General features: G+C 46.2%; 2 protein-coding genes across 5 annotated transcripts; one reads left to right on the top strand and one right to left on the bottom strand.

Moving 5' to 3' along the window:
• Positions 1-14,841: 14,841 nt before the first annotated feature.
• C11H6orf89 (chromosome 11 C6orf89 homolog) lies at positions 14,842-46,720 on the bottom strand. 2 transcript variants are annotated; one of them, XM_045193317.2, is made up of 9 exons: positions 46,558-46,687; positions 39,796-39,901; positions 35,702-35,909; positions 35,044-35,257; positions 22,327-22,493; positions 21,823-21,962; positions 20,568-20,697; positions 17,626-17,749; positions 14,842-15,014 (listed from the first exon to the last, which is right to left on the bottom strand). In XM_045193317.2, the coding sequence occupies exons 3-9, from the start codon at positions 35,888-35,890 to the stop codon at positions 14,920-14,922; spliced, it is 1,059 nt and encodes a 352-aa protein (XP_045049252.1). In that variant the 5' UTR covers positions 35,891-35,909; positions 39,796-39,901; positions 46,558-46,687; the 3' UTR covers positions 14,842-14,919. The 2 variants fall into 2 exon arrangements, with proteins under 2 accessions (XP_045049252.1, XP_024413441.1); XM_024557673.4 differs by lacking the exon at positions 39,796-39,901 and having other exon boundaries at positions 46,558-46,720.
• A 6,780-nt stretch (positions 46,721-53,500) lies between these two features.
• Positions 53,501-69,494, top strand: PPIL1 (peptidylprolyl isomerase like 1). Of its 3 annotated transcripts, XM_045193314.3 has the most exons (5): positions 53,501-53,738; positions 55,020-55,050; positions 56,961-57,115; positions 67,420-67,488; positions 68,293-69,494. In XM_045193314.3, the coding sequence occupies exons 3-5, from the start codon at positions 56,962-56,964 to the stop codon at positions 68,511-68,513; spliced, it is 444 nt and encodes a 147-aa protein (XP_045049249.1). In that variant the 5' UTR covers positions 53,501-53,738; positions 55,020-55,050; position 56,961; the 3' UTR covers positions 68,514-69,494. The 3 variants fall into 3 exon arrangements, with proteins under 3 accessions (XP_045049249.1, XP_024413720.1, XP_045049250.1); XM_024557952.4 differs by lacking the exon at positions 55,020-55,050 and having other exon boundaries at positions 53,504-53,738; XM_045193315.3 differs by lacking the exons at positions 53,501-53,738; positions 55,020-55,050 and adding an exon at positions 55,065-55,966.
• The last annotated feature ends 995 nt before the right edge of the window (positions 69,495-70,489 follow it).

The following is a 70,489-nucleotide window of genomic DNA, read 5'->3' as shown; positions in this document are numbered from 1 at the left end:
TTCTTCAGGTGACTTTGCATATCTGTTCCACTTCGTTTTGTACTGATATGGGTCATTTCTCAATGTTTGGTTCTTAAAATGCACCTTACACTTGCTCTCCGTGTCTCCTCAACAAGATTATCAAACCTCAGAGGGCTGGGACCACATTCCTTCCTATAACCGTGAGGGACTGAAGCTGGACATCTGGACAGAAGGCTAACATAGCCCTTGGTGCTCTTCCCAGCTCTGGACCTGAGAAGCCTGGAGATGGGGAGGGGGCAGAGCTGCTGGGCACTGGGGATTGGGCAGGGGTGAGAGTACCCGGGACCAAGACAGTTAGTTCTCCCTGAGGCCTCCTGAGTGTGCTGTGTAGTTTTGTCCTGAGCCAGGAAGGGATCTGTATGGGTGGAAGGAGAATGCACCCCCCTCCATCCCTGTGAGCTGCCTGAGGGAACCAGAGAGCAGGAGAGAAGCAGAGGGCCTCCGACGGAGTATGGAAGGGCCCAGTCTCCAGAATGAGCTGGGGATGGGTTCAGCTGAAAAGAGTGAGCTTTGTCTTTGCCCCTTAAACCCAGGCCAGTCACAATGAAGGACAGCATTGAACGTCATCAAACAGAATGAAGGTTGAGCCTGGTGCAGGGTTGTGAGATGATATCCTTTAGGTGAGCTTCACAGGGTTCCGGATGGAGCTGGGCCGAGGGGAGCCAAGAGGAGATAGAACTTCCCTACACTTAGGAGGACTGGTGGTCAAGAGCACAGGGTGGGCTCTTCCACTCCCGAGTTAGCCACCCACTACAGGCCTCAGCGTCCTCACCTATTTGTAAAAAAGGAGGAAGTGGCCAGAGAACCTTTTAGGTCTGACCTTGGTGATTTCGATGGCTCTCGAGGCTGGAGGAGGCCTGAGCAGTGAGAGGCAGAAGTTAACCATGGCTCAGTTGGCTGGAGCCTTGTTCCATACGCCAAAAGGTTGTGGGTTCGATCCCTGGTTGGGGTGCGTATGGGAGGGAACTAATCGATGTTTCTCTCTCACGTCAATGATTCTCTCTTTCTAAAAATCAATAAACTTATCGTCGGGTGAGTATTAAAAATAAAAGACGTTAACCATGAGAGAGGAAAGAGCAGGCTGAGGATAAGGGGAGAACACGTGTTGAGGGTCCACTCTGTGCAGGGACAGAGTGGTCTCAGGTATTGTAATCTAACCTCTGAAGGCGGGTTTGGTGTGTCGATTTAGGGATGACAAAGCCAAAACCAGAGCAGTCACAGGACTCCGCAAAGTCACTCTCTTAGCAAGCCAGAACTGGGATTCCTCGGAGCGCCCAGCCCTCCCACATCGGGGAAGGTGCCTGAGCAGCAGGGAGGCTGTGGGTGTGGCCATCTCCCAGTGATTAGAAAGGATGGGCTCACTGAGTTGGTTTTAGATTAAGACTGCATTTTCTTATATGTAATAAGTTTTCATTAACTTAGTTTTCAATACTTTCTCTAGGCGAGGGTAGAAAATAAGGATTTTTTTTTTTAAACATGGGAAGTTGGAATATGGTAGGCAGTTAAGAAAACATGGGTTTCTGATTAGGGTAGAGCAAAGTAGGAGAAAGTCAGCTCAAAGTCGGGAAGGGCAGGAGGGAAGGACTCAGCTGTCTACCTGGTGCGGAGAAGCCTCAGGTGTGAAAGAGCAAAGATGCGGCTTTGGCGGCAAGTCCAGGCAGGCCGTGTCTCACTGTGCTGAGCTTTAGTGCACCTGACAGGTGTTGTGGGGCTTTTCTTCGTTTGTATTTTTTTACAGATGGATGGCAAGACCCTCCACCAGCAAAAAGATTATGACTCACTTCATTGCAGTGGGCTGCAAGGGCCTGCAGTATCCCCGAGGTATGCCTGTACTAAATGAGTTTCCTAAATCAATACTTCGTTAATACGGTGAAATGTTAACATCTGTTAAATCTTAGTGGTGGGTATACTGTTAGAGTCAAGGATATACCCTGATTATACAGAAGCAAACAAAAGTTCTGCCTGGAGCAGCCTCATTAAGCCCAATGTGCTGGGGAGAAGCGATGTGATAGCTACACAAACATGTGAGAAAAAAATAAAAGGAAGGGCACGCACGTGACTGGTGAAAACCAAGTCTAGAGGAAAACCTAATCCGAGAAACGGAAAACTTCCCTGTAGGGTTTTGGGATGCAAAAAAATTTAACAACCACAAGTGTTCGAAAAAAGTAAGCAAAGATGCAACGACAGAATGAACCAAAAGGGCAACAAGCTGAGCGATCTTTATAAAACTAATACCTCAGAAATAACAGGAAACTGAGTAAATGTGGCGGAAACACAAGAGAGAGGGGAGCTTGGAAATAATCCTAGCAGATGAAAAAAGACAAGTATTAAAAAGAGAAGACAAGAGTCATAAAAGATAAAGACAGAGAAACAAAGAAATAAATGTAGAATCTGCAACAGGGGACTCGACAAACGGAGAAAAAAGCGAGTATCCATAGAGAAATACAGGACATCTGTGTGACAATGAAGGACAGAAAGGCTGGGAAAGAACAAGAATTCCTCAGGCGCGTAGATTTCTTTTTAAAAGGAGAAAGGAAAGGAAAAGGAGAGGATCACCTTCATGTTGAAGGGGAGCGTCAGGCTGGCCTCTCTTGTCCCTACCAACGGTGTACCCTGCCAAGTAACGCGGAGAAATGTCTCCAGAGTGCTGAGCAAAAGAAAGGGCGATGCAAGGATATTCTGTTCAGCCAGGTTGCGTTCAAGTGTAAAGACCACAGAAACATTCGAGAGCACAGAAAATGCAGCATTGGTGAACCATCCTTTAAAAACTTAATGATGAAATTCAGCCAACCAAGAGTTTAAAAACAACTCCGGAATGAGGAAGTGATGGCAGTCGTGCCGCTGGTGAGTCAACGGTCAGTTTAAATGCAACATGAAGGCCGAATAACCAGCAGAATTACGGTTTAGGAGAAGAAAATGCGTAGGTGGTGCCAATGGCCATATAGGTATAATTAATATACAAACTGGGAGGTACAGGAAGAGATAAGGCAGGAAAAAGCAATTTCCTTATCCTCAGAGGCTTAGCCTTTCATCTAAAAAGTAAACCTTATTAAGAACAATTCTAGTTTCTTAATGGTTCTCACAATCTTTTTTAAAAACATATTTTATTGATTATGCTATTACAGTTGTCCCATTTCCCCCCTTCACTCCACTCCAAGAATGGAGTGGACACCCCACCTCCCACATTCCTCCCCTATAGTTCATGTCCATGGGTCATACATATAAATTCTTTGGCTTCTACATTTCCTATACTATTCTTACCCTCCCCCTGTCTATTTTCTACCTACCATTTATGCTTCTTATTCCCTGTACCTTTTCCCCCTCTCTCTCCCCCTCCCACTCCCCTGTTGATAACCCTCCATGTGATCTCCATTTCTGTGGTTCTGTTCCTGTTCTAGTTGTTGGCTTAGTTTGCTTTTGTGTTTGTTTTAGGTGTGGTTGTTAATAACTGTGAGTTTGCTGTCATTTTTACTGTTCATATTTTTTATCCTTTTTTTTCTTAGATAAATCCCTTTAACATTTCATATACTAAGGGCTTGGTGATGATGAACTCCTTTAACTTGACCTCATCTGGGAAGCACTTTATCTGCCCTTCCATTCTAATGAAAGCTTTGCTGGATAGAGCAATCTTGGATGTAGGTCCTTTCCTTTCATGACTTCAGATACTTCTTTCTAGCCCCTTCTTGCCTGTAAGGTCTCTTTGGAGAAATCAGCTGACAGTCTTAGGGAACTCCTTTGTAGGTAACTGTCTCCTTTTCTCTTGCTGCTTCTAAGATTCTTTCCTTATCTTTAATATTGGGTAATGTAATTATGATGTGCCTTGGTGTGTGCTTCCTTGGGTCCAGCTTCTTTGGGACTCTCTGAGCTCCCTGGACTTCCCGGAAGTCTATTTCCTTTGCCAGATTAGGGAAGTTCTCCTTCATTATTTGTTCAAATAAGTTTTTAATTTCGTGCTCTTCCTCTTCTCCTTCTGGTACCCCTATAATTCAGATGTTGGAACGTTTCAAGATGTCCTGAAGGTTCCTAAGCCTCTCCTCATTTTTCTGAATTCTTGTTTCTTCATTCTTTTCTGGTTGGATGTTTCTTTCTTCCTTCTGGTCCACACTGTTGATCTGAGTTCCAGTTTCCTTCCCATCACTATTGGGTCCCTGTACATTTGCCTTTGTTTCTCTTAGCATAGCCTTCATTTTTTCATCTAATTTGGGACCAAATTCAACCAATTCTGTGAGCATCCTGATTACCAGTGTTTTGAACTGTGCATCTGATAGGTTGGCTATCTCTTCGTCGCTTAGTTGTATTTTTTCTGGAGATTTGATCTGTTCTTTCATTTAGGCCTTTTTTTTTTTTTTTTTTTTGGTCTTGGTGCGCCTGTTATGTAAAGGGGCGGAGACTCAGGTGTTCACCAGGGTGGGGTAACACTCATGGCTGCGCTGTGACGTTGTACGTGGGGGAGGAGTCTGAGAGGGAGCAATGGTGCTTGCTCTGCTCTCTGTGGGATTTCAGTCACTTCCCCTGCTACCCAAAAGCAAAGTGGGCCCTTCTGGTGCTGCTTCCTGAGTGGGTGAGTTTGTGTACATTCTAGGACCCTGTGGGTCTCTCCAACGACCTCTCCTGTGAGGCTGGGAGTTTCTCCTGCTGCTGCCTTAACCCCCACAGATGTTTTCAATCAGAGGTTTGAGGCTTTATTTCCCCTTACTGGAGCCATGGGTTGCTTGGTCTGTGGCCGGGCCCAGCAGCTGCTGCCTCACTGCCAGCTGCAGCCTTGCCCGCCCCACTCCATAGTCCGCCACCTCGCTGGGTCCGCCAGCCGCCTTGCTGGGTCCGCCAGCCGCCTTGCTGTGTCCTCTCCACCCCGGCTGCCCATCTCCACCCCTCCTGCCGGTCTGGGTGAGTGTTTCTTCTTTATCTCCTTGGTTGTGGGACATCCATACAGTTTGATTTTCTGTCAGTTCTGGTTGTTTTTTGTTTTTAAATTGTTGTTGTCCTTCTTTTGGTTGTGTGAGGAGGTGCAGTGTGTCTACCTATGCCTCCATCTTGGCCGGAAGTCCGGTTCTCACAATCTTAACTTCAGAGAGATCTTTTAGGAACAAATATTTCTTTTTCCTTGTTAGATTCACATAAAATTGATTTAGTACTTTTGTTCTTTAAAATAGCATGACTGGGCCCATTTCAATAAAAGCATTTCTATCTAGCCTTCCAGCTAGAAATATCCTAGAGACAACTAGAATTCTATTCATCTAATGCTAGTAGTTATCTCTGAGTGGACGTTTTCATAAGATCAACCAAACTGTCTTCAATTCTTATAAAAAGAATTTATCATTTCACAAAAATAAGTCATTATTCTGAAGAAAATAAGATTAGTGAAATATCTATCTCCAACATGGTATCTAAGGGCTTGTCAGTGTGAGTTATTAAGAAAGAGTAAAGGACACGTCATGTTGGGGGAATGTGCGCTAATAAACTGAACCAGAAGGACACATTAAAGTCTGAAAGTATTATCGTGGGATAGGAATTATAACTTCTAATAAAAAACAACCTGGATGCGACTTGATCTGTAGATTCAACACAATGCCAGTCAAAAACTCCAGCAAGTTGTTTTGTAAATATCAATAAACTGATTGTAAAGTTGATGTGAAGAGGCAAAGGACCCAGAATAACCAGCACATTACTGGAGAAAAACGCTCCATTAAGGTCAGCTGGAGAACTGACACTACCCAACTTCAAGATCAATGGCACAGAATAGAGAGCCCAGAAGTAGACCCACATATATAGACCTTTGACAAAGAAGCAAAGACAATACGATGGAGTAAAGATAATTTTTTCAACAAACGGTGACGAAACCACTGGACATCCACATGCAAAAAAAAAAAATTAATCCAGACACACACCTGATATCCTTCATAAAAATTAACTCCACATGGGCCATAGACCTAAATGTAAAATGCACAACTATAAAACGCCTAGAAGATAACATAGGAGAAAACCTAGATGACCTTGGGTAAGGAGATGCCTTTTTGGATACGACACCAGAGGCACAATCCATGACAGAAACAATTGATAAGTTGGACTTTATTAAAATTTAAAACCTCTGTGTATATTGCAAAGACAAGTCACCAACTGGGAGAAAACATTTATAAAACGTACGTCTGACAAAGGACTGTTTTCCAAAATATACAAAGAAGTCTTAAAACTCAACAATGAGAAAACAAACAACCTCATTCATTACAAAATGGGCCAAAGGTCTGACCAGACACCTCATGAAGATGAAAGGGTGTCCAATATATGTCATAGGGAACTGCAAGTTAAAGCAATGATACACACCTACGAGAACGGCCAAAATCCGGAGAGCGCTGACACCTCCAAATGCCGGGGAGGGTGTGGAGCAACAGGAGCCCTCATTCGTTACTGGCAGGAGGGCGAAATGGTGCAGCCATTGGGAAGAGTTTGGTGATTTCTTTTAAAACTAGACATATTCTTGCCATATAACCCAGCAACCACACTTCTGGCTATTTAACTATTCAAAGGAGTTGAAAACCATATCCACACAAAAAAACTTCACACGGATGTTTACAGCTTTATTCGTAATTGCCAACACTTAGAAGCAACCAAAATGTCCCTTAGCAGAGGAATGGACAAATGGACTGTGATACATCCAACGGAGTATCATTCAGTGCTAAAAAGTGCGCTATCAAGCCATGGAAAGGCATGGAGGAACCCGAAATGCACATTACTGAGTGAAAGAAGCCGGCCTGGAGAGGCTACATGTTGCACGACTGCAACTCTGCATGCTAGAAAAGGCAAAACCTTGGAAACAGGAGAAAGATCAGTGGCTGCCAGGGTTAGCAGGGAGGGAGGGAGGGAGGGAGGGAGGGAGGAGGAGGTAGAGCCCAGGGATTTTTAGGGCAGGAAACTACCCTGTATGAAACTATAGTGGCGGGTACATGTCATTACACATTTGTCCACCAAGAGTGAACCCTAACGTAACTGTGGACTTTGAGAATGACGTGTCACTGTAGGTCCATCAGTCGTAGCAAACGTGTCACTCTGCTGCAGGACGTCAACCTGGCAGAGTTGTGTATATGGGCGTCAGTGGGAACTCTGTGCCTTCTGCTCAATTTTGCTGTGAACTTGGAGACTATTATGCTAAGTGAAGTAAGCCAGTCAGAGCAAAACAAGTACCGTATGATCTCACTTATATGTGGAATCTGATGAATAAAACAAACTGACAAAGCAGAAACAGGCATGGACACATGGAACGGACTGACAGCTGTCAGAGGGGAGAGGGTGGGGGAACTGGATGAAAGGCGAAGGGTCAGCCAAAGCGCACACATACCTAATGCATAGACACAGAGTGGTAACGGCCAGAGGGGAAGCAGGGTGGGGCTGGGCGGAGGTGGGCAAACGTGGGGAAAATGGGGACAGTCTTTGCTTGGAGCAACGAGTGCACAATGCAGTGTGCAGATGACACTTTATTGGGTTATATACTTGAAACCCGCATGGTTTTGTGAACCAGTGTCATCCCAATAAATTCAATAAAAAATTTTTCTAAAACAGAAAAACCAGCCTGGGTTTCCAGGAATCGCAGTGGTGGGGTGGGGGTGGAGGGTGGGGTGGGGTGGGTGCAGTACACGTGGAGAGGAAGCAAAGGCAGGGGGTGGAATGAGGCTGCAGGGCCTGGCCAGACTTATCCTGTGGGCAACGGAGCCGTGGAGGAGCGTTGAGCAGTAAGTAAGGTGACTTGTGCTTCAGAAGGACCACCGTGGCAGCTCTGTGGGTGGGGAACTGGGATGATGGGGCATGCATGAGAAACCAATTAGGCAGTTACTGGCAGTCTGCGAGTGAGACAGCAAGGTTCTAAACTGAGACGGCAGCAGTGGGACTGGATACGCAACGAGTTCTCCAGAGCTTGGTCCAGATCAGAAGTAGAGGCTGAGAGAAAAGACAGGGGCCCTGCGAGGCTGCCACAGCCATCCTGGGCACGGTGAATTAGAGGTGCGTTAGGACAGAACAGTGGACGTGAGCTCCCAACATTTGCATTTACAGGATTCGAGTTCAGGCAAGAAGTGGGGGCCAGGCCTGCAGGCGGGAGGTGAGTTGCCTGTGGGTGGGAGGCTACGCAGAGTTGAGATCTCCCAGAGAGAGAGAAGGGAGGGCCCAAGGGCAGACTAGCAGAGGAGACCAACGTTTGAGAGGCAGGCAGAAGGTTCTACAAAGGAGGCAGAAGTGGAAAAGGGAGGTTCAGGGAGCAGGGAGCCTCACAGAAGCCAAGGGAGGGAGATGTTTTCCCCAAGTCAGTGTCAAGTGCTACAGAGGGGCTGACAAAGACCAGGAGAAAGTAGGTGACTTTGTGAGGACAAGTATTTTTTAAATTAAGTCCAGACTTCTTGACTTATAATCCAAATAATCACGTAACAGCATGTGATTTATCAGTAAGAGGACAGTTGAATAAATAATGGCACATCCACACCAGGGAATATTGGCCATTAACATGAATGGATCAGACCCATGCCAGCTGATCTGAACTCTGTGAGGTACTGAGTAAGAAAAGCAAGAAACATTAAGTGCTTGTAATACGACCCCACTCTTAGTAAAGCAAAGACGAAAACCTTATGGTGTGTGATCATATGAGAGCATGGGAGAAACTGGGAAGATGCAGGCAGAGTACGGCTGTGTATACATTACGTTTACCTGACCGGGGAGGGGGAGCGGTACTGGGGGGAGAGGGAGGGGGTCCAGCAAGTGATGCAGGACAACACAACAGGGCACGAAGACATGGTTATATTCACGCATCTTTATTAAACGATGTAGAAAATTCAAAAAAAAAATGACACAGAGAGGACTTAAATCAAGTCTACATTGAGTGTTGGGAGTGGCCCTAGTCTGTGGTGAACCAGCAGGGACCTGGCTGTCCTCCTGTGAGAGACCAAGACATCCCTGGGTGAGGGGACACCGTGAGGGCATCCGGGCCACAGGCAGCCAGCAGGTGAGCAGGAAGAAGCCACCCAGGGTCTCACGTCAATCCTGGTATTAACAGGGGACTGAGATTTGGGAATGTGTGGGAACAGCAGATCAGCAGCCAGGGTGGGCAAAGGCCTGGAACAGCGATGAAAGAAGAAGAGACTGTGAATGCAGGTGAGTGCGAAGCTGGGTGAGAACGCTAGAGAGGCCCACGGGCGGATGGGACAGGTGGCCGGGAGGCCCACGGAGGAGCCCGAAGGCCTGCCTCCTGAGTAGGATGCAGCTAGAAACCCCCCGAGTTATGGGAAAAGAGAAAACTGGAAATTAAGGAATGAGAGCTCTAAGAAAGTTATCAACCAACATACACACTTTTAATTGCAAAAAGTAAAAACTCTGTTACATAAAACTTCAATATACATACATTCTTTACGTGGGGGAAGTCTTTACAAGTTCATGGTACATTAAGTTACGGTCAACATTCTGCACTGAACACACAACAGCTTAGACCAGTCACAGCATGTGACTGGGACAGGTGTCCGTCCCAGTGCTCAGTGGGACCACTCAGGCTGCCACGCGGTCAGCTGTCCGGTTCCAGTCTGTGATGACAGCAGGGAAGAGGCTGAGTGGAGTGTCCGCCTCACTTCTGCCTCTGCAGTCCCCACCCGCCCCACCCCGAGCCCTGCACCACCCCTGGCCCGTTACTGACCTTCCCACGGGAGGCAGGAGAAAGAGGCCAGACAGCATTTTTCTGAGGGTGAAACTGTAGAGAGAAGTTTGGAGGGCAAGTTGTCTGCGATGAGACGGGGGTTCCCTCTGGAAACTCCACGTGTCTCTGATCTTGTCATCACTTCACAAACACGCAGCCATTGGGGTCTGAAAAGGTCGCCAGCGCTCGGAGGGGCTGCAGTTTGAAGGCCGGGACACTGCTGAATGGAGAGTTAAGGTGGCTTCACAGGACGACCTCATCTACCCCACGGAGCTGTGGGGAGTAACGAGGTAAATGAAGCCTGGCGCAAAGCAGATGTCCCCACTCCTCCATTTCTGTTGGAAACGGAAAACTACACTGGTTTCCCTTCTTCTCTGTGTGGAGCTTGCAGCTGGGCCTCACCCCTGGACCCATGACAGACGCCGTAAGTGCAGGAGGAACAGTCCCCGGGCCAGCCCCATGTCTGGACAGTTCAGGCCTCGGCTTGGAGTTACATAACATTTCTTCTTTCCATTCCTCTGAAAAGGCCTGCACTCCGCGTCTCCAGAGAAAGGGAAGTGGCAGAGGGATTTAGCTCTAATGCTGAAATTATGCCAGGCAGGGAAACCAGACACGAAGGGACGTGGACAACAGACAAGCTGGCTGGAGGGTGTCCCACCAAGGCCAGCACTTAAAGCCACTGTGTCCAGCGTGGGTGGGCTTGGATGTGGTGTGTGAGAGGGAGCGCCTGTCCGTCTTCTCTGAGATGCTTCTGTGGAAGAAGCTGCTGGCAGGTGAGGCAGCCAGGGAGACACACGCCCCCGGTGACATAGCACGTGCCCAGGGCTTCCCAGTTTTCATTTGCCACAGGGCTATCTCCATGAGCACCTCACCTTCCTAACCTCCTGACCCCGACACGCGTCGGCTCTGTACACAGCATGCGAAGGTCCCAACATGGAAGATTTCAGCCTAACTGACTATTTCAAAACACATCTCTGGCACTCCCTTCCACCCGTGGATTAGTGGGTGCCGGGCTACCACTACGAGTTAATGAATGTGGATCTTACAAACGTAAGCGAGTTTCTCTTCCATCGCTAGGGGAACTCAAAGCCGAAAGCCCCCTCTGTTTAATAACTGATTCACAAAATGTAGACAGGACTGCCTTCTGTCTGTGCAACCAGGCAAGTAGCTTCCCCTCCTTCCCCTCAAACTTGGCTTCTCCTGCTGGGTGAGGTTTAGATGAGAAGTGAACATCTGCTCTGGGTTTTTGTTTTGTTTTGTTTTATTTTTTTAGAATTTATTTAATTTTAGAGAAGGGAAGGGAAGGAGAAAGAAAGAGAAACATCAATGTGTGGTTGCCTCTCACACACCTGCTACTGGGGACCCAGCCCGAAACCCAGGCATGTGCCCTGACTGGGAATCGAACCGGCAACCCTTTGGTTCACAGTCTGGTGCTTCATCCACTGAGCCACACCAGCCAGGGCTGCTCTTGGTTTTTAATGTTCACTGCAGAAGCCACTAGTTAATGAGCGAACTCATCGGGACTGCACTAAAGTGGCTGAGGCCGTCCCTTGCAGCTAAGGAACTTGGGGTTTTGTTAAAATAACTGTTCCTGCACTGAGGCCCATGCTGGATTTTGGAAGAAAGGAATAGAAAACTGAGAAGTGAAAAACAAGTGATGTAAACTCCAAGGGACCCACAACTGGAACTGGGCGGAGCCCCTCTTCTGGTCACACATCTGGAGACGAGGAGTGCTGGGAAAATGGCTGGACACAACTGTGTTCCAGCCACACGCACTCTGAGAGAGTTTTCAAACAGGGAGGGAAGACGGGAAAGACTTTTTATAAAAGTCATCTGGTCAGATTCTCTCCTCCTCCATTTCTGTCCAAGGCAGTTTTTGAAAACAAATCTTGAGGAGTTCCTGGCTCGCTGACCCCACTCCTAGGCCCTCCTACCCCAGTGAGGGCTCACTGGGGTTGAGCACGCCCTCTGTGTTCTGGGTGCCACACTGGGCTGGGGCAGTAAAGTGCTGAGGGACCGACGGCCGCCCCACCAGCACCTAACTGTTCTAAGCCCTGCTTTCTTCATTAGTAGGATCAGGATCCAATACCTACTGCATAGGACCAGGTAAAGCCTAAAAGAGACCACGGACTACATAATGTTATTGTGCCTTTCTCTTAAAAAAAAAATAGCGAAGTCAGCCTATTTAGACTGTTTTATGTATTGTTAAATAGGTAGATTTTGTTTTCATAAACCATTATTAAATTAGTCTCTTTCTTCCCTAAAAAAAAAATGGATTGGGGCAAGGATAAGCCTCACCTTTCTTCGTAAGCCAGAACAGGTGTACTGTCTAATACTTGGTCCCGAGGCCTCTGGCCATCTGGACGTAAATGCTTCACACGGTGCCAAAGCAGCCTTGCTCCCAGAGAGCTGATTTCTGGGGATAGGAGTGTGTATATAGGCTCTGGGAGCCTGTAAGAAAGTGAATTTAACCCATGTGTGGAAGTCAAATCACCTCTTCGCAAACACTCAACAAACTCTCGAGCAAGTCCCTCCTCCTAGAGCCCCGTGGTTTTGTCCTTGGTGTGGCGGGGGAGGTGGGAGTTGGCTAGGTAGTCCCACCATCCCCCATCCCTGCTGCCTCACTAGATGCCCCTCTCTCCCACACCGGGTCATGCGGAGGGCCTTCTGCTCTTTCCTTGAAGGAGTTGAGAGCGAGGTGAGCAAGGAAAACCAAGCGGCACACTCACACAAAGCCTCAGATAACCAGAAAGGGGCTGGCTTGGCACCCCTAAGCCGTTCCTGCAGGACTGGTCACTGGTGGACTCGGCTAACCAGAGTTAGCTTGTGGAGAAGGCAAATTGTTTCTATGTATTCAGTACTTAAAGCAGAAAACCCTCTCTGGAGAATTTCTCTTCTAATACAAATCTACAGTCGATTCTGAACTGGACAGGATTTAATGAAGTGAATGGGATGCGCACAAGTCTCCTAGCAGCAGCCATACCATTCTCTGCTGACCGGGGCTGAGGGCACTCCCAGGGGATGCCTCGGAACAGCATCGCATGCAAGGGTTTCTCAGTTTTCCAAGTTTTGAACTGAAGTCGATATTTTATGAACATTTAAGGTGTGAAGAACGGGAGTAAAATGGGGAAGGAACACAGAGTAATTCGTAAGAATGAAACAGAAATCTCAATCATTAAAACAGTTGCTTTGCTCTTAGGGAAGCCTCTCTTTTCTTAACCCACAGGGCCTAACTTAGGAAAACTGAGTGGCCTCTGAAGAACTTGTTTACAGCCCTGACTGGTGTGGTTCAGTTGGTTGGCTGTTGTCCTGCAAAGCACAGGGTTGCCGGTTCGATTCCCAATCAGGGCACATTCCTGGGGTGTGGGCCTGGTCCCCAGTCAGGTTCACGCAAGAGGCAGCCTATCCAGGCTTCTGTAGCATACCGACGTTTCTCTCCCCTTCTCCCTCCCTCTCCCTCTCTCTAGAGGTAAGCAATGTAATTTTTCAAAAAAGGAACTTGTTTACGTATAATCCTCCCTCCCAATGCGCAGCAGGGATGAGGACGTGGCAAATTCCTGAGAAGCCTGCACAAAGCTGGCCTCTAAGTGATCCCTCTGATTCAAAACCTCTCAAACCATAACTGCTTAGCAAGCGTGACTCTCATGTGTTCAAGTGTTCGCTGCATTAATCAACACAAGGCGCTGAGTTTTTCACGGAGTAATTCCCTCAGGTACAGTTCATCCTAGTTTCATTCAAGCCTGCGGAGGAGGCTCTGAGTGTTTCCACCCCGAGCTCCGCGAACCCTGCTCGTCCTTTACAAGCCCATAGACAGGCAGTTCAAGTGCGCAGTGAGCCCTGCTGCCGCCCAGGGGAGGCAAAGGCAGACAGGGCCTGGGGCCGGAGGGCTGGACCCTGCAAGGAGCGACACCCGCTTCCCTCACCACTGTCCACCCCTGGTTTGTAACTCTGACCTAGACGTCTCCCGCATCCGTTCGGTTTCTGTCATTCGGAAGCAGGGGCCACAGTGCGCTCTGTTTTTCTCCATCTAGGTGTTGGCACGACCAGAGGCCAGACACCCAGCAGTATCAATAAAGGAAAAAGAAAACAAGAAAAGAGCATCCTAATTTACACTACTTGATTAACACGCTAAAAGCACGTACGGGAAACCATGAGCATAGTGAATGACCCAATCGAAAGAATACAGCTTTATATTGTTACAAAAAGTAAAAACCTCACCTTGTTCCCGTACAGAGAGAGAGAGATCGTTTAAAGACAGAGGACCGCACGGTCGCACACCCAGCTGGCAAACACTTGGGGTCTGGAGTTCCTTCCCCGACCACATTACAACATCAGCTTGACACATCTGTAAAACATCTTCCCTGCACAAAGTCAGACCCTACAGATCAAACCAGGGAGGCGCCCTCTCCCAGGCCAGCATCTAACTGCCCCCTCTCTCGGTAAAAGCAACACAGTAGACAGAATGACACTGCCCGGCAGTAAAGGGCCCTGGCCCAGCCGAGGGAGGGGGACCAGGAGCCTAAGCGCCAAGAAACCAGCCAGACGGCCCGGGGAGATGGGAAGGAGTTGAGACTGGCGAGGGTTGGGGTGGGGGAGGCAAAAGAACCAAAAGTTAAAATGGAGAAAAGTATTACTTTAGGAGTAACCGCTTCAATTAGAATCAGACCGCAGCCTGGCATCACTGAGACTTCAAGAGCCATGGATGCTGGGAAAGAAGTTCACTTCTTGAGTGCAGTTCGAGGCTGTCTGATCTTTGTGCCAGTGGTTCTGGATCCCACTCTGTTTGGGAAACGGCAATGGCTTCTTTAATCAGCAGCCATCGCTTCCCTAAGAAAGTGCAGGGCAGTGTGGCCAGGAAGATGGGGCCCGCAGGCCCATCTGCTGAAGGATGGCTCTGAAGTCGGGACTGGTCTGGCTGCTTCTCTGTGACCAGGGGACCGGCAGGGGGGAGTGAGGGAAGGCACCACCCCGCTCCCTGCCCCAACAGCGGCCTCAAGGCTGCGAGGCCGAAAGAGCTGGAGGAGCCCAGTCTCTCTCCAGCGCTGGCAAAGTGCTGGCCCAGCCGCTGGGGGGCCGGGCTCCGGCCCTCGGCTCTGGCACACAGGGTCTCACATACACATGCAGAGGGCAGGGAACTGAGCAACCAGCCCCTAAAAGTGGTTTCATCATTTTTATTTCCTCCTTTCAATCGGGTCTTCAGCTCTCAGAGCTGTTCCTCCAGACAGTCCCGTTTCCTACTGTTCTGAGAGGGTGGTTCCATCGCAGACGACCAGAGGCTGGAGCCCTCTGACCAGAATGTAGATGTTCCAGTGGTCGGCATCAGCATAGCCTGGAGGGGGCACAGCAACAGGAAAGCATGTGACTGCCAGGGACCGGGCACTCCTGTGGGCTGAGCAAGGCCTGCATGCCAGAGCCACCCTCGGGGCACGCCTGCAAAGTCAGGCAAATCTTGCTCTGAAGGTCCTTTAGCTCTTTCTGGCATAAATACTCCCAGTTATTACCCGGCTCCTCTGTAACCGGACACCCAAAAGGAGCCACTTCGAGCCAAAACCCTTCATCACCGCCCTTCACCTGGGTCCCTGCGAGTTACAATTCGGCAGGTTTACCAAGGCAGGATGCTCTAGGTGACCAGGTGTTGGGCTTTGAGTATCAGGCTGATCTCATCTCTTTCAGCAAGAAGACAGGATGGGTTCTGGGGCGGGGGGGAGGACCCCTATCCAATGTTCCTGAGGTTATGTACAACATGGCCTCGTTACGAAACATCCGATCGACCCAACCCGGCATTTCCTAAATTGTGGTCAGCGAACGGCATCCTGTGAGATGGTCCGAGGAAAATGGGTTCCATGGCCAAGCAAGTCTGAGAAACACTAGGTTCTCCCAAGGCTTTCGGAGCCTTTTGTACACTGATGTGCACCATGAATCAGTAAGACAGTGTTTCCCAAAGTCAGCTGGCCCAAGGAGCCCTATTTGCCAAAGAGCTGCTGCTCCCACCTCCAGGGTCATGAGTGATCCGTAGAACTGTTTAGGAAAGACTGGCCTGCATCATGTAAGGGGCTGGAAAGGTAAACTTAAAACCTTTAACAGTTCAATAATCTCTTGATGGAGAATTTTCTAGAGTATGACGTACCCTATCCATCTTTAAACGGAGAGCACTGAACAGACTTCAGCCTCTACCCGGCGGCCCTCGGAAGGTCACTATGGGCAGTGGCTGCACCGTTCCAGCAGATGACAGGGCTCACCAGTGCCTGGCCCACCACCATTCCTGAAAACACTCCCTATCACAGGTTTCTGGCGGTCTGTAACCTTGTCCTCCTTCCCGTCAATCTTCACAGGACAATGCTTATTTGGTCAAAAAACACAGAACTTGCTTGTCACACTGCAATTCTTAAGGGTCCCCGAGGTGCCCGAGACACCATGAGACACCCTCCACTGTCAGGTCTGCTCTCCTGTCCGTCTCTGTGACTGAGGCAGCCGCAGCCATCGCGTCTGCTCCTGCCACCACTCAGGCGCCCACTGTTCTCCCCTGTCCTTCCCTCAGACTTGCCCTCTTCCCCTTGCTCTCTTCTGTCTCCTGTCCCTTCTCCACATTCCCGTCACATGGCTGGACACTGCCAACCACAGGGCTCCTTTCCTTCTGGCCCATAGGCCCGGTCACAGCACAGCTCTGGGTTTTAGGCTGTTCTGGGCCATCCCCGCTGGACTTTAATGCTCAAGCCTCCCTGATCACTGCCCGTCACCCATTTTTTCCTTTTCCCCGAATCCTGTAACTGGCATTCTAGCTGCTTGTGGGAGCTAGGAAACTGGAGTTTGGACAACTGAGGTGTTCTGTGGGCGTCTGATCGGTCAGGCATTGGTAGAACACAAGACAGAAACTCTTCCATGCACAACTACCTACTTCCAATCCCAAATGCCGTGCGGGCTTGTGCAACAGTCACACCTCATGGAAGGGTCACTCCACTGCAGGAAAGCAGGTTCAGAATCATTTCTACACAAGAATCTCCTTTTATGCAGTAATTCCCAAGGGCCAGGCCAGCTGTGCTCCACTATTAGTCAATGCTTAATTTGTGCATTTTTATTTTTTCATTTGTAAACTGAAACAAAAGTTAGTTAACTTGGATTAAACCTTGGCACAGCCTGTGGTCTGCACCCTTCTTCCAAATGAGGTGAGAGGTTTCTAGGGATTGGGGTTTTCTGAGGAGGTAAATTAAAGGAAGTCAAAGGGAAACCAGCCTGGGCTCTGCCAGGGACTCCAGGCAGGAAAAAGAAGGAGGGCAATGGTGACGCTTGCTGATTTCCTTGCTCAGCCAAGCGAACTCTATAGTCAGACTGATCGCTACCAACAGCAGTTGACTTAAACCTGTTTCCTGGCACAGATTTTCAGAGTACAGCACACTGGACCAGTCACAGCTGGGAAGTCACGGGGCCAGGGGGGAGCCATGGCTCTGAGGCGGCGGCCCGGCGGTGGGGCCCCCACGGAAGGCAGCATTTCCTTGCGTGGCAGATGCCTCCACATGCTGCTGGCTCTGTTCTGTTAGCACGAGGGGCTCCTCACATCTACAACTGCGCCGTCCCTGGCTTGACTCGGTTAAATGAGGCCCTTGTTTAACAGAAGCTTTGCTTAACAGATGGTGGGGCCTTCGAATGGTCACCTCTCCTCTCTGGGTCTTACTCTCCTCATCTGTAAAATAAAGGACCGCTCTAAATGTTTTCCATAACCCTTTCTAACCTGGACACATACATTCTGAATGTTTATAGACGAAGACATTCCCCTCTGCCACATTTTCTCCTTAGTTGTTCCATCTCAGCATAAATATTGACCCTGCTGATTGAAAAATGCTGTTTTTGACCCAACTGACCTTGGGGAAGGCAATATTCAATTCTTACAATATTTTTTGAGTTAAAAATAAAAAGGCCCTGTGCCCTCCTGGGCCCCACCTTACCGATATCGCCTGGCCCTATGGGCATCACCAACATACTGCAGTGTGTTCGGCACTGGAAGGGCGGGATGAGATGCAGCAAGGCTTCCCCACTGCCGATGGTAAACAGGTCGTGCATCTTATGTGCCTGGAGGGAAAACAGGGGGGAAGAAAAGGAAGGAAAAGAAAACAGTAAAGCCCAGGAGTGTGGGCTATGGATACACAAAATCCATACACACATAGCTCTGAGTTTCCGAGCAGCCTCAACAAAAAGGAAAATAGAACCAATAACACAATTCACACTTATGTTCAAAAGATAAAAACAAATTAGTTTCTCCAAAGCATGGCTCATCTCCCTGTATTGAGAGCAGCGTAAAAACCTCCTGTAGTGGCTTCTAACGAGATACTTAACGTGTGACTTAGCGGATGACAACCTCAACAACAGCCCTGTGGTAGAAACTGCACAAACTTCGTAATTCCCAACTATTTCTAGCCACGGCTTCAGAGTAGGCCGAAGACAAAATATCTCATTGCAATTTAACAGAAGTCTAACAAAACCTAGTACATGCTGGTCCAAGAACGCAGTCTTCCAGGGGTCTGGTTTGATTCAGACTTGTAAACGAAGAGATGTCTACATACCCTTTGGGCAGGGTTCCACGGAATATTCTTTCTTAGTGCCAGAGTTTCGGTAAGAATCGAACAGTGGTGAGGCCAGGTTTACACTTTCTGGCAAGACCCAGGTGAGCAGACATGTCGTGCTACTGATTACAGTCGACGACAGTAAGACTGGCCTCTGATTTTGAAAACTAAGGAGACAACCAGGATATGCACCCGCGGAGGCTCCGCTGCCCTTCTGAGAGGGCGCTGCTGCTGCCCACGGGCATGAAGTGCGGCCGCTGCGGGCCAGGCACAGCTGTGAGCCCGGGGGCTGGGCTGGGTCGGGGAGCAGGGACAAAGAGAGGTTGGTCTTGCTCAGGCTTCTCTTCCTTCCTAGTGAGAGAGAGCCCCTAGGCCTCCCCTCCCAGCCCCTGCCCTGCCGGCAGCCCTTTCACATGCCCACGTAGAGCAGGGATCAGAAGTCTGACTCCCGGGGCCACATCCTGGCTTTCTCTTCACCACTCGGGGCCTCGAGAGTCTTGGGTTTTGGTCCCATCTTCTCCTGTCCCCAGCCCTGGTCTCTCTGTTGCTTCCATAGGCTCTGGCCATGACTCTGATTCCACAGCCACACTAGAGCCATTTCAGCTGTTGCCGCACTGACCGGAAGAGGGTCAGGGAGGACTAGTGTCTAGACCTGCCTGCAACGTACTGGCACCAGCAGAAGCCCTGGTAACTGCGGTCTTGAGAAAAAAGTCCCAGAAGACCAAAACCAAGGGATGTATTTCTTTTCGTATAAGCCTGAGAGGAGGAAGGATCATGCTCCTCCACACCCAGGACGGGAAGAGACAGACACCATAACGGAGCAGGCCAGCCAGAGGCAACAATGCGGGGTGGGTGAAGGGGGCCTTGGAGCCCCTCACCTCTCTCCCCAGTACTCCTTTCACAACCAAATCCCCACTTCTGTGCCCCAGCGCTGCCTCTTGGATCCTGAGCCCCCAGACTTGTGACTTTACCAGGGTCCGGGGCCCAGAAACATAGATAACAGGGTGGAGTAACAAGGCTATGGAGCGCTTGGGCCAGGGTGGGAAACAGATGTTCTGAAAAAACAGATTCTCAGGATTTTCGCCTATTTGGGCCATTCGCCTTCCCAAAACATGTTTGAGAACCACAACAAGATGACTTTGATAGGCATCTGAGTAACTTTGCATTTACCCCTCTGGCCGAGCTCCCTGGTGTCCCTGTTAAGCAGACTGGTGAAATGAACTTCAGATTTAAGCGGGAAAATCAAGATAAAGATAAAGGCCCTCGCCCAGAAGTATGTTATAACTATGAAGATGAAATCATACTGGGACCTGGGCTCTTGCCAGGGACAGCAGATAAACTTCTTTAAAATCTGAGGAAGAGCCCAGCACCTCCGCCCTGCTGCTGGCAGGCAGTTCTTAGTTCTAGACAAAATGATTGTTTTTCTAGGCTTTAAAATTCCTTTAACATGATTCAGCAAATTTGAAGCCAATAGTATCAGGAGGTTGGAGACACAACCCAGAGTTGGTAGGGGCCACAGTCTGAGAAATTTAATTTTTTTACAAAGTAAAAATTCCTGTTTTTAATTCTTTCAAATCAATCCAGGCTCAAAATCCTTCCTCAGGAATGCGACTCAACAAGAGCAATTCAGAGAAAAGCAAGCAGACACAAACACAGAACAGCTTTGCTGAGTCCACTGGCCGCAGAGGTAAAATGCAGGCTCCAGGCACTTGGCCTGGGGCTGAGTGAGAGCCGGCCCCCTACACTGTGCCGCCTGCCTCAGGCATGTGCCTGCCCACCTCCCCAAGCTAGTCCCCAGACCTCCCCAAGCTCTCAAGCCCTGCTTTCCCAATGGTCTATCTGAAGTCCCTCACTTATTTCTGGGGAAAGCCAGCCTGGGAGTGAGAGTGAGGACGAGCCCTCCTCTTAACTCGCTGTGCCCTTGGGCAAGTCATTTAATCTCTGTGGGGCTCAGTTTCCTTATCTACAAAATGAGTAAGTTGGGCTATTCACTTACACAGCATTCATTTACAGTTTGCCAGCTTTCTACTTTGAGGCAGAGAAGTCAGGCTGACTGCATGCTCGGGTCCCTTCAGAAGTTAGGGTTCTGCATACTTGGCTGCAGAAGAGTGGCTTGCCGAAGGGAGACCGACAAAGCAACTAGACTGTCCATAAAACAGCAGGCCACCGCAGGTCTCCTGGCTAGCGGGAGGAGAACACTGTAGATTGTGTGAGGGTCCCTTTAATTCACCCTCTAAGTTGATATGCAGGGAAGGCCTTGATTATGACATTGGCCCAGGTTCCAAATGAGGAAAATTCTGGTTCTAAGTCCTTTCAAAATGTCCTACCTTATTCCTCTCAATAGGTTCTCCTTCAAAAAAGAAGCAATTTTTCAAGGACGCATCTTTTGGAAATGGTAGGTAGGTGAAAACAGGAAAAAGCTCACGTAAAATGTGTGATCTGTTCAGAGCTCTTGTCCTGTAAAAGTTTGAGAGAGAAAAAAGTATTTAAACTGGGCAAGCCAGCCGCCATGACTAACACAGAGCTGAGCAAGGGTGGGAAAGCTGTGGGCGGTGGGGATGGGGGGAAAAATATCAGGACAATATCTTAAGTGTTACATCCGTGAAGAATAGTCACGCCAAACCAATTAATTGTAACATAAACTCTTCAGCCACGATTTGTCCATGTGGGTGGGAGTTTATAAAGTCCAGCTAAAACAACATATAGAGGAAGGAAAGAAACAATCCATTCATTCTATCTTGGAAAAGAGACTGAACAACAAGCCAAGCGGAAGAAGAGACAAGGGGAAGAGGAGGCAGCAAAAATCTTGAACCTTCTTCTGAGACAGAGCAACAAGAAGCAGCAAGCCTGACTAGCTTGTTCAACTGAGTATCTGACCACACAAATAGCCAATTTAAAGAAAGGCAGGAGCATCGAGTAATTATCTAACGAAAAGCCTGAAAGAGCAATTTTTTAATGCTCTTTTAGAATGGTCCTAGATGGAAATTGGCTTTCCTTGTCTTCCTAAAGAGCACCCCAAGAAATGGACCCTGTCTTCTACAGGACACGGGAAGGAATGGGGAGACAAACTTGAGTTTCAGTCCTGGCTGGGTGATGTTAAGCAAGGTACGTCACCTCTCTGATTCCCATTTTCCTGATGTGAAAAGTGACGACCATCATTCCTACTTTCCAGAGCTATGCTGAGCATCGCCACTGAGCAAGACACTAAGCAGCGAGGCACGTGGCTGGGCACAGCCAAGTGCAGGGAAACGGAGCCTCCCGCTCCCTGTGCAAGCTCTCCAGCTCTCAGCACTCAGACTCACGCCACATAAACACGAGTGCTACACACACAGTTAGAAATAGATTAGAAATCTGTTAGGCCATCTCGGTGTCTACCCGTGGTGGCACTCCTCTCGACACAGGTCTTCTACTTGTCTCTTTCTCTCTCTCTCATCATTGGTTTGTCCACAGTGAGCACCCGAGTATCATTTGACTTGAAGGGTGTACTGCGAAGTGCTGGCACAGTGCTGGGCACAGTTTTGACCTCTGTCTGGTCTGCCCCTTTCCACATGCACACACAGACTAGAGCCCCTTTTCACTCACCATGGATAAGTAAAAGGGAACCACCGGTGAGGAAAGCAGCGCCACCACTTGGCAAAAATCCCTTCTGTGAAGCCTTCTGTCACCTCTGGGTACTGGCACAAAAAATGCTGAAGCTCCTCAGACAACAGGGGCTTTTTGGTCTTGACTCGGAGGAAAACAAAAGCAATGCAAAACAACACAGAGTTACTTATCAGGAATGTCATAGAGCTCGACCGTTTCTAGTCATTACAGGGGTTATCAGCCCTGGCCGTTGTGGCTCAGGTGGTTGGGGAATCATCCCATAGACTGAAAGGTCGTGGCTTTGATTCAGGGTCAGAGTACAGAGCCAGGCGGTGGGTTCGATCCCTGGTTGGGGCACATACAAGGAGGCAACCAACAATCGATGTTTGTGTCTGTCTCTCTCCTACCCCTTCCTCTCTCGGTAAAAGCAATGAAAAAAAAAATACAACCTTGGTGAGGATGCATGGGTCATGAGTCAGTGGGAGAACCAGGCTCCGTGCTCACCTTGATCAACAGAGGATGGAGTCTCTCAAATGTCTTTGGGGCGTTCGCCAGCGGCACCACCTGCACAGGCAGTTTCAGGATACAACCAGTGCAGCTGTCAGGAATGGTGTCAGGGGTGGGGTCCGACTCGTTCTGCTCACCGTCGTTTGTCCACCAGGGGTCTTCCTCTGAGAGAGGAAGGGGTACGGAGGAAGCAGACAACAGAAAGAACAGAGCAGGTAGGTCAGTCCAATAGCTCTGGCAATGAAGTAGAAAGGACAGGCACAACAATAATTTTAAAGGCCGACAATGACGAGCATTGGTGACCTGTGAAAAGGTCCAAATGGAATAAGTAGCCTCCAAGGAGGGAGCAGAGTGTGCAGGGGACAGGCTGGGAAAGAGAGGTACTTTTCTGTGTAGACTCTTCCACACTTTATGGAAAGTATTTTTCAACATGTACATGCATCTCCTAAGTCAAACTAACAAATAAAATCAAACAGCTGGAGAAGATATTCAGTGACATGGGATTGGAGATGTAGTTCTTCCACCATTTTCTAACCTGTGACCCCCACATCTGAACAGTCTACAGCATGTGGGGCAGGGGCAGGCAGAAAGGGGGGCTCCCACCTTCAGTGATGAGTCCTACTGCGTGTCTTCCCTAGCACTCTGGGTGTGGGCCGAGACTCTTGGTCACAAGCCCAAGTGGAGGCCAGGGTGACTCTGGGAAGGAAGAGCGAGAAAGGGTGCAGAGAGAAGGGATGGAGAGGAGACAGGACTTTTCAGGGGCCTATCTTTGGAGTAAAGTGAATTGAGCACCCACTCAGACGGCGCTCTGTCCCAGCTCAGAAGGAGGTAGGGCTACTAGGTGTGGTGTCTGTCCCCAAGGACGGCAGGTTGGTCAGAAGAGGAAGAAAGCCCGCTCAGACCCTGACGCGAACGCTGGCTGGCTCCCTGACACCTTCCCCTGGCTGGCTCCTGTCTGCGGGGTTGGCCCTGTTTCCATGCGGCCCTTCTCAGTTTCTCTCTGTTCCCTCCTTCTGGCACTATTCTGTTTATAACGGTACTGTACCATTTCTTGTTTGCTTTTTGTTCCACTCTGGGTTTTATGTGTGTAGCCTGAGATATGTCTTTGTGATAAACTCTAATTTGAATCCAAAATGTTCCACCAGATGGTTTCCAATTAAAACCCATCAGGAGAGAGCCTAGAACAAAAGACAACAGACCCCCAAATGTGGCTAAAAGGTGAGGTCAGTTCTTTAAACAAATAAATGCACTTGGAAACTGACTCTCGACCACAAAATACTTTCTGCAGTCAGCAAGTGCTTCCTCCTGGTGTTCTAACAGCAGCACTGGGGTGGAGAGGGCCTGTCAGGGAAAGCCTGTCTGTCTCAGCAAGTCTCCTGAGCACCTCCAAGCCCCTCCATCTCTGGCAGACAGAACCCGTGTTTCCTCTGTTTCCAGAGGAAGCTGCCACCTACCCTTCTCGCCTGTCCCGGCCTGTGGGCAGACTACGCACCCAAGGCCCACTGCACCCCCGCTGGGGAGGGACCTCTACCCCACACCCTCACCGTGAGCCTCCACAGGCAGCTGCAAACCTCCAGTGGCACCTGTTTCTGGGGCACTCTGAAGCTGCAAAGTTAAACTTTTTTCCCTTCTGAAATATTTTTAAATGTTCCTTATTAGATGCCAAATATGATGAATGCTCACCAAAATACAAGAACTCTGGGTAATGGACATACAGTGAGGCATACACAGTCATTACAACATGTCACGATCATACAGCATTTCAGTCTCCAAAGTACTGGTGAGGGAAGAAGGAAGGAGAAAGGGAACTCATGTGCTAAGCGCCAGGCCCTACGCTAGTCATTTTCACGTGCTGTACTGTTCACTTTCTACCACGTCATTATCGAGGAGGCATCGCCATTCCCATCTTACAGATGAGCAACCTGAGAGGGAGAGGCAGCAGGAGTTACCAAGGCACCAGAGTGCGGCGGGGAGGAGCACAAAGCTCGCGGGGTGGTGTTGCGGGGAAGAGGGCAGGGCTGTCGCTGAGGACAGTTCTAATGAGGGTTTCCAGGGCTTGAAGCACCTGCCACTCGGCTGAGAGCAACACAAGGAACCACAAAGGCCTTTGAGGAGGGATGTCCTGACCCTTCAGGAAGGTTATTCTGGGTGGTGAGTAGGGTGTCCTAGAAGAGAGAGGCTAGGAAGAGGGAGGCCTGTTGCATTTTGGTCTTGACCTTTTTTTTGGTGGGGGGAGGACTGTATTGTGATGAGAGGTGAAACATAATGAGAACCTAAACGGAGGCAGTGGGCCTGGGAGGAAGGGTGATTCCAAGGGCAGCGATGGCACAATCTAGACGCCTAAGAGCACTTCTAAGAATGTGCGCTGGCAGTGCCAAGAGCTCCTCCCCTAAGGGAGCTCTGACCCGGGAGACCAGGACGGCCTGCAGCTTCATCACGACGTTCTGGGCGGGAGGAGGGCGGGACTGGAGGGGAAGAGCATTATTTTGCTTTCTCTGTGTAGACATTACACTAAAGGAAACAGCTTTATTGAGATGAATTCAGATACCATAAAATTCATTCAAAGCGCACAATTCAGTGGTCGTTAGTATATTCATAGAGTATAACCAGCACCATAATCTAAGCTTATAACCCTTTCATCACCCTACAAAGAAATCCGGTGCCTATTAGCAGCCCCTTCCCAGTGCGACCTCTCTCCCGCCAGCCCTGAGTATGCACTTGGCCATTCTGGTATTTCACATAAATGGAGTCATACCATATACGGTCATCTGTGTCTGACTTTTTTAACTTAGCATAATGTGTTCAAGGCTTATCCACGTTATAGCCTGTGTCCATTCTTCATCCTTTTCTGCTGCCGAGTGACATTCTATTATATGGACATACTACATTTTCTGTGTTCACTCTCGGGTTTCGGGACATTTGGGTGGTTTCTACTTTGGGGCTATTATGACTAATGCTCCTAGGGACATTCACGTGCAAGCGTTTGGGTGGGCGTATCTTTTCAGTCCTTTTGTGTACACACCTAGCAGCGGAACGACTAGGTCATTTGCTAACTCTGTGTTTAACTATTGGAGGACCTGCCAAACTGTGTTCCAAAGCAGCTGTGCTATTTTACATTCGCATTAGCAATGGATGAGGTTCCAACTTCTCCACATCCTTGCCAGCACTTCTTATTGTCTATCTTCTTACCATAGCCATTGTCATGGGTGTGAAGTGGCTTCTCACTGTGGTTTTCCTCTGCATTTTCTTGACGGCTAATGACGTTGACCATCTTTTCATATGCATGTTAATTACCTATGGTTTTTGGCGAAATGTCTATTCCAATCTTTTGCTCATCGTTAATTGGAGTATTTGTCTTTCTATTATCGAATCATGAGTTGTAGACATTACATTCTCAAAAAACAAAAAACTGTGAGGGAACCAGATGTAAAAATGTAATAGCACTCTATAAAACTACTATAATTAAAATAGTTACAGTCGACCCTCAGTATTCTGATTCCTATCGCCTACTCCCTAAAATGCATCCGTAACCCCAAAGCAATACTCCAGGGGATGGCTTGAGAGTCACCCACACATGTGCAGAGCAGCAAATCCCAGCAGCGGTGGGGGTGGGCCGCGAGCTGCCTTCCATCCCACCTCTCCCACTGTAATCAAGTGTCCTTTTTACCGTCTATTTAGTGCCACATTTTCTGCATTTTTTGTCAGTGATTTTGCTGTATAAAATGCCTGTGCATTTGTGGGAAAGAGGGAGTGTTGGGGAACTCTCTGTACTTTGGGCTCTATTTTGCTGTGAACCTAAAACTGTCTAAAAATATTTTGTAATAATAATATTTTAAAAAATGGCCCCTGAGCCAAGTGCTGAAGCACGGGCAGGCGTCCCTAAGTACGAGGCCGTGATGTGCCTCACGGAGAAAACGGCAGGGTCAGGCGCACTTTGTTCGGGCGGGAGCTGCAGTGCTGTTGGCTGAGCGCGATGTGACGAATCGGTCATACAAAATAAGGTGTTTAAACAGAAACACACACAAACAAGGCCCCGTGTCCAGCAGCTGGCGCTGATGTGGCCAGAGGCTCTCAGGAACCTGACTCTACTTCCCCAGGGGCAACGGGTCAGTATTCGCCAATTCAGTACCTGCAGGGACTTCATAGACATGACTGCAGCAGACAGTGAGAACCGACTGTAGGGTCTTACAAAGGAGCAGACAAAAAGCTTAATAAAACAGAATAAAGAATGTGGCAAGAGACCCAGAATACTTGTATATAAATGAATATTTAATTCATGGTAAAGGTGAATCTTAACTCACTGAAGAAAGGATGGATTCAGTAAATTACATTGGGACAAGTAGCCGTCTATTTGGAAGAAAATAAAGCTTAATCCTTACCTTTCACTATACAATGAAATAAATTCTAGATAAATTAAAGATATAAATGGAGAAAACAAAATCTAAAAAATAATAAATTAGAAGAAAACATGATGTGATTTTTATAATTTGGGGAGCAAAAAAGGCTTCTTAAGTAAGGCATAAACCAAGATTCCATAAAGAACAAAATGAACAGATTCAACCAGTATTTGCATATAAGAGGCAAAGAATTAATATCTCTAACATGTAGGGGACTCCTATTTGATAAAAAGGTTCAAATGGGAAAAGAATATGAACATGTAATCCACAGAAAAATAATTATAAATGACCTATAAATATATAAAAAGTTATCCAACACCTCTAATAATCAAAGAAATGCAACTTAAAATGAGGTATCATTCTTCAGTTTTCTAAGTGGCAACACAATGACAATATCCAGTGCTGATGATCAACATATGCAAATTTATGAAGACAATCTGGTAGTTAGTATTTATTAAAATTTAAACTGTGCATGACCTTTGACCCAGCTATTCTACTGCCAAGCGTCCATCTTACAAAAACATTAGTGTGTGTGTATAAAGATACATGTACGTGAATGTTCCAGGTACATTTTTTATAATAGCAAAAAAGCTAGAAACCACTGAATTATGGAATATTCAGAGAATGAAATAATATGAAATCCTGAAAAAAGCGTATACTGGGTTGAATAGTGTCCCCCCCAAATTCATGTCCTTCTGGAACCTCAGAATGTAACCATATTTGGAAATAGGGTCTTTGCAGATGTAATTAATTAAGATAAGGTCATACGGAAGTAGGATCCAATCGGAATGGTGTCCTTATAAGGAGAAGGGAGGACAAGCAGAGATGCACACAGAAGGAAGATGGCCACGTAAGGCAGGGGCAGAGACTGGAGAGATGCCACCACAGCTAAGGGGTGCCAAGGGTTGCTGGCAACCACCAGAAACTGGAAGAGGCAAAGAAGGATTCTTCTCTAGAGCCTTTAGGATGGGGTGGAGACCTGCTGACACCTTGCTTTGGACTTCTAGCCTTCAGAACTGAGATAATGGATTTCCATCATTTTAAGCCACCCAGCCTGGAGCACTTCGTTATGGCGGCCTTAGAAACTAACACAGGACCTGGCAGGGAAGTTCGGCAGTTACAACATCATTCTGCTACGCCAAGGTTGCAGAAATGGTCCTGTTTGGGCACATACAGGCATCAACCAATGAATCATAAATAAGTGGAACAACAAATCGATGTTTCTCTCTCTCTTCCCCTCTCTCTGTAAAACAAACAAGTAAAAAAATTTTAAAAAGAAACTAATCTGTCAAGCTAGAAATATGTACATAAGCCTTTTCCTGTGTCAACCAAAAAGTATTCTGAGTACGGGAGACACAGTTTATTCACGTATTATTACTTATTGTGTATTATTTGCATTGCAACAGTAAACCTACTTTTGCCCACACCTGTGTCTTAAGTATATTTATCTATATACCCATGGAAAACTCAAGGGCGTATACAAATTATTACCAGTGGTTGCTTGAGCAGAGAAGTTACAGTGATTAAGAAATTTTTTATTAAAAGTATGTTTTTAAAAATAAAAATCTTACACCTCTTTTTAAAAAAGATTTTATTTATTTATTTATGGAGAGGGGAAGGGAGGGAGAAAGAGAGAAAGAGAAACATCGTTGTGTGGTTGCCTCTCACACGGACCTGGCCCCCAACCCAGGCACGTGCGCTGACTGTGAATCGAACCAGCGACCTTTTGATTCACAGGCTGGTGCTCAACCCACTGAGCCACACCAGCCAGGGCAAAATCTTACACCACTTTATTGCCTTTGTATGTAACTGTTTTATGTATTTTTCCAAGTAAAAATTTCTCTGGAGACCATGAAAACTTATGCTGAGGGTATCAACTTTGACATGTAGAGTTTAAGTCACCTCAGAAGGCAAGAGCAGAGGCACTGTGGCCAGGCTGGCACCAGCAAAGGAAGAGTGGAAGTAAGGATCACTGAAATGGGGTAGCTTATGCCATCCACCTGAATTAGGGGAGCCTGAATTTCAAGAAGAGCTACTTTTGATTTCTCTGCAACCTTGAGATCACCAATGTGGATAAAGAATGTGCTTCTATCGGGTGGGAAGGGACTGAGGAGCAGCCGGGCATGAGGTGTCTGGGTGCTGGGAACAGTTGGGGCTCTTCCCCCCTTGCCACAGAACCCCTAACAGCAAAGGGAGAAGCGCCCGGACTCCCGCTTGGTCTCCATCTATCTGAAAAGGAGTTATGTGCTCTCTGTACAACCGGCCAGAGCCACCACACAAAAGAGTGACCAAGTGCCACCCTGGAAAACAGCCAACAGCACCGAGCAGAGCCCGACCCACAGCACCCGACCCACAGCTCTGCCGCATTACCGGACATGCTGTATCACTTCTGTTTCTATACGCTGAGAGAGAAGACAGAAAAGTCAGTGGAAGTTGGCTAATAACTTCCTACCTTTCTTTTAATTTCCAAGGCTTCTTTACTCTAGGTATCCTCCTTACACTAGCTATTTTACATATTTTAAAAAGGGAATGACAGACCAGTGAAAAGCCACATATAAGACTTCAATAAAACTCATGACCTGTATTCCAAATTCTCACCATGAGTTGGAAACATTTCATTTGAGATGTCAAAAACAGTCTCTGAGACAAAATATGACCTAAAAAGTTAAGAAAGGCGGGAACTGTAACCTCCTTCCCTTCTGAAGGCAGAAACAAAATCTCTCAGCCTCCGCTGCAAGTCGGGAATTCTGCAGGAAAGTGCCGGCCAAGGCCTGTCGGGGGGCTTCCCAGTGCCGGAGAGTTGTTTACAAAGAAAATGCACTTGGGCTGGCTCTCTGTGCACAACCATAACATGGCCTGCAATTCTGAGTGGAGACGATATTTTTACACTGATTATTAATGTGGAGAAAAGAGAAAAGAAAAAAAAAATTGTTTCCAGGAGAAAAAAAACTGCGTCTGGGTAAAAAGGACAGGGAAGAAAAGCACACAGCCAAGACTCACTCTACAAGAGCAGGGGACTGTCCGTGTTGTTGGCTGCTCTGCTGAGAACAGACCCTGGCACGTAGTGGGGCCTCAACACACACTCATTGATGGATGGATGGATGGATGGATGGACGGACGGAAGGAAGGAAGGAAGGAAGGAAGGAGAGAAGGAAGGAAGGAGAGAAGGAAGGATGGGAAGGAAGGAAGGAGGGAAGGAGGGAGGGAAGGAAGGAGGGAAGGAAGGAAGGAAGGAAGGAAGGAAGGAAGGAGGGAAGGAAGGAAGGAGGGAAGGAAGGAAGGAAGGAGGGAAGGAAGGAAGGAAGGAGGGAAGAGGGAAGGAAGGAGGGAAGGAAGGAGGGAAGGAGGGAAGGAAGGAGGGAGAGAAGGAAGGATGGGAAGGAAGGAAGGAAGGGAAGGAAGGAAGGGAAGGAAGGAAGGAGGGAAGGAAGGAAGGAGGGAGGGAGGGAAGGAAGGAAGGAGGGAGGGAAGGAAGGAAGGAAGGAGGGAAGGAAGGAAGGAAGGAGGGAAGGAAGGAAGGAAGGAGGGAAGGAAGGAAGGAGGGAGGGAAGGAAGGAAGGAGGGAGGGAAGGAAGGAAGGAGGGAGGGAAGGAAGGAAGGAGGGAAGGAAGGAAGGAGGGAAGGAAGGAAGGAGGGAGGGAAGGAAGGAAGGAGGGAGGGAAGGAAGGAAGGAGGGAAGGAAGGAAGGAAGGAAGGAAGACTTCATTTTCCAGAAGCTTTAACAATAGGAATAAGTCCATAGGGAGGAAAATCAAATGAGTAGTCTGAATTTGGAAAAACCTCAAAATAAAGATTAAATATAACTCCTTCACATTTATTATATTATGCATGTACCCCAGAGAAGCCTGCAAAGCCCACAGCAAAGTTTCTGGACTCTCACTGTTGCGAGCTCAGTACTTAATCAGGACCGCTGCAGCGGTCCGTCTCCAGAACCCTGGGAGTGAGGTAGGGATGAAGCCTTGACGGGGAAGGCGCCCCTGGCCAGGTCCCCTGCACGAGCGGCAGGGTGTCCAGAGCCACTTCCATCACAGCAGTGATGGAAGAAACCCAAGGAAGCATTTTGCCCACTGCCTTGCCTTCAGGAAGCAATGCATTTGACCCATACCAAACCAGAGTTTATTTATCAGTTCTCCTTGCATGAAAATGTCTCTAAATGTGAAACCTTAGGTAAGTTAGTCAAGGCCAGTGGCACATCAGTTTTCTCAGCTTTGACACGAACACAGAAACGGTGACCGCCCCGGGTGACTGGGGTGAAGACAGGAAAGACAGGGCACGGCGCCTGGCGCGCAGCCATGCCTGACAGGCCTGGCATTCACCCCAGGGAGCGCTTATTCTTTTACTTGAAAACGAGAGAGTAGGCACTGCCCGAGGTCAGGCATTTCATCTGTGGGCACTGGCCTGGCCTCTAAGTCTGATGAGGTCCTGGGGTCTAAGTCAGCGAATGATCTGCTACTCCCAGCACGCCTCCATGTTTCACTCTTCCCTCGGAAGTTCGTGATGCATACACTTCCAATAAGGCGGTGCGGATACAGAGAGGTGCCTCCTCCTTGCATGTGAGAACCATCTCAGGCCTCCTCAGTATTAATGGTCTTATAATTAAAAATTGTAAGTGCCCAAAGTAAACAAAATAATCGAGGCTAACACGCTGGAATCTGGCTTGGCTGAGGTGGAGACAGCAGGCAGGCAGGTGTGGCGTGACGGAAAGAATGCTACACTAGAGTTAAGAAACGGAGGTTCAAGTGCTAGTTTGCCACTTTTAGCTGGGTAAGCAGTTACTTCACCTCCCCGGCCTCAGTGTCCTCTTTATGGAGTTGGGGTATGTAATAGGTCCGTTTCTGTTTAGCTCCAAGACTCAGTGATTCTATGGAAAGGTGAAAGCCACGAGAATGGCTGCCGGCAGGATCAACGTGGACATAAAGCATAAGGCGTGGGGGGGGGGGGGACTAAGAATATGAAGGGAAAACTATGGGTTAGTGAGTGAAAGGATTAGGTCAAACAGTAAGTCAAACGTTACCTGTGATGGTGCAGACAGGGAGGAAGATAAGCTGGGCTGAATGCCTAGGAAAAGACTAATTCGGGAAAATTCTAAAGGACCAAAAACCTGGAGGATTGCTTATCTTTGGATTTGTAGTACCAGCCAGAAAGAACCTTTTCTTCAGGGTCTAGGGAGCTGAGAGAGAGAGCGTCTGGTGAGCTGAGAAAGAGAGCGCAGAACTGCCGAATCAAAGCTAACCCTTACTCTTCAGGCGCTGTGTAGCTGCCAGCTACTCACATCACGGGTGAAGAGCTCAAACCTCAAGACGGGCTGCCTGAGTTCAAGTCGTGGTTCCATTACTTAACTAGCCTCGGGGCCTCGGGCAACAGACCTAATCTCCATGTACCTCAGTGTCTTCGTCTGTAAAACAGGCATAAAACAAGAACCTACCTCACAGGGATATTGTAAAGATTAGCTGACATATGGAAGGCCCTCTGAACAGGGCCTGGCATCTGGTAAGTGCTAAGTAGGCGTCATCTTGTTTATTTCCTGCTGCAAAGAGGGATGTTTACAGGACTCACTACAGGTGTCACTTCATGCTCCTCAACAGGATTGAGGGCAGGGTTTCCTGCCCAGGGCTGAAACCTAGAGAAAGAACCTCATTTCTGTTGCCTCTGTTCCCTGGGTGGAGTCAAGAGGGAAAACGACCCACGGTCAGGAGGAAACCTACCACCTTTTGTGGCGGTCCCTCTGGTACATCGCCACTGCTCCTGCTGCCCCACCATCGTTCCCAAAATGCCACAACAGGGGTGACGGACGACCCTGGGGAGCACTAGACGGGCCAGCCCTTAGCCAGCCCAGGGCCTTCCTTTGGGAGCTGACTCTGCCACAGCGCTCTCTCCTCCGTTCACCTTAAAGGTACTGCTACGTGATCCAAACTGAAGGGCGATTGTTCCTTGGCACCATGGCACCAGCAGTGGCAATTTACCTTTCCTACTTTCCTGGCCCTCTTCAATTAATTCTCCCCAACATATTTCTTTTTATTCCTTATATTATGCATTCTTAAGTTTCTTTCCAAATGTTATGCAAATGCTGTGACCTTTACATGTCTACAGCTGCCCAGAATTATCACACATAGGAAAATAAGGGGTGTCAACATTCACATTACAAGCAAAAGCAGCCCTTGAATAGAATCAAAAACATTTGAGAGCTCAAACCACACCCTTCCAATGTTCTCTCTTTATAACTGAGCTCCAAGGACTCATTTTATTTCCATCTGCAAGGCAAAATATTTATTTCGAGTGGACCAAAAAATCAGGCTTGTTGACAAGACACTAACATTCCTTGAATTTTTAAACTCCAATATAAAAAATGAGCCATTGTGTCTATTTTATTATTGGGTCGGCCAAAAACCCCATGTGGTTTTTTCCATAAAATAAAAGACACAATTTTCATTTTTACCAATAACTTGACTGACTGGGATATTTTGAGTATGTCAGCCATCTCCCATATGGTATAACAATTATTTTCAAGTAATGTCTCAATTTGATTGCTGTCAACTTCCAGGGAGCAACAGCCAGTGAGAAATTTCCAGCAGAAAACCTTGAAAATCACTTTTGACACATTCAATCGGTCACAGCACCTTCTCCATACACTGCACAAATCTTTCTTTGTGTTTCAGTTGTGTTTTTAACTTCCTTGAAATAATAAAGCATAATATGCTAAAAACTGCTTTTTTTCTCATCTTTAATAGCTACATAAAATGTTCACCAATTTTGTTTTTGTTTTTTTTTTTAAATGCACACTGATATGACAATTGTCACAATCTAACAAACTTGTTTCACATGAAGTTCAAGTGAAACTAAGTGCTACTAGAGCCATCTTACAGGAAAAAACCAAACTTTTTGGCCAGCCCATTATTTCTTAACTCAGCAGCCTATGAAGACTTACTTTACAGGGCAGGGAAAAACAAAGTAAGTGCCATCGTCAAGCTGGCCTTAAAAGTCACTGGCTTCCTCTGCTGTGCCAAAGAGCAGAAGATGCCTTTCAGCAGCCAGCGAGAGGAAGAAGGCAAGGAGCCGCTACGTCCGAGGAACAGCACAGGCCAGCCTGCCCGAGGCGTTTCTCTGGCTCTTTCCCCCACGGGTGCTCTGGACCTTCCTGATAGGAACTGGAAACTTCATTTTTCTGAGCTCTGCTGATGAATTTTCAAAAACAACTCTCCCAATTAATACAGGAAGTTATATTTGGAATTAAAAACTCTAATTAAAAACAAAAACTCACAAGGCTGACTGTTTGATTTATGATGTTGCCTTCTTCTGATTTTGATATAATTTTGGAAATCTTTCCATGATTTCTTCAAGTGTACAACAAAAGTTTTCAAAGGACACCCAAGCCAAGCGATGATTTCTATAACTGACTAGGTCTTTGATTTTGAGTATAAAGCTTAGCTTCAACTAGTACATTTTTTCTGAAGATAACAAATATGTTTTCTCAAGAGAACACATACTTCCTAAACAAGTTATTCTGGTTCTCAAGGTTTCACGGTTCCACGAAAGTTTCGTAATCCATTTGTGATATTAATTTACACATTCCTTCATATGGGCAAATAAGATCAAGACCTCCAAAGAAGTAAAATCCCCAAATAATATCATTCTAGTCTTTCTCAAAAAAGTAAATTTTCTCACCACATGTTTCCCCATTCTCAAAGGAACCTCCTCAAAGGATCTGTCAGACGAGGCATTCCTATGCTGTCACTGATGCAATGTTACCAAGTACAAATGTCCCTCAAACTCAACTCACTGGCAAAACTGTATACTTGGGAGCACTGAACAAGTACACTGTGGGACAGAGAGAACGACCGAGGGGAAAGAGCGAGAGATACCTAGACAAATACCCAGCCCAACAGGCTATGGCCTGTTAGAGGGTCTGAGTAAAGGCGAGCTGAACTCAGATGCTTTCCATAAATCAATAGCTACTTATTAAAATATCCACTATGGATTGGGATCACAGGAAAGAAAAAAGGTAGAAAAGATACACTCAAATCCTTCCTATGAATAAAAACACTCGTCCCCGCCACGTGTGTTTTGGATTCAAGGTTTGAATCTGGCTCCATCAGGTATGTTCTTCAGACAAGTTTCTTAATCTCTCTGAGCCTTAGTTTCTCAATATGCAAAATGAAGAAAATAAAACCTATCCCAGAGTTTTAGTAAGGACTGAAATTAAATGAAACAATATAGGAGAAGTACGTCTCATTAGATATCCATAAATGTTATTTCCTTTCCCATCTTATACAGCACTGTCGAGAAGGCTGTATCTCTTAAGAAGTAATGCAGCATCTACCTGGAAAGGACCTGTCTTCGTTGTGACCATGCAGAGGAACTCCGCTATTCTCCAACATATACTTCCTGGTAATGGGCAAGGACATGAGCCGGATGTGATGGATGAGTGAGCGCCAGGTGTGGGCTCCAGAAAGCACTGGTTCAGGTGGTAATGGGCTGAAAGGTTGAATCATAAAGTAGGCAGTGAGCAAGATTAATCCCAGGGTTCCGATGACCTACAAGGAGAGACAGGAAAAGGATTAGTCCTCGTCCCGGCAAACAAAATACTCTAATGCCAAGAAAATGACAGCCCTCTTCTGCTATTTCCAATGTGCTTTAAGAACTAATCCATTTTCTTAAACAAGCCATTTATATTCACTTCTGAAAGCATTTAAAGCTTGAGAACCGTGAGGACTGCAAGGCTCACCACGCTTCTATCATACAACTGGGTGGTATGTACACCATTAAAAACATACACAAATAGAGTTTAACTATAAATACACACCCTTCATCTAGGACATTTAACAAAATAGTCAAATTTCCTAGTAACACATAACAGGAGTGAAGTCCAGTTTACTCATTGAAAAACCAAGGTAGCATGGTGGAATCATAGTATCTGGGGAGGGAGCTGAGGAGTTTGTGCTCCATCTCAGCTTTTCCAAGCCAGCACACATTTTTACCTTGTACACAGCTACAAGGAGAGGATACTGGGGCGGCGTTCTCTGAGGTTCATTCTTTTCCAACAGCTGTCTGATAAATTTTTCAATTGCCTTTTCTGACATGCCGCACTGATGGCCTGTCTGTCTCACAAAGTCAACAGTCTCTGAAAGTTTGTCATAAATGCTGATCTCATTGGCAGCAAGATCCATGTCTTCCAATGCAAAATCCCTGAGAGAGAGGAAACAAGTGTAAAAGGAAAGATGGCTTCTTTAAAGTGCTTTCTTCCCAAAGCTACTTGCTTTCAGACAGTGCTTCTGGACCATCCGTACGGAAGAACAGTTTTGGGCTTTCCCAATCCACTGCAGGCCGATATTTTCATAAAACACAATGAATATGTAAGACAATCTCAAGGTGCTACACAAGTTTTTAAGTGTGACTTAAGTATAAGCTAGTGACAAATGGTTTACAGACCAGCGCTGGGACCCAAACACTTTGAGGAGCACTGGCCTACAGCACAATAAATCTCTAACAGCACTGTGAATCAGCCATCCCAAATGGTTTCTGAAGCCCATCACGAAAGATCTGCTATTGGTGATTTACTAAAATAAAAAGAAATAGAATATGGAGAATGTTGTCGATCAATTATTTCTTTCCATCTATACCAGAGAGACCCGTGAAACAAACAAACAAAAATAATAACTCCCAAGCCTGAAAGTCTTTTTGTAAGTGAGGTTTTATTGAGACAAAAATGCCAGCCAAAAAGAAGAATGGTCTTGGGGCATGGAGTTTAAACCAGCAGCAGCATGGCGGGGTAGAAAAGACATGTCCATCGTCCCAGAGTTCTGCAAGCCTTTTAATACATCAAGAGCGGGCAAAGAAAGAAGAAAGAGGCACTGTGGAAAAAACTGACATTAGCTATGGGCAAAAGGGTAGGAGAGGGGGAAGCGGGGCCAACTCTGGGACAATGGCAGAGTCCACATAAAGAGGTGTCCTGTAGACTGGCTGCGGCAGCAGTCGGAAAAGAACAAGAGGAGGCTCCTGGAGTTTCCGGGGCCTGGCTAAAATAATCTAGCCAAGAGCCATCTAGAAATTAATTGAAGTTCCAACCGGCATTGGAAAAAATGTGAACAGTCTTTTGTTAGCTAACCCTCAGGCATTAGGAGACTAACAATTCTGTCTTTTTCACTTTCTGGCTTGGGCCCTGCAATTTAATTTAGAACATCTCAGAATTTTCTCCTTAACAGACCTTTTAGCAACACAAGAGGAGGAACTGATCACTGAAGGCAAGTTGACTCCGAGGAAGGTGCTGATTTGCTTTGTTCCTGGCAGAACAGGGATTTCAGGCAACACGAGCACCTGGCATGCGAGCTCTTCAGACCTTGCGGGCTGCAGTCCTCATGCTTTTCCACAAACACAATTGGGGACAGTAAAGGGCATTTGTATTTGTATTTTACATACTTAAAAGACCAAAAATCGAGAACTAATTTCAAGATCCAATTCATTCTCATAGTTATTTTAAAGACAAATAGTTTCAAGGTGGCTATAGAATCAAAGATAAAATGGCAAGAATCTTTCTGCATCATTTGTAAAATGAATTTGGTTCTTTTAAAACACTGCTTTTGTTACAGAACATTATTTTTCTTTGCTTATAGTAAGAAAAACAGTCCTTGGGATTTAAGCTCTCCTGTTTTTTGTTTTTTTTTTTTAAATGCAGAAAGTTCTATTGTTTCACACACTTCATCCTCCAAGAGCTCCTAATCTCAAAAACCACTGGCAGGGTACAACTCCGTTTTTCAGTAAGGAGGTGCCACCACCTGTAGAGCAGAGGACAACAGTCATGTAGGTCCAGCAGAGACAAGGAGGCCTGAAGGCCACAAGGCAGTACATTTCAGCATCTCTCTCTTCCAACAGCGCCTCCCAAGGACTACTGTTTGGTCCTCTTTGTGACTGTAAACCTTTTAGCTCACTAGTTCTGAAGCATGCCTCCACACTGAATCACCTAGAGAGCTCTTAATGAATGCTATTTAACCAGACTCAGACTTCTAACGGCAGGTCATCTAGACTTCGAGGAACTGGGGGAGGGAAGGAGGAGCACCGCGCACAAAAGGGGATAAATCCTTTCCCCAAACTGTGTGCTCTTGCTCAAACTGTTTTTTTTAAGGCCATATACACCTTCATTTCAAGGTTTATATAAAAGCATGGTATAAACTCTATTTAAAAATGCGTATTTTCAACAAATGCTGCTGGGACAATTTGATATCCACATGCAAATGAATAAAGTGGGACCCTTCCTTCTACCTTACATAAAAATCAACTCAAAATGGATCAAAGGCCTAAACTTAAAAAAGAGGTAAAACTATAAAACTCTTAAAAGAAAATGGGAAAATTTTCTTGACACTGGATTATGCAATGGCTTAGATGTTATCAAAAGCATGAGCACCAAAAGATAAGTTGGACTATGTCAAAAGTTAATAATTTTTGTGCTGCAAATGATCAAGAAAGTGAAACATCCCACAGAATGGGGGAAAATATTCGCAAATTATGTATCTGATAAGGTTCTACATTCAGGTACATAAAGAATTCTTGCAATTCAGCCCTGCCTGGTGTGACTCAGTTAGTTGGGTGATGTCCTGCAAAGCAAAAGGTCGTCGGTTCAATTCCCGGTAAGGATGCATGCCTGGGTTGCAGGTTCAATTCCTGGTCAGGGCGTGCGTGGGAGGCAATCAATCGATATTTCTCTCCCTCTCTTTCTCCCTTCCTTTACCTCTCTCTAAAATAAATAAATAAAATCTTAATAAAAAAAGAATTCTTACAATTCAATAATAAAAAGACAAATAATCCAATAAAGGATTTGAACAGACATTTCTCCGAAGAAGATACACAAATGGCCAATAAACTCATGAAAAACATTCAGCATCATTAGCCACCAGGGAAATACAAAACAAAAGCACAGTAAGACACCTCTGCACACTTACTGGGATGGACATAAACGAAAGTCAGATAATAACAAGTGTCGGCAAAGATGTTGAGCAACTGGAACTCTTGTACGCTGCTGGGAATGTACGATGGTCCAGTTGTTTTGGGAAAATTTAAACATAGTTACCATATAACTCAGCAATTCCACTTTTAAGTATGACCTCAGGAGTATGTAAAATATATTCACACAAAAACTTACACACGGATGTGCGAGCAGCATTATTCATAATAGCTCAAAAAAGGAAGCAACCCAAATGCCCACGTACTGCTGAATGGATGGGTAAAGTGAGGTGTGTCCACACAACGCGATATGACTGGATAGTAAGACGGAATGACGCACCGACACGTGCTACAACAGAGATAAACCTTGAAAACATTAAGAGAAGGCAGCCTTAAAAGACCACATGTTATATGACTGCATTTATATGCAAAGAGAAAAATAAACACATCTATGGAGACAAAAAGTTACATTAATTAGTGGTTGTCCAGAGGAGAGGGTGGGGAGGAATTGGGAAATAACTGTTAATAGCTACAGGGTTTCTTTCTAGAGTGACAAAAATGTTCCAAACTTAAATTGTGGTGAGGGCTGCACAACTTTGTGAATATAGGAAAAAGCCACCGAATTGTGCACTTTAAGTGGGTGAATGTTTTGGCGTATACATTCCACCTCAATACTTTGTAAAATGTGTATTTATAGAATTTGAACTAACCCCTGCTGTGGCATTTATTACGTTGTTGTGACTCTGCTAAGTTACTTGGTCTACTTCCTAAATCTAAAACTCAGAAGATCGAACCGGAAGGTTTTTGAGGTCTCTTCTAGCTATAAAGTTTTAAGAGTGTATGAACACTTCAGGAAGGAGAACAAATTCAATTCATTAGAAACGAAAGTCTTATGCTCCACTGCATTCCCATGTTACCATTTCCAGTTATGCCATCCCCGAGCCACGCACCGTGCCAAAAGCACTCCAGAAACATTATCTCCGTCAATTCGTTGAGCAATCCCATAAGGAAGGCGTGATGAATCCCAGTTCACAGATGCTGAAACTAAGGCTCAAAAGGTTTCATTGCTCCCTGGGACGTGACCCAAGTGTGACTTCAGGGCTGTGCTTATAACCTGCCTGCACGCTGCCTCCCTTACCAAGTATTCTCCTATCTGAGACGGCAGTTCCAGAACCACAACGCGTGGCCCTCGATTATTACAACCGAGTGGCTGAGACCTGGGAAGTTACCAACGACAAAGAGTCCTGGAAAGAGAATAAAGCGATAACTTATTACAATAGCTTTCACATCTTGGTTTTGTGACTAATGATTCCAGAGGTAGATTTTTCCTATTAAATTAACAAAGATATTCTAAGCGAGCAAGCAAGCAAGTAAGCAGGAATAATGTTCAGTTAAGCACACTACAATACATTATCCAACATTACCTAGTGAAAATCAGTTAAAACTCAGGAGAGGGCTAGCAGAGAGCAAAGGAATTATAGAAAAAACCTAGTGAAAACTTTGGAAAGAATTGGGCCGTGGGGCACACGTAGGCCTCCCCCCCTCCCCGTGGAGGAGGACATCGTGTTGGTGCACGCAGTAGGGCTGGTGAGGCTAAGGGAGGGGCAGCTGTCATCGTTTCTGATGACTCCTTTACAGCTTCCGTAACCCTCTGCCCACTTCTGACACACGTACCCATCTCGTTAAGCTCCTAGTTTAAACTGCAGAAACAATAGTTTCTTTTTTGTAACCCAAGTATACAATGACATTACGATACTGAATATGTATTTGCAACCTGCACATCCTTCTTCCCTGACATTCTAACACACTTCCCAAGTTATTAGAAAGGTAGTTAGTGATAATTTAGTGAAATTTCTAAGAGCACGTGGGAGTCCTGATAATAAGCCCTCCTTTTGCCTTTGGTTACATCACTGGTTCTCAACTAGGGGGATTCTGCCCTCCCCCCGCCCCCCGCCGGGGACCTTTGGAAAGTCTGCAGACATTTCTGACTATAATACTTGAGGGGTACTACTGGCATCTAGTGGATAGGATGTTAACTAAACAACAAAAATCTTGTCTTTAGGTCGGTTTCATACTGCCAGAGCAGCTCCCTCCCTGCGGCCTAGTGAAAGTCAGCCCTCAGACACAAGAGTCTGTATAAAAATAAAATCCTATCCCTTAAAAAAAATCAAACATAAAGCCACGGCTAAACATCAAGTATGTGGGGACTGAGTGAAATCAGCTGAGGCTTGTTACAATCCCTTTACCTCCAGAAAGCAGGTCCGACTCTGGCAGAAATGAGTTTTGCCACAGAGGGAAGTTCTGAAGAGTGAGTGTGACTCTTCACGAGGCTTACACCTGCCAGGGCATAGGCAGGATCACCAGCAGCATTGCAAAAACCAAGGTTTCATGCAGGTACCACGCTGGGCATGTTGAACTGTCAGAACCGCTGGGAAAGGGTGCAAACCGCTTCCCTGCTGACCAGGGGAACACCCCCAACGAGGAGGCACTGGTTTAGAACAGTTCTCAACTAGGGGTGATTCTGCTCCCCAGGGGAGATTTGGTGATGTCTGAGGACATTTTTGTTTGCCAAAACTGAGGGGGTACTACTGGCATCTAGTGGGTAAAGACTAAATACCCTACAATGCACAGGACAGACGCCACAACAAGGAACTTTCCTGCTCAAGATGTTAAAAGAATGCTGAGATAGCTAAAGCCTGCTTTCAAGAGAGGCCTGGGGGAGGTAAGCCAGGGAGCTGTCCCCTTTTGAAGGAGTACTTCAAGGATAGGAGGAAGAAACCGAGAGCTCTGATGAAATGTTCTCCACAATTCCTTCTGGGTCTAAGTGTAGGAAAAAATAGGGCAGAGTTGTAATAGAATGACTCTAATAAAACTTATCAATAAAAATGTTTAAGGCAGGAAACAGGTTAAGAGGTCAGACTAAATGTAAACGTCTCCTTTGCCCTGTTTAACACAGAATTCCTCTAGTGATATAAATATGTCCTAAATACTGATGTAACAAAGAGCCTGGAGGTTCTCAGCTTTCCAAACTAGACAACTATGCCAGCTCAGCAAATCTAAGAGGCAATGCTGGTTTATTTAGACAAAACACGAACGGGGAAACACTATAGTTGAGAAATAAAGTTCCATAAGCCCGTCTAAATATGTCCCAATCTTCAACAATGGGCACAATATCCATAGAAATATTTTGTTTTTCCTCTACCAGGTTCTTTAGTATTATGCTACCTATGTAGTAGGATAACCCATGGTTTAGTGTTATAATATATTCCATTATATTTTGTCCAATGATTCCCATTAATTGAAGATACATTCTACTACAGGGGAGAGAATGGGGTCTTTGGATTACAATAAAAACCACTAAGAAGTAACAGACATATTTAAAGAAAAAAATAATTGATAAAACATAACTTGAAGGAGCAGCAATTTAAAACTGCAGTAAGTACTTAACCTTGAGAGACTTCTGTTTTTCACTCTTATCATCACCTGAATCTAACGGTCCCCTTTCTGGCCATCTCTGCCCAGTGAGGTCTGAAGAATCTGGGACTTTCCTCACTCTCTGAAAATACGCCTCTTCATCATTTTCCCAACTTTTTCTGCTGAAAATTTCAAGCCTCCAGAAACACTGAAACAGACAATGAACATCTGTATATCCTTAGATTCACCAATTGCTAACACATGGCCGTATTTGCTTTCTGTTTATCTGCTTTTACCAGAATCATTTGAAAGTTAGCTGTGACACATCACAAAATCACTTATAAATGTTTCAGGATGCATCTTCTAAGAATAACGACAATATTTTATAGGACATTAGGCATCATTATCATAACTATTAAAATTACTAATTCTCTAATGTCACCTACTGTCCAGTCCATAGTCAAATTTCCCCTACTGTCCCTCCAAAAAAGCCATATTGTTTTAAAAAAATTGATTCGAGGGGTAGGGGGAAGAGAGAGAAACATGGATTTGCTGCTCCACTTGTTTATGCATTCATTGGTTGATTCTTGTAGGTGCCCTGACCAGGGATTGAACCCACAACCTTGGCATATCAGAACAACACTCTCACCAACTGAGCTACCCAGCCAGGGCCCGTATTTGTTTTTAGAAATCTAGGACCCAACCAATGTGTTACACATCACCGTCAGCTGTTGGGTCTCTTTGGTCTACTCAAATCTAGGACAGATTCTGGCTTTTTTTTCTCTTATGACATTGACATCTTTGAAGCAGGAGCCCCCACATTTTAAAACTTCTATCTACTTGCTCCTATCCTCACCTTTTCCACTTTCCACTATTTAAAAAATAGTAATGCTTCCTCTTTAGACTTCCAATGCATGCACTCTATTCTCTCTTTGGAGTCAAGATCAAAATAAAAAATAATAATAAAAATAAAATAAAATAAAATAAAATGCATCACTTCATCTTACTTCTCACGTCTCCATTCATTTATTAACCTGTTGAAATCATATTTCTGTCCCCCTCACATCACTGATACTTCTTTCACGAAGGCCACCAATGGCTTTCTACATGACAAGTCCAAAGGACATTTTTTCAGTTACCAACTTACCTGATCTCTCTGCAGCAGCGGCTGTGGCTACCCATTATCTCCATCGAGTGCTCTCAAACCTTGGCATAATTCTCTTGTTCTCTTCCCACAGTCTATGTCCCTGAATGTTGGTATGAATCACAGTTGTCCTTGACCTTCTCATTCCCTCCATGGCTTTAACAACCAGCTATTAGTGAGTCCCAAATCTCTCCTCCAATCTAGAAAACTCTCCCAAACTCAACACCCAAATTTCCTATAGTTCCCCTATATGGAATGTGTCCATAACTGACTTATTATTTTTCCCCTGCAACTGATTTCTCCAACTACATTCCTTTTCTTAATAGAAACACCACTTCTCCAAATTTAAAACCTCTCCTCCTCCTTCCTCATCCTCACCAGTAAATCAATCACTAAATCATCAATTCTACCTCTATCGTTTTCACATTCATCACCTCCTCTTTAGCTCTACATTAATGGCAGTTAAGGCCATAAATCTCTCTTCCACGGACCATTACAAAGATGTATTTATTTAATCTCTACACTTTCCGGTTATCTCCTCTTGGCTAATCTACCCTTGATCCTCTGCACAAGTTGTTTTTCTGAAACACACATTGGTTCACATTACTCGTCTATTTAAAGCTCCTTCCTTGATTCCACATGCCCTGCTGGGGAACAATTAAGCATGTGGTTAAGAACACAGGCACTGGAGTTGGAAAAAGCTGAATGAAATACCAGATTCTCCATATACTGTGTGGCCAGGAGACAGTACTTAACTTCTCCAAACCCCAGTTTTCATTTATAAAATGGGAATAAGTATGTCTTTCCAACAGTGTCGTTAAGGAATTATAAAATGATGTATGCAAAACATTTGTCCCAATACTTAAATTAAATACCTACTAATTGTTATAAGATTAAGTCCAAATTACTTAGCAAGGCCCTTTATGATGTGGTCACTGCCTACCTGTTTAGTCTCATTTCCCATTCCTTCTTCTCATTTTTCATTGACATAATGTTTCACATCTTTTTCTTTTGTACATGTAATTCCCTCTGCCTACAAAGCCTAGCCCCCAGGGCTTTGCCCAATGATTGAACTCTTTCTTCCAATCTTGACTTTTAAACCTTTTAAACTTCAAACCTTAAACACAACTCTATCACTGTGTATTGCATCTGTCTTATCTCTCTCACACACACATACACTAAATTTTTTCTCAAAAGCAGAGATAGAGACAATAACATGAGAAACTAAAAGCAGACATGCAAATTCACCTGAGACGTGGAACCTCATCAGTGTCTATGGAACAAATTTACAGAAAGGACCTGAGCCCTGGCTGGTGTGGCTCAGTGGACTGAGCGCCGGCCTGCAAAGCAAGGGGTCGCTGGTTCGATTCCTAGTCAGGGCACATGCCTGGGTTGCAGACCAGGTCCCCAGTGGGGGTTGTGTGAGAGGCAACCACACATTGATATTACTCTCCCTTCCCCTCTAAAAATAAATAAATATTTTTTAAAGAGAAAAAGGACCTAAATTGATCATTCTGTTCCCAAACTAATTTAATGTAATTAATGGTTTATGCATTTTACTTTCTATTCTTCTATTTTTAAAGAATATATTAGCCTAATGAAGGTCTGGGTGGGCAGGTCGGGCACCTTACATTGAACATTCTCTGTGGTGGTGTAAGGTCGCTGAGAAGGAACAGTGATTCAACCTGGGTCTTGAAAAGTGTTTTGGTCCAAAGCAGAAAGGGCCTACAGGGCAAACAGGCTCTCTCTCTGGCCTGCAAGTTGGGCTACGTGAACTTCCGTCAAAACTTCGGTGTTGTGAAACAGACCGAGTTTTGCCATCCTAAAGTTTCTTTTGGGATATTAATTTTAAGTTGGTAATTAAACGACTCAAAGCACCGTTGACCCTCCCCCACTTTCCTACCGAAGAGAGTCAGATGGAAAGACCTGCTTCAGGAACAGAGCCTTAACGTATCACCTTAGCTTCAGACGGGAAGACTCCAGGCAGGAGCCGATCCCTTCCACCACCACCACAAACTGTTTTCTGGGTTGCCTAGCAAAAACCTACCTGCCAAGTGTGTTCCACTCCTCCTCAATTACTTGTAAATCGCTCAATCTCACTTTTTAAATTTAAGATTCCACCCCCCCCACCCCTGCTGCCGTCTCCTTTGTCCAAAATGACAAATATGCCTTTTTGCCTCACTGTCTTGGGGAATTTCATGCTTATGTGAATTCTCTGTACACACGTACTAAAATTTTGGTTTTCTGTTAATCTGATTATTAGCCCAGCTAGAAGCACTTAGAAGATGGGAGGGAAAATACCACTTTATATTTTATATGATAACCCCCGCAATTTCAAAGTTGAATTTAGGTAGGTTAAGGCACGTTATTCCTTAGAGAAAAATTGTGATAACTCAAAACTCAAATTTATTAACAGATGTTCATCTAAGATTCCACCATGTGAACAACCAAATGATCAACCAGATAAAGTCATCATAATACCTCAGAGTAGTCTCTGACAAAAGAAATATATTTTTGAATACCAAGGCTATGTGGGCTCTTAGAGCAGAAAACGTGGCTTTTGTAAGGTTATTGGCCTTCAAATACTACGGAATGAAGAAGCGAATTTCCTTGTACTAAGAGGCAATTACATGCCCTGGCTCGTGTGGCTCAGTGGCTTGAGCGTCAGACTGCGACCACGGTTGGATTCCATCAGGGCACATGCCTGGGTTGTGGGCCGGGTCCCCAGTAGGGGGCGTAGGAGAGGCAACCACGCGCTGATGCTTCTCTCCCTCGCTCCCACCCTTACCCTCTGTCTAAAAATAAATAAATAAAATAACCGGCGATCACAAACAGCTCATTTATTCAGGTCAATACACCAAGTCAAATTCCTTTCTGAAATCCAAATGCCATGCTTATCACATACCAAATTCACACTGGGAAAAATAAAAACCCTCTTTACCAATTAGGAATATGTTTTGGAGGGGATCAGAGAATCTAATCTCACTATGCAAAAAAACAGAAATCTGTCAAAAGGGCAGTGAAACCTAAACTTCGCTAGCATCTGTCACGGTTTGGACACTGCTGTGGTGGCTGCGAAACACGGAGGGTCAACCTCGCTTTGCTATTCCAGGGAGAACGAAGGAAAACGGGAGATGTCTTAAGGGAGTCGACCCCCGGAGAGTTGCTGGGGGATGCCATCAGTCTGCAAAACGCCAGAGGCTCAAAAAAGGTGTCAGCGTAGGGACAAGAGGTGGCTGTGGGGGCAAGGAAGGGGCTGCGCGATCGTGTTACAAATGGGCGCAGCGGCGACGCTGTCACGGAGCGACCTCCCCCTCCCGGCCTCGGGCCCCAGGCACTCACACGTAGGGCCCGCGCCCCCCAGCGCTCCTCCCGCCTCGGGGACAGCAGCCGCCGGGCCAGAAGCCGATCACTTCCTGCTTCCCTGCGCACAACCCGGAAGCAACCTCGACGCTACAGGCCACACCACACGCTCTCGGGTAGCTCCTTCTCTCGGGCCCGCACTTCCGCCAGCAACGGAACGTGCGCGGTCGGGAAGTCTCGCGATATCTGGAGCACATGGGTTCTTGCTCCCCCTGGTGTTCAGTTCTTCCTCTTCAATGCTTCCCAGTCCTTGCAGCGGCTGTGGCCTACCTCCGCTAACACCGGCTAAGCACCCGAATTGATGAACTCAGCAAGCATTAACAGCCCTCTGCTGCATGCCAGGCAGCGTGACAGGCATTAGGGGTAGGCGGGAAATGGAGGGCAGGCCGTCACCTCCGGGAGCTCCTTGTCTAAAAAAGAAAAAGACCAGCAGATAACTCAAATTTACACACGGCCCACTCAGTATTTTTTGAGAGCTTATTTTGTGCCGAACATGACTAAGCACTTTATATTAGTGAAACCGCCCCAACAACCCTATGAAAAAAATTGCCCCACAACATTTTCCCCCAAGCTGAGGTTTATGGGAAGGTTAAATCGTTGGGGTTACACACAACATATAGAGTGGTGGGGTCACGTTTTGATCCCAGGCTATTTATCTTGCCCTGCCTTCAGTGCTAAAGATTTTAATTGCTTTTTATAAGAGATCTGCAAACAAAATGCTACTGGGTTCAGACTAATAAAGCTACAGCTACAAAGGCAGTGTGATATTGATGCAGGAATAGGCAAACCAAGTAAGCAGAACAGAGAAACCAAAAACAGAGCCACTCACGTTTAGACACTTGTGCTGCTGGGTGAGCTGTGTATCCATATAGGGAAAAAATGAAACTTGACTCCTACCTCACATCATATACTAAAATAAATTCTATGATCATTGTAGATCTATATGAGAAAAACAAAACAAAACTTTAAAGCAGCTCTGTCCAATACTGCCACCATGCAAGTGACTACTGAATACTTGAAATGTGGTAGTCAGAATTGAGATGTTCTATAAGAAAAAATCGATACATTGGACTACGTTAAAATGAGAAACCTCTGATCATCAAAAGACGCATTGAGGAGAACAAAAAGGCAAGCTGTAAAGTAAAAGAAATCAGCAAAGAGGTTGTGTCTAGGATATATAAAGAACTCTGCGAATTAAAAAAAAAAAAAAAAGCCGAATAGAAAATGGTCTGAAGATTTGAACACGAAAAGATCATATGACAAAAGAGGATATCTAAATGGCAAATAAACCTGTGAAAATGTGTTCAATTTCATTAATCATTAACTGTCAGGCAAGTGATCACTAAGATAATATACAGGCTGCAGAATTGCTTAATGAAAAAGGTTGGCAACACTAAGTGTTTGCAAGGGAGAAAGCAACAGCAACTCACACGCTGCTCGTAGGACTAGAAATTGCTACAGCCACTTTGGAAAACAATCCGATGTTAACTACCAAATTGTAATATATACTTAACCTATTACCCAGCAATTCTACTTCTACGTACATACCCCCAAAAATTTATGCACAAGTGCAAAAGGCGCATACAAGAATATTAACAACATCAACATTTGTAACAGCCACGGTATGGAAACATCCCAGATGCCCATCACCAATAGAATAAATACATTGTAGTGTATTCATGCAACAGAATACACTGAATTGAAAAAATGAAACAATGTCTGCTACATACAACAACATGGATATATCTCACAAACATGTTAAGCAAAAGAATATGGAGACGTAAAAATACTTTATGACTCCATTTATATAAAGTTTAAAATCAGGGAACTAATTTTAAATTAGTCTATGAATTTAGAAAGTAGTTACCTTTGGCGAGTGGGGAGAGGCACTGACTGATGGGGGTGCTTCTGTGGGGCTGGGGACATTTTTTTTCTTGTTTTGATGGTGTTTGCATAGGTGGATTTATTTTGTAATAATTAATTGAACTGTGACACTTAGTACCTGTCCAATTTTCTGGATGTATATTATACTTCCATGTAAATTTTTACTTTTAAAAAAGTGCTCAGGGGACTCCAGAAACCCTAAAGAGCCCATGTCTTTCTGGCCCTTCCTATCACCTGAGTGACACTTCCAATGTACAAATCCGATTCTGTCACTTCGCAAGTCCGTATTTGCCCTCAGAATCAAGGTCCAGGATCCTTTATGATTCCCTTACACTCAGCTCCAGAACAGCTGAAGAAATTTCTGACTCCCCAGGCTTTTTATAATTCTCCAGATCTTCAAAGAAACCTCTCCTGGCTTCAACATTTTCCAGATCTCAGCTCAGGTTATCCCTCCCAAAGAAACCTCTGACCAGCTAAAGGCAGCTCTGAAACAACCAGAGCTCAGGAAGTACCATGTGCTTCCTTCACTCATAGCTCTCCTTCACAGCTCTCATACCACTCTCCTGTAGCTGCGAGTTTAATTGTCTTTCTCTCCTAGGATATGAATTCCTTTGGGGCTGAGCACAGTGCATGTGACCCATCTCTGTCTTCCTCAGTGCCTAGTGGCTGGTAGATGTGCCAGGAAAAGATTAAGGGAGAAAGTGAGCCTGGAGATGGCCAGTAAGGATTCAGACACTGGAGCTTGAAAACGGACATTTCAGGCACATTCTGGGAACCTGGTATGTTAATCTATCTGGTTGAGGCTGAAGCTACTCATAGAAGAAAAAACAATCTTTGAAGATCACTTCTGCATAGCCAGGGAGGCCTTGAGTGCTAGGACTTTACTCTGTGGGCAATGGGGAGCCACTGCAGGTTTTTGAGCAAGGGAGTGACATGCTCTGCTGTGGACATACGCATCCAGTGGAGGAGGAAGGCTAGATTGGAAAAGGAAAAATTAACATTGGAAAGTTCAAGGGAAAAACAACTTTGATGATCTAGGTACAAGGAATGGGAGAATGAGAATTTACTTAAGAAACATCTCCCAGGTAAAACAGGTCAGAAAGGCTGCCAGGTAGTAGAAGAGGCTTAGAATACAGCAGGAGAAAGGCTTGGGTTCTAGCACACAAGAAATGCTGGTGGACTGGGAAGCTGATTGCTTCCTCCTGTCAGTCACCCAGAGCCTTCCACTTAAAACCTGGTCAGTGTGGACTGAGAAGAGATCATGAGTGTGTAAGTGCTTGGTAACCTGTAGTGTGTGTGGGATGTGGCTGAGGAGTGTAAGGAGTCTGGTGGCCCTGGCTGGTGTGGCTCAGTGGGTGGGGCATCATCTGGCAGAGTGAAAGGTCACCAGTTTGATTCCCGGTTACAGCACATGCCTGGGTGGCTGGCCTGTCCCAGGGGGGCATGTGAGAGGCAACTGATCAATGTTTCTCTTGCACATTGATGTTTCTCTCACTCTCTTTCTTCTCCCTTTCCCCTGTCTCTAAATATAAATAAATAAAATATTTTTTAAAGTGGCATCTGGTAAATAGGACAATAGTGATTTGAGACTTAGGAGGAGGAACTGGTTTGGGGGAGAGGATAAGGGAAGCAATGATGGGTAAATCTCATTTCTTTAGTGTTGGCTTCTCTCTGTTGACATTTAGAAAAACCCTTGACAAGGTGCCCAGGTAATAGCACCCTGTGTAACAGAACGGCTTGTCTGTGGGTTGGTGTCTTCACTCCTCTCAGCCATTGGAGACTCTCTGTGCTGGTGGAAAAGACCCTGTGTGTATGTTGAACTGTAGTGAACTAGGACATGGTCCCTAATGTGGGCTCTTAACATTTTATTTGGAGAGAAGAGAATCTGACACAGCAGTTAGACACCAATGGAAGGGGACACAGAATTAGAGACCGAGAAGAGAGAAGGGAAGAAAGCCTACTGAAGGTGGGAAGAATAGAGAGGTTTTCTGAAGGACCTGGGACAAAGGCATGGGCGAGGTTTGGGAAGCATTGCAAATAAAGAGAACAGCCTTGGCAGAGGCCTAGGAGTGGGAATGTTGGTGGCACTTTTAAGGCATGGATACAATAGTAGGAAATCAGGCAGGAGAAGTCAGTAAGGGCCTTTAAGCCCAGGTCAAGTGGTTTGGGACTTTATTTTAATAGGCAAAGGGAAACTACTTAACATTTCATGGCAAAGTGACATACTACAAGAAATTTCAGGAGGAAGGTTTAGGCAGCTGTATGTGTATAGGATGGATTCGTGGGGGAAACCCAGAGGCAAGGAATCCAGCCAGGGAGGTTCTGAAATAATCCCGGTGTTAAAGGTCTGAAACAGAAGTGGGAATGGGAAGGAAGGGATACCTTTCGGGGATCTTTGGAAAAAGAATTGAACAGGTCTTGATGACACATCCCTTAGGGGAATCAGTGAGAAAGGATGATCTGAAGGTTTCCAACCTGAAAAATGATGCATCTATAAGAGTTTATAATTTATTAAATAAAAGACATTTATTCAGAAGATACAGTAAGCTTAGATACAGGATAAATGAAGTAAATACAAATCATTCTAATTTAATGTGAACTGTTAGTTATAACTAAGAAAAGGAATCCAGGCCTCTTTGCCAACTCCTTCCTGAAGTCACTGACACCCAATGTTCTCTTGGGGACAAAAAGGTCAACAAATATTGAACCTCTGGAGGAAGGATTTTGGAATGAGACAGCGAGATATTCTCTTATTCTCTTTTTAAAATATTTGTATTTACCAGTTTGAGAGAGAGAAACATCGATTTGTTGTTCCACTCATTTATGCATTCATTGGTTGACTCTTGTATGTGCCGTGACCAGGGATCAAACCTGCATCCTTGGAATATTGGGACCATGCTCTAAGCAACTGAGCTACCCGACCAGGGCCCACTGTCTTATCTTCAGTAAAACCCCAAAGCATCTTCCCTGTGCCCTAAGCCTCCCAAAATACATAGTAAGAAACTACAAAAGACCCAGAAAAAGGCAACTCAAATAACAACAGACAGAATCACCCAATGATAAAGACTTTTCCTTCCAGCTCAAGGGTCACAAAGAGGGCATGACTACAAGCCAGTGGCAGGTGTGATATTAATTACACCTTACCTGAACACAACACGCATCAGTTTAAAACATTGTTTTATGTCCACTATTCTTTCAGCACCCCTCAGCACCCTATGAGAAGGGCACAGAGATGCAGGAGGCCCAGTTCCTTTCTCAGGGAACTCGCTGTCTAGTTCGATCTTTACAATCCGTCTAAGCTTGTTCCCACTGGACGATTAGGGAAACTAGGACTGAGCTGCACTTGAAGCACAGACTCACAGCTGCAGTACTTTGAGCAAATTATTAACCTGTTTCCTCAAAGTAAAAAGGGAATAATAATATCTGCCTCATGGGGTTTTGAAGATTAAGTGTTGTCAAAAGTTCAGAAAGAGTGGAAGTAAAACCACTGGATCACTGGAATGATTAGCAAAAGTTTATTGTGCAAAACAAACAAACTCAAAGAAGAACAACAACAAAAACAGTTTGCAAACCGGGAGCACTCAAACGGAACATGGAATGAGGCGCAGAGATGTTGCTGTAAAACAGCTTACATAGTGAGGAGGCAGGGGCTGTTTATGCTTCACTCCTTTTCCTTATCTCTTATTTTCTTCCAGGCCGTCTCCTCTCTCCCCAGAATCTCCGCCTTTGGAGTTTAAAGGCTTGGGTGTTACATGTCTATGGACAAAGAAACAAGTCATCTAACGGCAGAGTCTCAGTTTTCACATCTGAAAAATGAGAATAACAGGCACTCAGCTCGGTCTGAGTGGCCTGCTTTGAAATCTCCCAGGGGTACTCTCCTCCTTTCTAATAAATAAACTTGCTTGCTTTGGCCAACGTGTGTCTCTCGACAGAATTCCTTCCTCGGAGAAGAGAAGGACCAAGGTCTTCAGAACACCACCGCTGATCGGTGACATTTTTTTGGTGCAGTGACTCACATCACTACTCTGATGGGAAATCAAACTCCGTAACTCAAGACTTGCCCATGGACGCATCCTTAAGAATTAGGACAAGTTTGACTCCAAACCCTAAAAAGAAAAAGATTAGCCTTCTTTGGTAACACTGCCAGGCTACATACAGTACAAGTTAGGAGACCAGAAAGTCTGGCCAGAAAACGGCAATCTAAATGACAATACTACCCTTCAATTAGACCTCTTCTGCCGCCGACAGGGCAAATGGACCGAGATTCCCTATGTACAGTCATTCAGGGCTTTAAGCAACGACCCGGGACTATGCCAGGGATGTAAAATAGACCCAGCAGTTTTGGCAGTGATCGCCCAGACGGCCGGACTAAGACTGAGGGCTGAACCGTGAACTCCACACAGGAGACCGTCGGGGAGAAAACGCCAGGCCCCGGGCACCCAAAGCCTCACGATCCAGAACCTGCCGGTCCACACCCAGGGCTCACTCCCAGCGCGCCGCGACTGGGACAGCCTTCTAGGGCTGTGCGCATTGCAGGAAGCAGGTAGACCGCAGAGCGGCGTCGGGGCCGAAGTCCCTTCACCGTGCAGGACTTAACACACGTTACCAACTGGTAAATTTTACAGAGGAACCTGATGATTACATTCGAGGTTTTCAAAAGTTCATTCTAACAAAAAAAAAATGAGACTAACAATATTTATTTTTACAGTAGATAAGATAATAAAGTGCGGGTGCTACGTAAATTGTACGGAGCCAGGTGAAAGCTAGTGTGAAAGCTAGTTCTTGACATCTCTCACCTCTACTCCCTTTCATTCTCTTCCTCTCCTAAAGGTCCCTGCCTAATTGCGGGACTAAGAAATTCTTGGAATTGAAAGTTAGGGCGGGACTCCAATCGGAGTGTATCTTTGCTGCTTGTTCCCGCCTTCCACTCCCAAACGAACCAATCAGGCGTCCGGAGAGAGGCGCGGTACCTCCCCCTGGAGACCACCTCGAAGGGAGCTTGCATTTTTCTGCGTCTTTTCGACCAGTCCGTTTTCGTCGCGCACCCTAGCTTCCCGACCGTGGAGGTGGGGTCTTTCCTCTTTCTTTTCTCAATTCCCCAAATCTCGGCATCGCAAGGGTGGAACGGAGGGGACCGGAAGTGTGCGCTGCAGCGACGGGTCCCTAGCGAATCGACGCCGGAAGTAGTAATTGCTGGAAAGAGATTCCGCCGGCTCCGTTATGGCGGCGATCCCCCCGGACTCCTGGCAGCCGCCCAACGTATATTTGGAGACCAGGTGAGGAGGGGTCGGGCCTCTGCGGCTGCGCTGGCGGACGCGACGCGGAGCCCGAGCTTCGCTGCGGGGCTGGGTTTCCGGTGGGCTCTCTTGCCTCGTGGAGAGTCTCGGAGCGGCGGCCGTGAGGGTTGAGTGTGGACCGTCACCGCCGGGTCCGAGCTCCGCACCGACTCGTGCTGAGGCCTTACCCACAGCTGCCTGATTGCGCTCCTCCCGCCCCTCGGTTCATCCGTAGTTTCTGGCTGGGGAGGTAGGATCTGGCATCTGAGGATACAGAGGTGGATAAAACACACAGCCACGCCTTTAGGAGCTTACAGTACAGTGAAGGAGCGAGCTATAGAATAAGTATCAACGTGATAATAAGTAGAACAGTTGTAACGTCGTGCGTACTATAGTTTGTAAACAAATTGTTAGAACACAGGAAGAAGCACATTTTCCCCACTATCCAAAGTGCTATAACTGAGCACCAACCGGCATCACATTGAGTTTAATCCTTCTAGCAACTCAAATTATGTGTTATTCCACTTTCTCTCCTCCACTTTTAACAGTGAAATGTCAAAACGTACAGATTGAATGGCTTGACCAAAGCCACACGGTAAGTAGGGGAACCTTATTTGGAGCCTGGTATGCCTGCCGTATGTGCTAGTTTCCGTAGCCTCATTCATTTCATTGCCTCTTGGGAAAAAGTTCCAAGTGGTCTTTCCAAAGTAGGACAAATTAAGTAACTTCTTACTTCTTCAGCACTATAAAACTAAAACTTGGTAGTCTGGCATTCAGGTGGTTTTCTTCATTTGGCCTTTTCTCACCTCTCTGGCTACACCCACCATTCCCCCATCAGTAGCCAGGGTCCAGCCACCATCTCTGCCTTGGGTTTGTTCTTGCCTGTGCCGCTTTCCACCACAGCACAGTTCTCTCAGATGCTGCTTTTGCTCCCAGACCATTTTCTCGCCTTCTTTAGGTGGCAAAATTCTACTTCAGCCACCAACTTGAAAGTAATTTCTGAACTGACCTGCTAGCATTTTTTTTAAACTACAAAATAAATTGAAATTTACTTCCAAGAAGTGTAGACGTGTATAGAATAAGCACTGAAAGCTATCCCTCTTGTAAAAACACATTTAATAGGTTGTTGAATTGTCTTCCAGGTCTTTTTCTATGTACACATAAACATCTGTCTTTTATGTTCTGTTTTTTATTTTTACTTTTAAACTTATTTATTTTTAGAGAAAGGGGTAGGAAGAGAGGAAGAGAGGGAGAGAAACATCGATCTGTTGTCTCTTGCAGACACTCCAGCTGTGGACTGAACACAACCCAGGCATGTGCCCTGACCGGGAATTGAACCAGCAACGTTTCACTCTGTGGGACGATGTTCAGCCACCTGAACCATGCTAGTCAAGGCTGTGCTCTCTTTTAAAAAAACAAAACAAAACAAAAATAAGATCATGTGATCATACTGTATCTCCGTTTTTTCCTATAATTGTCTTTCGCTCACTAATATATGCAGCCTTCCATGGTATGGATATTTCATGTTTCAGTCATTCCCTCTTGGAAGGGCATCCAATTTGCTTCTTGTTTTTTGTTGTGATACATAATTGGGATGAACATTGTATTCTCAAGCACTTCAGTAAGTTTTTCTGTAGAATAGATACTTAGAGGTTGAAATTGCTGTCAGAAAGTATGCACATTTTAAATTTGTACAGGTGCTTTCTGATTGCTATTCTCAAGGTACTAACTCTTTTTAAAAATACCCACCATAATGTTAGCTCCATGAAGGGAAAAGCACCTGGAACCATGCCTTGCAGCCTTGCACAGAGTCATGGTTCACCTGTGTTGCATATTAGTAGTGTGAAGGATGAATTGCCAGTAGAAAGCTATATTCTGGCAAATACCACATATACAGTAGATCCGTGAATAAAGTTTCGTTTCAATGTGCTTCCGTTAATGAGAAAGGAAAAGAAGAGATTCCTATCCAGGGCCACCATCTCTGGAGTTTGCCTGTCCTCCCCATGTCTGCACAGTTTTCTCCAGATACTCTGGTTTCCTCCTACATCCCACAGATGTTCACATTAGGTGGATTAGCATGTTTAAACCTTCCCAGTTTGAATGAGTATGTGTGTGGCCGTGCCCTGGATGGAAGAGTGTCCTGTCCAGGTTTCATTCCTGCCTTGCTGGATCCCTGAGCTTCTGGGATAAGGTTCCAGCCACCCCAGAACTTGAACTGGAATAAGCAGGTTGGAAATTAATGATCTTAACTTGTTTTTATTAATCTTAAGAGGATGTATAGCTCACATTTATTTCAATGTAAAATATTAGAAGTGTTTGGGGTCTGTATTTAGAAGTTTGGTGATGTTTTATGACCAGAAGTTTGCCACAGGAACTTAACTCTTGTTTGTATCAGTTGGCCCCTGGTAAAATTGGTTTTGTTATACATTGTTTCGCTAGAAGTCAGCATCCAAGAACCCATCTATAGTATTTATAAAGTGTTTACTTACACTGAGCTCAGCACTGAGTATTCAGCCTGTACAGTTGACTCAGTTCTCATTTTTGAAGTTTAAAGTCTAGGTGAGTGATGGAGAGGGAAAGACACCTACAGCTTTTCCTTCTCCCTTTTCCTTAGCAGTACTTTGGGTAGGTACAAAGGTTTGAAGTAATCAGGTTTTGTCTTTGTTGTGGCCCTTCCTAAATACACACAAACTGTATCTTTTTTTCCATTAAAAAATTTTTATGACAGGTAATATATGGTTCAAAAATATAAAGTTTAAAAAGATATTCATTGAAAATCTTCCTGTCTCCCACTTACCCAGTTTCCACCCCCCACCCAGAAACTTATGCATGTATGTAGATTAATGTGAATTCTTGATATTTTAGTGCCTTCCTTTGAAAAAATTACAAATTAAGTGTAAGATTTTTTTCCCCCTAATTTAGGTGTTGGTTATACTAGTTTTTGATGATCGGTGATATTGTTATGTATACAGTTAAAATTTTTAGTTGTCCACAATTACGTTGCTTGAAAGAAGTGCCAGAAGCCCCTGTGTGTTGTACACAGAGAGGACCATGCTTATGCTGTTTGCCTGGTGTTGCTTTCCTTTGCTGAGATGAAATCTGATGTTCATCACAATGTCATGACTTTCAAGCTTGAACATGAAGAGTCCTGGAGGTCTCGTATTGTTCCCGTCCCCGGGACCGTGTTCCTGACCGGAGCTCTCCGTCCTCTTCCCCCCGCAGCATGGGCAGCATCGTGCTGGAGCTGTACTGGAAGCACGCTCCAAAGACCTGTAAGAACTTTGCTGAGTTGTCTCGTCGAGGTTACTACAACGGCACCAAATTCCACAGAATCATCAAAGACTTCATGATCCAGGGAGGTGACCCAACAGGGACAGGTACAGTTAAGCCAACCTTAGTTTCTGAAGGTGCATTCTGTTGTCGCCGATGCAAGGCAGCAGGGCTGTCTTCCACGTGCCAGGGACCTGGGTTCGTGATTCTGGCGACTATTCCTGACTTCGCTCGATGCACCCTCCCCCCCCACACACACGGGGAATTGACCAGACACTAATCTTGACTCCTGGGCTTTGTAGAGTTTCTCATAACTTCCGTGTATTGCTTGCTAAAAGCAAGTAATTTTGCCTGAATTATAGTAATATATAGAGTAGTCTGAAAATCAGAAGTAAAGAAAGACATTTGCAGTGTTGTGAGAGAAATAGAATCCTGGGTTCTTTGATTCATTCATTCATTTAACAAACACTGAGCACCTGCTTTATGTCAGATACTTTTGTAAGCTCTTGGATACAGCCATGAACAAAGAGAAGAAAACTTCCTGCTCCCAGTAAAGCAGGAAGAGGATGTGTGGGTTCAATTTTAACAGAAAGGTCAGGGAAGTCCTCTCTGAGTAGGTGTTATCAATGGAGCAGAGACCTGAATGAAGTGAGTGAGTGAGCCTCATGGCCGGAGGAAAGAGCAGGCACGGAGGCCGTGAGGCCGGAAGCCTGTGCAGGAGATCACGTAGGATCGTGTATGGCGTGGTAAAGTTGTGGGTTTTATTCTGAATACAATGGGAGCCATTAGAAAGTTTTGAGCAAAGGAGTGACATGATCTGACGTACACTTTAAAAATCTCTCTCTGGCTGCTGTTTGGAGAGCAGATAGAGGGGCAAGAGTGAGAGCTGGGGGCCTGTTAGAGGGCTGCGCTAGGCATCCAGGCTGGACCCGCGTGGTTGGACAGGGCCGATAGTAGAGAAGGTGGTGAGAAGTCATGGGATTGAGATTATGTTTGGGAGACATAGAGCCGGTGGGATTTGCTGAGATTGGATTGGCTGGGGAGGTGTGAGAGAGAAAGATGACGACGGATGACTTCCAAGTTTTTGACTTGAATTTAGTGAAGTGGGGAGAGTTGAGAGAGGATCGTGTTTGGAGGGGAGAGATTAAGACTTTGGTTTTGGTTTTGGACACATTATGTTTGAAATACTTGTTAGGTCTTCAGGTGGAGATGTTGAATAAGTAATGGGATATAAATGTGGGAGTTCATGGAAAGGTCTGCGATGGAAGTATGCATTTGGGAGTTACCACCATGTAGATGGGATCTAGATTTATTACCGAAACGCTAATAACACTAGTTTTAAGGGCCATTACTTCTCAGTCTGCGTTTTCTCTCTGCTGATTCCTGTTCCTGCTCTTCTGCCTTTAAATAGTGTGGTTCTCTCTCTGGCAGAGTCTTTTCTCAGTCTCATTCTTCTTTGTCATTCCCAATTGTCCTTCATTTATCCTTTAGGACCACAGGCATTCAATTTTTCAATGTAGGTGGACGAATTTCAAAATCTAGATATATAGGAAAGTAGAACAAAAGAACAAAATCACTCATAAGTATACCTCCCTAAGATTCCTACCCACCATTAAGTATTCCCCCAGTGTCCTGCCTCTCGGAAATGGTCAGTGTTAACTCTTGGTGGCCATTCTTCTAGACACCTTTCTTTTCAGATACCTAGTTAAAGGGATGGATGGATGAACAACTAAGTGGAAATAATTTAGAATAGAACGGAATAAAAAGAATAGGCTGTGTCCTGCATGATACTGCTTTTTAAACATAAAGTGTTATATTTAACTTCGTATATACTTAACAAAAATATTGACTGCCTGCTATGAGCGATGAGGCAGTTAGTATTTCAATTTCTATGCCTCCCTATTGTTTAGGAAAAACTCCATTTTGCCTATTTCTTATGCTGGGGAAAATCCAGTTCTTCCCTCCTGCGCTTCTCCTTTACTTGTACATACTTACACAGAGCACGTCACTCTGCCAGTGGTCCCACATGTAAGGAGGTTTTGTCCCACGACAAGCAATTCTCTGTGACACCAGCTGGGTGTCCTACAATTTAACTTGGAGGTGGTTAAGGGCTCAGTCCCATGAGGCTGCCCCCTGACACACACAGATACACACACACACTCACAGGTACAAGTATCTGTGCTTCTGGCCAACTGGCTGTAGACAGGAGCCAGAATCTCCTGTTACTTCCAACGACCCCCTTCTAGGGTTTGATTACTTTGCCAGAGTGGCTCACAGACCTCAGGGAAACACCTGCCTTTACATTTGTTGAAGCAACGGTAAAGGCTACTGATGAAGAGATGTGTGGGGAGAGGCCTGGGAGTGCCAGAGCTTCTGTCCCTGTAGAGGTGCGTGTGTCCCTTTCCTGGTGTGGGTGTGCCCACCCCCCTGGACGCTCCCCGAACCTGGTTCTGTTGGGGTTTCGTGGAGGTTTCCTCGTGTAGGCACGGGCAGTTACTATCGGCGGTGGTTCTGGGGGGCGCTGGGAACTCCAGGCCTCTCATCATGGCTCGGTCTTTCTCGTGACCGGACCCCATCGAGGAGCCATCCAGGAACCTACCCAGAGTCGCCTCGTTAGAACACAAGATGCTCCTGGTGCTCTTACCACGTAGGAATTTCCGAGGTTTTATTTCGTAGCCCTGTGCCAAGAATTGGGAACAGAGGCCAATTTATGTATTTCCAGTGATCTCACACTTACCCTCCCTCCCTCACTCCCAATTCTCGTTGTTAGTCGCAGTTTTCCGTGTCAGAGTGTAGGGCATTTTCCCTGCTACACCCGTGATTCCTTCAGCGACAGCAGGGGTTCTGCGTTCCAGAGGGTTCGGTGCTCCCCACCAGGCTTTTCCATTCACAAGTGCTAGCAGGCAGAATTTCCTTCCCAGCGGTTTTTAGGGCCAAGGCTGGAGGCTGTTACATATTTGAACTCAATCATGTTTGAGAATTTCTGTCTGTTGCCCTTGTACTTGAAAAAGGCCATGATTGGGCGTGCAATTCTTGGGGTACACTTGTTTCCTCCGATCTCTTTAGACAATTCTGTTCCATCACCTTTTGATTTTGAACATGGCTTTGGAGAATCCTGAGGTCAGATTGACTTCTTCCTTTAATTCAGGAAAAATTTTTGATTTGCATTTATGAATATTTTCTGTTATACTTCCTAGGTTTTCTATTTCAGGAGACTAAGTCTTCATTTCATCACCTTTGCCTTCCATATCTATCACATTTCCTTTGAGTACCTTGAGGTGGTGGTTCCCAGTTTTTCCTGCACCTACTGAAGTAATTTCAGGGCTTTATTCTGCCCCTACTCAGCTTTTAGCCATGTCTGTTCTGTTCTTGACTGCTCGGATTTGTTTATTAGTGCTGTACTGGTGCCATTTGGTTCTAAGTCTTTTTCCTTAGCTCTGTAATCTTTTTGCTTTTTCTGTTGATTTATTATCTTGTTTTTGAACTTGTTTTATTGGATTCTTATCTTTATTAAAGTATCAGTAGCTTGAGTTAGCCACGAAGTCCTTTTTGGATTATGTTTTCACCCAGACCGAGTTCCTGGGGTGGCCCAGGAACCCAGTGCTCCCCCCACCCCCATGGTGGTCAGCGCTGGGAGCCCACCCTGCCACTCCTGAGCCGCTGTGGTGTATGCGGACCTCTCCTTCACTTCTGCAGGACTACCCCCCCGACTTCCTCTGCTGGCTTCTTAAAGTCAGAGGGTACTTGTGAGGGTGCTCTGGACGATGACTCCTTTCCTGGTTATAACTTTTAGGGAGTACAAGCAGACGAATCTTCTGTTTCTTTCCTAGTTGACTCTTCAGAATTTTGGGGGTAAAGTTTGTTTCCTTTTTTTGATTTGGTTGATGCTGGTAAGGTTTTGCTTTTTATATTTGTGCTTTTTATTTTGTGTTTGCTTCATCAGGTATTGGGGGAGGAAGTGTCCTGCCAGCACTTCGATGTACTTTTTTCCTGTCATCTTCCTCTCTTTCATTGTTGCAATGAGATAAAATTTTAATTCATAACTCCAGTGAACTGAGAGAGTCAATGATTAGGGTAAAAGAATTGGACGCGACTCACATGTGAGTTGCTCATGCCAGAGTTTCCCTGTATTTCTGTAGTTGTTCTGAACCCTTCACATTGTCACATTTCCATGTTGTAATTTTAATGAAATTGAATCCCTCAGAAGATTTCCAGCCCTGGCTGGTGTGGCTCAGTGGATGGAGTGCCAGCCTGTGAACCAAAGGGTCGCTGGTTCTATTCCCAGTCAGGGTACACACCTGGGTTGTGGGCCAGGTCCACAGTCGGGGGCGCACAAGAGGCAGCCACACATTGATGTTCCATTCCCTGCCTCTTTTTCTCCCTCCCTTTCCCTCTCTCTAAAAATAAATAAGTAAAATCTTAAAAAAAAAAGATTTCCAAATAATTGCATCCAACCTCAAGTATAATGAATGATTTGGCTCAGCCTGCTGGCAGGTCTGTGGTAGAAGGCACACCAGCGTTGGATCCTCCCAGGTCCCAGTACGAACTGCTAGCTGGGTAGGTAATACAGGACAGCTTCTGCTAAACGTCTCAGATGTGCAGCATTTGGCATCCTGGGCACTTCAGCAAGTCAGTGTGTGTACCGCTGCCGCCCCCAGCTGCCCCTCAGTCTGACGCACCTATTCTTTCCGGCGTCTTTCTGATACGTTTTTTCCAGATGTTTTCTCAATGCAAATTCCTTTGACTTCCTGCTTTATTTTAAATCATTTTTCTTCTCTTAAATTTTCACTTTATGCTGACTCTTTACTTAGCCCTCTGAGTGTCTTTTATCTGCCTTTAAGAACTGCTATTCCTCTCTTCCCTGTAAGACAAGACAGACTCCGGAGTGCTTCCTTTGGCTTCTCCTGCTCCGCCCTAGCCTCACAGCGCTCACTGGCCGCTGCCAGGGCAGTGATTAATTACATGCTCGTGACGCTGTGTATCACCCTCACTCTGACCTCCTCTCCCCTCTTGCCCCAGGAGCACCTGACATGTAACATGTTGAGCAGCGAGCTCATGGTTAACTTTATTCACTTGATGAATATTTGCTAAGAGTCTGCTTGGCATCTTTGCTATTCTAAGGCCTGTGAGGGGTACCTAAGCATTAGAAGCCAAGGCATTTTTCTTTTCCTTACAGAGCTCCTAGCACTGCCAGGAAGACAAGATATTCATTATAAGAAATACCTAGAAAGTAATAATGTAGTCAGTGTGCAAATATGTGGTGCAAATATGTATGCTCTGGAGTATTATATAACAGGTTGGAATAATTACTATTAAGAGAAAAAGTACAGGGGACTACTGTGCATAGGGAGTACATGGGAAGGAGGCGTATTCTGAGGTGGGCCTTGAAGGAGTGTAGAATTACAACTCTTGGGAGGACAGGGAAGGGTGTTTTGGATTTGGGAAGAAGAATGCGTACAGAACGGAGACACCAGCGGCAGGATGGAGGGTGTGGAAGGAGAGCTAGCCTCGCCAGGTGTCGCATCTCACCTGCTGGACTGGCTCTGCCACCTCTCCATGTCTGGGTCAAATGCGTAAGATGTGATTTCTAAGGCCCCTGAACTGCATGTTTAGAGGACAGTAAAGGAGAATTGGGGGCAGAGTGCAGAGCAGTAGGAGACAGCATGGGGGGTTAGATAAGGCCAGGTCATGCAGGACTGCCCGTCCTCCCAATCAGGAGTTCAGAATTGATTTAGCAGCATTCAGGGACCATATGGAACTCCTGAGTCTGGGATAAGAAAACTGTGTGAGGAAATTTAATCTAGCCTTGTGGGGGAGAACAGCAGGGTTTGTGGCCTGGTAGGCTTGGGGTTGAATCTTGGCTTTGTAGGAACACTTACTAAGTGGAGACTAGTTATGTAACCTTGCTGAGCCTTCGTATCCATGAATGAGGAGTGTGGTGATAGCACCTCGTGGAGGTGTTGGGATTAGTCAATGAGCTGACCTTCATAAGAGGGTTGGACAGGCTTGACACAGTAGGGGCTCAAAAAAGTGTGGCTGTTATTTATTTTGGTTTTTAGTTCATTTAACAAATGCTTGTCAGACTCCTGCCGTGGTCCAGACATTGTTCTAAGAGCGAGGACGCAGTAGTGAATAAGGAAGCCCCTGTGGGGCTGTCATTCTACTGGGAGAGACAGGCAATGACCAGGTGGGTACACAGTGGGCTCCAGGTCGTGACAGATGACGTGGAAGAAGTAATGTGTATGGGGGTAGAGCAGGGATTCACATCCTTGACACCATTGCCATTTTGGGCTGAATATTTCTTTGCTGTGAGGGACCATCCTGTGCATCGTAGGATGTTTAGCTGCATCCCTGACCTCCCCTCTAGATGCCAGTAGAACCCCTCAGTGTGACGGCCAAAGGTGTCCCCACATACTGTCCGATTCCCCAGGGGCAAAGTCTCCCCTGGTTGAGAACTACTCGGATAGAGAGTGAGCGGGGTGCTATTTTGGGTAGTGTGATGGGGAAGACCTCTCTGATGAGGTGGCATTTGAGCAGAATTCTAAAGAAAGTGAAGCAGGCAGCCATGAGACAGTCAGGGGCGAGAACACTCCAGAGGGCACAGCAGTCGGGGGCCTTCGACCAGAGTGTGCTCGGCAGGAAGCAGCACAGAGGACAGTGTGGCTGCAGCCAGGTGAGTGCGGGGAGAGTGGCAGGACGTGATTCGAAGGATGGCAGAGTCCTAAATCCTGGAGAGTCTTAGAAGTTGTGGTGAAGACTTTGGATTTTGTCCTAAGTGTGATGAAATGTTACCGGAGGATTCTGACAAAGGACTGCCACAGTGTAACTGGCTTTAAAAGGACCCCTGTGGCCTCCAGGGGGAGAATAGACTGGTGTGGAAAGGGAGAGGCAAGGCTGGAAGCAGGGAGACCAGTTGAAAGCTTTGTTGTTGTGAAAGCTAGAACTTACAGTTTGGACTTGGGTGATGGTGGTTCTGTGGGTTCTGGTCCTCTGGGAAGCAGATACCCAACAGAGTTAGACATTGAAGAGCTTTATCAGGGTAACACCTGTGAATGACAAAAGGGTGAGGGAGGAGGGCTGGAAGAGGAGGTCTCCCATGTACCTTCACATATCAGGTATAACACCTATGAAAGGAGAGAGGGAAGAAGAGAAGGTGCCAGCAGAGGAAAATGAGGAGCCGTCAGTAAGCTGGGATTTCAAGAAGGGTCACATCAGCTGTTAGATGTTGCTTATGGATCAAGCAAGGTGAGGCCTGAGGATTGGCCTTTGGGTTTAAGGATGTGGGTCACTGATGACCTTGACAAAAGCACTTCCGTTGCAGTGGTGAAGACAAAGTCTGAACGGAAAGCACTCGGGAGGCAGGAGAGCCAGCAGAGACACCACGTTGACAGCTTTTTTGAGGAGTGTTTCTGTGAACGAAATGCAGAAACATAAGGAGATGGTAGGAGATAGAGTTGTTCTGTTTTTAAGGTGGGAAATAGGCGTACTGTGTTTTTATGCTGATGGAATGATCCATTAGAAAGAAAAGTTGTTAGAGAACGGGGGGGAAATTGTAGTCACAAAGTTCTTGAAGGTGAAGGGGACTCATTAAGTGCGTGGTGGTGAGGTAGTTACAAGAACAGTTTATTCACACTGTATTAATAATGGATGAAGGAAGGTAAATGGGTAGAGATACAGGAAGGGAAGTGGATTTGGTGGTAAGAACACGGGAAGAACTCTTCTGCCTTTTTCTCAGTGAAATAAGAAGGAAGGTTATCCCCAGCAAGGGAGTGGTGGAGGTTTGAGGACAGAGCAATTGGAATAAACCCAGGATCACCACACACAGTTGCTTCTCATGGAAGCTGCTCAGGTCATTTCGGTTAAAGGGAGCCCATCGTCACCAACACTAGTGCTTTCTCTCCATGTCATGTCTGGACTGCGCGGCTTCCGTGCATGAGCTCACTTAATTCTCATAGCAGCCCTCAGAGACGGAAGCAGTACTGTTCCTGCTCCCCATTCAAGGAGGCTGCGTGGAACAAAGTGGATGACTCTCACGCTGGTGAGCAGAAAAAGCCAAGTGCAGAAGAATACGTAGAGTATAATACATTTATGTGAACCTAAACCCATGCAAAACAGCAGAATGTTTTTTAGGGATGCATAAATGTGTAATGAAAAAGAAATGCATGGAAATGACTAACTCCTGCTCAGATTAGTGATTACCTGAGAAGGCAGTGTGATTCTTTGAAGCAGGTTCGCTCTTGGGAGAGTGGGGCTGGGGAGGGACGCAGGGCGTGTGCATGGGGTCGGCCATGGATTTGCCGCACTGTGTTTGTTAAGGAGAAAGTGTACAGTTGTTCGTCATATGATTTTCATCTTCTGTGTGTCTGAAATATCAAATACACTGAGTAAATGTTCAGAGGAGTGACAGAAGGATAAAAGAACTTTGAGAATGCAGAGTTTAGGGAACAGGTCCGTGCCTCTCTCTGTTCTGTCTGTGCTGGACCAGGCACACGGCAAGGGTTTGACAGCAGCACTTCCAAATTGTCAGCTTTACCAGAAATCGTCGACATCTGCGTAGCCTGCCCTGCACCGGGGACCCTTTCGTCACTCTGTCCCCTCCCGGCGTCCCCTACTCCACGTGCCCGAAGGAGTGTTTCGATAGGAATAATTCGTCTTGCTGACGTTTTGCTACAAACCCTACTGAGTCAAATCAGGTTATGAAAAGATAGTGCTTATGAAGAGATGAGTAAATGGTGCCGCAGATGCCCAGACTAGTTGCACGTGGGCAAACTCTGCCTAGTGTGTAAAAGGGGCCTCATTTCCTTCTGGTGGCTTAACACCCCAGGCTTCACCTGTGCCTCCTGCGGTCCTCTTCTTGTTTGTGTTGCCATTTATGTGATGGGTTTCGGTGGCCTTGAGGTTTCATTGTGGCAGCCCTCACCTGGCAGGGATCACACTTCCAAGGCTCAGCTCACGGCGTGGACCGGAACCTCACCCCCAGCTTGCTCACTCAAGGCCTGGACGTAGGGCTCGAGCTCAGTTTGCCACCACAGCCTTTGAGACCTCTCCCATCTTCAGCCCTAGCATTTCTACTTACACCCCCTCCACACACACCCCCCAAAACCTCAGACGGGAGCCTTGACTCTGTAGTCAGAGGGAGCAACAGATTGGTTACGTAATTACTGTTTGGAGGTATACTGGCAAGTTAGAATTTTTGAAATGATTTTTTACATAGTTTTGCAGTTCAGTAATTTTCCAGAAGCGTAAGAGTGGGCCAGGTGGGAGGTTTCCTCTGAGTCTTTCAGACTCATCCCCATTCTTCTTTGCAAAGAGCGGGGGCTGTCACTGGCCCCCTGTGGTGGGGCACCCTAAAAGGTAAAGCTAAGCATTTTTACCATGGAAACGCCACAGCCCAGGCCCAGGGGCCTCAGGGGTGGGCATGGTGCTTTAACACGCTACTTTCACAGCGGGCTGTCTCAAAGGGGGTGAGCTCCCTGCGTCTGGGCTGTTTTCTGGCTGCCAGGCAGGCAGAGGAAGCTGGTAAGTCCAGTGTTCACTGTGTTCTAGGCGGTTCGTCTTGGCTGGTCCACTTGGAGAAACCAAAGCGCTTCAGCAACACACATGGCTGACTAAATACAAGAGCAAAAATCATTTTGCTCCGAAAGCCAAACCCGGGCGCCCAGCACAGCACCAGGCTCTTGTGGGTAAAATGCACATGGTCTGCGGTGCGGATGTTACCAGCAAGCCACTCCCAACCCCACGCTTCCTCACATTCTTATGATACACTGCGTCTCCTTTCTGCCACGTTGCCGCTTACCACCGTCCCTTTTTCTCCATAAGCTAGATGTCTTTCAGTTAAATGAACTTTATTGTCCCTCATCTAGGGTAAGGACAGCAAATAGGTCTCCTCTCTGATCCATTAAAGACGGCTGCCGGGGGTTCTGGGTTGGTTAGGGTCCGGGGCCACCTAAGCCCAGCAGGGAAGGGTGCTGCCTGATGAGCAGTGCTGAGATGGGCGATGGGAGTAGGGCTGGCGGCACTGCTCTAAAATTCCCATAAAAATGTTTGAAAAATTAAGAAACCTCTTAACACATCAAACTATAAGTGGTGGTTATCTGTAGATGGTTAGATTACAGGGGGCTGTAATGTTCTTTTGATAACGTTCTGAGTTTTCTATATTTTTGACAGCAAACATGTATTACTTTAATAAGCTAGAAAAACACTCTTGGTGTTATTTTGAAAAGAAACGTCTTACCTAAATGAAGCCAGGGGTTTGAGCGCTGTTAGTGCTCGGTTGTGCTGCCGGGCTGTGTAGTTGCGGAGTACCTAGCCGGGGCCGGGTGTGCTCACTACCTTTTCACCCTGGCTTATCGTCTTGGTGTGAGGAGCATGTGGGGCTGGCTCATTGGCTTCTTGTCTTCCGATGTGGCAGGTCGAGGAGGCGCATCTATCTATGGCAAGCAGTTTGAGGATGAACTTCACCCAGACTTGAAATTCACAGGTAAGTGTATAATCTGGCTGGGCTGGGTGGGAAGGGAGAGTGGATTTTAAAGATGTTACTTATTTTTAGAGAGAGGGGCATGAAGGGAGAAAGGGGCGGGGGGGGGGACGTTGATGGGAGGGAGAAACATTGATTGGTTGCCTCTCATACATGCCCCGACCAGGGACCAAACCCACAGTACAGGTGTGTGTGCCCTGACTGGGAATCAAATCGGTGACCTTTTGCTTTTTGGGACGATGCCAACCCACTGAGCCACACTGGTCAGGGCAGGAGAGTAGATTTTAAAAGTTCATTCTTTTGGTTGTGATTCAAGGTAAATGCCAGGCATGGTGGCCTGGTGCCATGTAGCTGCCCAGCTGGGCGCCACAGAGAGCCTGGAGGGTTAGAGAAAGTGGCGCCTCTCTCAGAGCCCCGAGCAGTTCGGAGTGCTGGTCTGAGCGTTGTAGACTCTACTGGTGGAGTGCTGCTCTCCTAGATCACAGTAGGAAAGCAAAAGATGCTTCAGAGCAGCGGGAGACCTTGATGGATTTCTTCCAGGGTGATTGGGAACATGGTCCAGTGATCAGAGAAGATCGTCATGGATAGAGGCAGGTGTGGGGGGGTGAAGATGGGGTTGTCAGGGTGGTGAGGTTGTTGGGCTCTCTGCAAGGGCAGAGAGCCTGCCCTGAGGGGAGGTGGTCTGGGTGGGGTGGCTGATGATAGAATAAAGCCTGGCTTCTTTTCATCCCTAAGATGGTGCAGTAGCTCCAGATTAGAGCTGTGGGGGTTATTCATACTCTTTCCTCTCTTCCTTTTTCCCACCAGGGGCTGGAATTCTTGCAATGGCCAATGCAGGGCCAGATACCAACGGCAGCCAGTTCTTTGTTACCCTAGCTCCTACCCAGTGGCTTGATGGCAAACACACCATTTTTGGCCGTGTGTGCCAGGGTATAGGAATGGTGAATCGAGTAGGCATGGTGGAAACAAACTCCCAGGACCGCCCCGTGGACGATGTGAAGATCGTCAAGGCATACCCTTCTGGGTAGTCTTGCTGCCCTCTCAGGCACCCAGGTCTTCTGAGTGGGCCCAGCAAACCAGCTTCCAGATGACCTAAAATGAAAGATCACTCTGAACTTGATTTTGGCCTTGCAAATCATGAAGCCAGGGAGGCCTGGGGTCTTGAGTGAGGTAGAAATGGACATGTATTTTACTAGAATGCTTCTATCCGCACATCCGAGCCTAGGCGGACAGAGCGCTGGCAGAAATACCCGTGCACAGTTGTGCCCGTTGCTCCTCACTGCAGACCACCCACAGCTCCTGCACGCACACACCTGCTCTCATACCCTTGGGACAAAATGAAGCGAGCTCCATCATTTCTCAGTGTCCAGCCTGAAGTCCATAACTTCTTTCTGCAAAGATTTATATTCTGGCCTACACCGCAGGCTTTGGTGGCTGACGGCCACAGAATTCAAAACCAGGTAGTGTCTGTCGGCCTTCTGAACTCTGCACACCCTGCTTCGGTCTCCTACGTTCGTTCTTCCCGGACTGTCTGCATCTGTCTGTGTATTTCCCTCTCAAAACCAGAACATCAACACTGTTGTTTCTGACACTTAGGCATCCCACGCAAAGCCACGTTGGATGTTTGCCAAATGAAAAGCGCATCCAACAATCAAGTTTCTAAGAAGGTGTCAAGTGGAGAATGATAATGTGTAGTAATCAAGAAATGAATTTATTAAAGGAAGCAGAAGCATTGGCCATTTTTTCCCCGGGAAGGAAGAGAAATCTATAGTGAGCAGAAAGACAGGCTATGAATTCTCCTCTAACAAACACACAAACAGTATTCTCATAAAGGAGAAGCACCACTTCAGTTTCTTAAAACCTAGGACTAGAGAAACTAGCAGATTTTATGTTAAGTTTTTTAAGAAAATCTTTCTGATTTTTTTTACGGGGTAGGAGCGATGAGAAGAAGGAAGTTAATACCTGTGTAATACATGGAAACTTCCGGAATAAAATGCCATTGGTTGGAATCTTTGCTGTGGTCTGATTTTCAGTGTTGTGTGAGATTCTGTCAGCCATTTTAACCTCTGAACCATCTCGTAGTGTCCTCTTCAAGATTTCACACCATGTTAGGTTTGTGGATCTCCAGTGCAGGTCTCCCATTCAAAGACAGAACCAGAGGCAGAAGTTGTGATCTCGATTTGGCACTTCCGAGCAAGGAGGGCTTCCCTGTGGTTAGCCGGGTGGGTGTGCTGACAGGCCTAAACCGGCCCTCGGACTTGCACGGGGTTCACCTGCCTGTCCTCGTGGGCTCAGGGGCAGAATGAGTTGAGATGTTTGCTTTCTTAAGTGGTAGCTTAAGTGTGTTTCCTGATCACTCTACATTTTGGAAACGGCAGTTTCCTCCATGGAATGACGAACAAGGCTCCGTTCCCCAAGCCTTTCCCATGTTCAGCCGCTCTCCATCCTCCTCTCTTCTCTCTCAACAACAAAAGGGAAACCCAACAACTGAACTGTGTAAGTGACTTTGTAACTTCCCAGAGCTGGTTTTGGGGTGCAAAGTACTGTTCTGGGAAGTTAGAAATACATTTCTTTAGGCCCGGACTGGGCAGACATAATTGGAATGACACGCTCGTCCAGGTACCTCCCAGAATCAGGACCCTGAAAACCCCACCTTGACCCAGGTCACAGGTGGTGGAGACCTAATGTCGCTGCTGCGAGAAGGCGTGAGCGCAGCGGGAGGAGAGCGGCACAGGCGCGGCTCCCAGTGTCCGGGGGAGGGCACCGAACGTGCCCAGGTGACCTCACGCGAGCGGGGACTGGTTTTCATGAGGGATGTGACCTCGAAGAGTGAGACTCGGATTGTGTCACAGTCTCTAAAGATGTGCCGGTTGGCCAGACGGGTAGACGGTTCTGTTCCTGTGCGAAGGGAGCTCGTTTGCAGAAGCCCGGTTAACCCTTCTGCCCTCTGCACGCCAGCACGCCCTCTCAGGGTGAGCGGTTAGGAGGAGTCTCATAAAAGCGG

The sequence above is a fragment of the Desmodus rotundus genome, chromosome 11 (assembly GCF_022682495.2).
Source record: "Desmodus rotundus isolate HL8 chromosome 11, HLdesRot8A.1, whole genome shotgun sequence".
Taxonomy (NCBI): Eukaryota; Metazoa; Chordata; class Mammalia; order Chiroptera; family Phyllostomidae; genus Desmodus; species Desmodus rotundus.
The sequence above is the reverse complement of the archived record's forward strand: the minus strand, read 5'-3'. Positions and strand labels throughout refer to the sequence as shown.

What these genes read in the sequence shown, in the direction of transcription:
- C11H6orf89 (XM_024557673.4), bottom strand. Translation starts at nt 35,890, where the DNA reads ATGGATCTTGCTGCCAATGAGATCAGCATTTATGACAAACTTTCAGAG. An exon ending in CGAAGACAGGTCCTTTCCAG is followed by an intron (nt 22,494 to 35,043) that starts GTAGATGCTGCA and finishes TTCCTCTCTCAG; the next exon opens with AGGAAGACCCCTGGTGGACA. An exon ending in TTCCCTTTTACTTATCCATG is followed by an intron (nt 20,698 to 21,822) that starts GTGAGTGAAAAG and finishes AAACTTTTACAG; the next exon opens with GACAAGAGCTCTGAACAGAT.
- PPIL1 (XM_024557952.4), top strand. Translation starts at nt 53,683, where the DNA reads ATGGCGGCGATCCCCCCGGACTCCTGGCAGCCGCCCAACGTATATTTG. An exon ending in AGGTGACCCAACAGGGACAG is followed by an intron (nt 57,116 to 67,419) that starts GTACAGTTAAGC and finishes CCGATGTGGCAG; the next exon opens with GTCGAGGAGGCGCATCTATC. An exon ending in CCCAGACTTGAAATTCACAG is followed by an intron (nt 67,489 to 68,292) that starts GTAAGTGTATAA and finishes TTTTCCCACCAG; the next exon opens with GGGCTGGAATTCTTGCAATG.